Source organism: Saccopteryx bilineata, chromosome 2 (assembly GCF_036850765.1).
Source record: "Saccopteryx bilineata isolate mSacBil1 chromosome 2, mSacBil1_pri_phased_curated, whole genome shotgun sequence".
Lineage (NCBI taxonomy): Eukaryota > Metazoa > Chordata > Mammalia > Chiroptera > Emballonuridae > Saccopteryx > Saccopteryx bilineata.
The window spans coordinates 216,067,577-216,139,665 of NC_089491.1; the positions used below are offsets into that span (position 1 = coordinate 216,067,577).

At 39.7% G+C, this 72,089-nt stretch overlaps 1 protein-coding gene and 1 long non-coding RNA gene across 2 annotated transcripts; one reads left to right on the forward strand and one right to left on the reverse strand.

Moving 5' to 3' along the window:
* Positions 1-5,240: 5,240 nt before the first annotated feature.
* ADAMTS1 (ADAM metallopeptidase with thrombospondin type 1 motif 1) lies at positions 5,241-14,057 on the reverse strand. Its single transcript, XM_066259117.1, has 9 exons — positions 12,873-14,057; positions 10,797-11,143; positions 10,321-10,453; positions 9,764-9,931; positions 9,074-9,360; positions 8,669-8,855; positions 8,398-8,573; positions 7,306-7,481; positions 5,241-7,138 (listed from the first exon to the last, which is right to left on the reverse strand). Exons 1-9 carry the CDS (start codon positions 13,543-13,545, stop codon positions 6,439-6,441), a joined length of 2,847 nt encoding a protein of 948 aa, XP_066115214.1. The 5' UTR covers positions 13,546-14,057; the 3' UTR covers positions 5,241-6,438.
* A 7-nt stretch (positions 14,058-14,064) lies between these two features.
* LOC136325187 (uncharacterized) lies at positions 14,065-37,344 on the forward strand. Its single transcript, XR_010729217.1, has 4 exons — positions 14,065-14,334; positions 28,343-28,414; positions 33,785-33,975; positions 37,121-37,344. It is a non-coding gene; the product is annotated as an uncharacterized lncRNA (long non-coding RNA).
* The last annotated feature ends 34,745 nt before the right edge of the window (positions 37,345-72,089 follow it).

Genomic DNA, 72,089 nt, shown 5'->3' on the forward strand with positions numbered 1-72,089 from the left:
AAGCAAGGAAAAAGGACAGAAACTCTGCACACAACTAATCGAATCTATCTGGGGAAGAGCTTCAGATAGAAATCAGAGATCTTTGATCCGGACCCATTTATTTCATCTTTCAGCAGAATTCCCTCATTCCTAACTTCATGGTTGTCAAATGTGGCCTCTACCTGGTCCTGGCACTGTGTTCTTGCTTCACCAGCAGTCCTGCCTCCCTCAGCTTTGGGATTTGAGAATCCCTCCAACTGTCTTCACTCAGATTTTCTTTCACAAATATAACATGTGTAGCTATCTATCTATTTTATAGCTACCGACCGACCGACCTACCTACCTACCTACCTATATGTCATCCCTTGGTATATATTTTATGTAGCCATAAGAAGGTTTGTCTTTTTTTAATCCTTAAATTGAATTTTTGAATACATGAAAGCAAAACATGACATTCCTATTTTTATTCTCTGTACCTAATTTTTTCTTCTTTGTGTAAAATAAAATTCTAGAAATTTATAACATAAAACAGGAAATTATTTAAATCAAGCCACTGTAGGAAAAATATATTCACAGCTTATTACATTGGAGAACTTATTTAATTACTTCATATTTTAGTGTTGCAGCACTAAAATATATTTGTAAAAAGAAGTAAATTATTTGTAAATAACTCATGTTTTTCTCCTTTTCTATCCTTGTATTTCTCTTTCTTATAGTTATCACATGATTTTCCCTTGCACTCTGTACCTAGCTGTTTTAGAGAGTGTTTCTGTGTTTTTAAGTATGTGAATTTTAAATACATGTATTCTCAAAAAACAAGTAAAAGAGTAGAAAATGACACAAATGTATATCATATCTGTCATATTTAAATGGCTTCAAATGCTGGCATTGATTTGTAAATTATACAAAAGAAATATAACTTCTCTTTAATTTATTTTTAGTTTTTCTTCTTTACATTTTAAAATAGAAAAAATTAATTGTACAAAAGTATGGAAAAAAATATGGGTCTCTATCTATCTATCCATCACTTAGCCTAAACAACTGTCATCCTTTTGCTGATCTAAGAATCTAGAGATTTTTTTTTTTAGGAGTAGAAATATCTAGATCTAATAGTTTGACTGTTTTTGAGGGTTATTTATTTAATAAAAATAATATGTCACAAACACAGTTATAGAATCTGGGAAAATAATAGTGAACAAAACAGACCCAGAGAAAGAAGAACATGATTTTTGTGAGAAGTGGCAAGGAGGAACAGTGCAGAGTGCTTGAGGGTGTAATGTAGCCCGAGTGTTTAGGAAGGGTTTCCCTGGAAAAGGGATGTGTAGTGTGAGAGCTAAAGGATGATTAGTGGTGATTGGGTGGACATTTTGGTATTCTGGGGTGAAATAGCCTGTGAGGAAGGTCTGAAGCAAGTTTGGTTGTCTTTTGTGTTTATTGAACAAAGCCCATATTAAGAACTTTCAAGACTGACACCAAACAGAGACAAGTGGGGTATGTAGGCTTCTGAACTGCTGTGTTCCTCTGACTGGCCATGTGCATGAGTCAGTGTGTTTTATATTCCACTGCTGTTAGAAAGAGGCACAAAACATTTATTAGCTGGAAAAACTTCTTGATAAACCAAAGCATCTTCGATATTTTACTGTTTCCATTTCTGCCAATGTCATATGAGCTCATTCATGTCACAGAAGTCTGTGTATGGCCAAAGGAACTACACTTTATACTGGGGTAACTTTTGCCAGTTTTTAAAAAAAAATTATTTAGAAAATGAAATTTAACAGGGTAACATTTATCTATAAAAGTACATAGGTTTCAAGTAAACATTTCTATAGCATTTGAACTGTTGATTATGTTGTCTACTCATCACCCAAAGTCAAATCATTTTCCATCACCTTATATTTGTCCCTTTTACACCCTTCCCTTCACCCCTCCCTCAGTTCTTTCTCCCCTACATCCCTCTCCCTCTGGTAACTATTTCACTTTTCTCTATGTCCATGAGTCTCAGTTTTATATTCCACCTATGTGTGAAATTATACAGTTCTTAGCTTTTTCTGATTTCCTTATTTCACTCAGTAAAATGTTCTCAAGTTCCATCCATGTTGTCGTAGATGGCACTATGTCATCATTTCTTATGGCTGAGTAGTATTCCATAGTATATATGCACCACATCTTCTTTACCCAATCTTTTATTGAGAAACACTATGGGAGTTTCCATGTCTTGGCCACTGTGAACAATGCTGCAATGAATATGGCGGTGCCTATGTTTTTATGTACCAATGTTTTTGAGTTTTGGGGGTAGGTACATAGTAAAGGGATTGCTGGGTCATATGGTACTTCTATTCTTAATTTTTTTTATACAGGGACAGAGATAGAGTCAGAGAGAGGGCTAGATAGGGACAGACAGACAGGAATGGAGAGAGATGAAAAGCATCGGTTTTTCGTTTTGACACCTTAGTTGTTCATTGATTGCTTTCTCATTTGTGCCTTGAGCAGGGGGCTACAGCAGACCGAGTAACCCCTTGCTCAAGTCAGCAACCTTGGGTCCAAGCTGGTAAGCTTTGCTCAAGCCAAATGAGTCCACTCTCAAGCTGGAGACCTCGGGGTCTCGAACCTGGGTCCTTTGTATCCCAGTCCGACTCTCTATCCACTGTGCCACTGCCTGGTCAGACCCATTTTTAAGTTTTTGAGAAACCACCATACTTTCTTCAATAATAGTTGTACTAATTTGTATTCCCGACAGCAGTGAATAAGGGTTTCTTTTTTTTCACAGGCTCTCCAACACTTGTTATTCCCTGTCTTATTGATTATAGCCAATCTAACAGGTGTGAGGTGTTATCTCATTATAGTTTTTTTTTTGTATTTTTCTGAAGCTGGAAATGGGGAGGCAGTCAGACAGACTCCCGCATGCGCCTGACCGAGATCCACCCGGCACGCCCACCAGGGGGCGATGCTCTGCCCATCCAGGGTGTCGCTCTGTCGAGACCAGAGCCACTCTAACGCCTGGGGCAGAGGCCAAGGAGCCATCCCCAGCGCCTGGGCCATCTTTTGCTCCAATGGAGCCTCGGCTGTGGGAGGGGAAGAGAAAGACAGAGAGGAAGGAAAGGGGGAGGAGTGGAGAAGCAGATGGGCACCTCTCCTGTGTGCCTTGGCCGGGAATCGAACCCGGGACTTCTGCACACCAGGCTGACGCTCTACCACTGAGCCAACCAGCCAGGGCTCATTGTAGTTTTGATTTGCATTTCATGAACATCTAGTAAAAATGAGTATCATTTCATATATCTGTTGGCCATTTGTATGTCCTCTTGGTGAAGTGTCTGTTCAGGTCCTCTCCCCATTTTTTAATTGGATTGTTTGTTTATTGCTGAGCTTTGTGGGTTCTTTCTGATTGTCCTTTTTCTCAATAGATCTAGCACTCCCAACCTTTATATAAATAACTTTCTTCTTTCATTTACAAAACCAATGAGAATAGCAAATTGTATCTGTTGTATTGTTCTTAAGTCACATAAAGACCTGCAATGCCTTCTTCTAAAAGACCGATTAAACAAGGAGCAAAAACCGGGAACAATTTTTTAAATGTCTGCAGGAAAGCTCTGATTCACAAATTACGCTCGCGTGGTGGATACTGAAATGTTAGAGAAAATATGCAGTTAGTGCTTTGCAAGTTAGACATTTAAATTAATACTCAATATTATGTCAGCTCATCATTTATACCTGTATGTTCCATAAGTGAGCATATAATCTTTTCTTCTTTCAAGCAGGTTCCTGATCAAGCTCACAGAAAGAATATATTTTGAATTAAATACTCTTTGTTGTTCAAACTGAGTATTTTCAACTGTTCAGTTTATTGATAAGAGGAAAATCTCACCAGCAGAGGGCTGAAAAACATAATGTGGCAACTTGGAAAGCTGAGTGGCATTGAGAATACAGAGGAGTGGAACATCTTTGACTATTATTTCTCTTGCTTTCTATGTCAAATCAATGTAAAAAATGTTGTCAGTGAATTAGGCAAGATCTGAAAATGACTTCTCTATATTATGGGTTATCATTTTAGGTACATTTATCTCATTTTATCAAACGTTTGGTAATTGAGGGTTATTTATTTAATAAAAATAATATGTCAAAAACACAGTTCTAGGATCTGGGAAAATAATAGTGAACAAAACAGACCCAGAGGAAGAAGAACATGACAATAACCCTCCACATTGCTTACTGTGTACCATAGTAATGTAAGCAAATAAATGTAGTACATTATTGGTACAGACAGCACGATGAGCCACTGATTTACATGGCCACATCCAATGTTTAACTGGGTTCTAAGGGACCAGAACTAGCTCCCAGTGTAAAGATTTGACTTTTATTTTTTAGTCCAGTGGCCCAGTATTTAGTAAAAAAGTTAACCAAAGACAAACATGACTCTTCCCTCCTTAACCCACTGTCTGACCTACTTACCTGGCTTCTGAGAATCTTACATTCAATTGCTCGGGTGGAAAAACACTTTGAGTAATTCTGAGGGGCAAATTAGAAATGATTGCCTGAATTTGAAATTAGCATGTTATATAAAACTATTTGAGGAAACTATCTGGAGGGTTAAAAAAAAATGGATGAAAGTGTGAAGTTGTAAATGTCTGGTTAACCACGTAAAGCAAGTCTTCTAGTAAATCAACTATTTCCTGAGAGAAAGGTAGGTGCTTTAGGAGCAATGTGTGCTTTTAAAATCATTGATATACTACTTAGTATTTATAATACAGTGATTCACAAAAGGCTACCCAGAGTGGCACTGGTGTTCCAGGGTTTAGATATTCCTGAAGAGAAAGTGAAACATATGGTGGGCTTGGCTCACCATGCATATCTATTTGAAGTGTAAGGCATTGTTTTCTATTCAGTAAATACTTCCATATAATTTTTATGTGATATAGTTGAGAAAGACAAATTTCAAATATTTTGAGAATCCCACCTGTGGTATACATCAGAGGTCAGCAAACTACACCCAAAGAACAAATCTGGCCCACTATCTGTTTTTGTAAATAAAGTTTTATTAGAACACTACCATGCCCATTCATTTATGTATTGCTGATGGCTGTTTTCATGCTACAACAGCACATTTGAGTAGTTGTAACAGAGATGGTATGAGCCACAAAGCTGAACATATTTGTTATCTGTCTCTTTACAGAAAAAGTCTGTCAACCACTTGTAAATATTTTACATTAGTAACAAACCTATCTATCACCAAAGATACCATAACTCCTTTTCTTTGTAACAATCACATAATCCAGGATACATAAAATACATTTCTTTAGGATGAAATCTTATTGCCAAAGAATTTAAGAAAATATTTGTTCTTCAAATGCAGTATTTGTGTCTCAGATTTCCTTCCTAGAAATAAATTCCCACTTAAAAAAATATACACACATATTCAAAAAAGTGTTCTTTTATTATTTCTAGTAACATATATTGTATAAATACTCTATTTTTATATGCCCTTTTATAATCACGATATAACTTAAGAGTTTTATCATTAAAAAGAAATGTATAAAAATAAATATGTTATTATAGGCATTTATTACATACTACAGTCCTTCTTAGAAGGAACACACAGACCAATACTTATAAAGTACATACAATTCATAGTAACAGATTTTACTATATACATATGGAAAAAGTCATTCTCTTTCATAGTAGAAGAGCTGAACAGACATTCACCAGGATATGACTGTTGGACCAGCTGCTGGGGATGGACCTGCGACCCCTCAGTAGCCTCCCCACCACGAGACAAATGATCTCAGTGTCCCCAAACACTGGGGATCTGATTCTGCTCACCCTATTCTTGCTCTAGCATTACAGCATCTTCGTGTGATCTTGCTAACTTTTTTGAGACTCTCACATCAGCATTCCTAACACAGGCCCACACAAGGAAGAAAGGTAGGAGGTACAGAGCTCGGGCGCCTCCTCTAGTTGTTACCAGCACCCAGAACACCACTGCTGTTTTCCCCTTGGAGACTTAAGGCATTTTTACAAACACATGGAATGGTTTCTTTGTCCAAACAAATTCAAAAAGACACAGGAATGGCACAGAAAGGTAATGCTGGTGGGAGTCACTGGACACCACTAAATATATATTTTTCTCCATGGTGGCCACTCTTGAATTCTCAACCTTCGGTAGAGAAGGTGACATAAACATTCTCTGAAACCATCACAACCCTAAACCTTGCTGGTCAACGCTTTTTTTGTATTCCATTCTCCCTCCACTGTCAGTGAGGTTTTAAAGTGAGCCACACCTTAAACTAAGAATCTCATGTTTCTCCTGCTTTGTATTTCCCAACCCTCATGATACAAAGTATTGAATCAGTACCAGGGGACAGGGACTGTAACATCACCAGCAAGGTGTCCTGGATCCCTCCTGCCTTCTTGATTTCAGTGCCTCAGCCCTTCCTCACTTCATCCTTCCCTCCACACTAACCCTGCCTAACTGCATTCTGCCATCATGCAAAAGTCTATGAAATGTTTAGGTTTCTTCAAAGGGTCACAGCTCTCATGAGCCAGCACCCCCCCATCGTGGGACAGACACTGCAAGGTTCTCTTTTTGTAACCCTTCCCACAAGTCTTGGAGCACGGTGACCAATCCCCCAGCTGCCAGTGGGGACAGGGCAGGTCTGCACAAGGTCTGGTGCTGGCTGGCTTCACTTCCTTGGCACACTCGGAAGCAGGCTGCCCGTCGAGGTCTCGACACTCCACCAGTCTTCTCTGCCAACCCAGCCCACAGGACTTGGAACATTCGCCCCACTCTTCAATGACCCACTCTGAGAATGTAGGAATGGCATTGAAAGGTTCCTTCTTCTTCTTCACGAAATAGGTGTATTTGATTTTAGGCCTTAGGGCATTGCCCACCGTCAGGACCTGGATGGTCAGGGGCTCTTTGAGAGGGCTGAAGCTGCGAATTCTCTCCAGCGCCGCGGAGGAGCCACTGTACCTCAGGGCAGTACCCTTGTACGTAATGTCTTGCTCTAACGTGGACAAAGTGAAGTCACCGTTCAGGATGTACGTGCCGTCAGCAGCTTTAATGGCAAGAAAGCTTCCAGTATTTCTGGATCCTCTCTGATTCCGATGTTTCACTTCAATGTTGGTGGCTCCAGTTGGAATTGTGATAATATCATGATATCCAGGTCTGCAGGCAAGAGAAACAGAGGTAAAGATTAGATTGCTTATTCACTAGCTAATTATACAGCTTAATGGAAACCACGGGAATTACGTAAGGGTAAAATTTTTACCAAACCTATAAGAACTTATATCTAAATGACGCGCTCTTTGGGAGGATGGCATTTTAAAACTTACTTTGAACTAGCAACAGATCCCGAGACTTTCTTGCACGTAGATCCATTTCCTCCACAAATACCACATTTATCAAATTTCTTTTTGGAGTCTATAATGCGATCACAACCAGCTTTTACACACTGTCCTTGCACACAGACAGAGGTGGAATCTGGGCTACATGGAGTACCATCGACCACCTGAGGAAGGAAGAACACGAACCTGGTGTCACACAGTAACCAGGGAAGACATGAAGCTGTAACTATAAAAGTCTCCCTGTCAACGTTACACCTCTGGTTCCCTGACCATTGTGATAAGACAGTACTCTATATGTGTCATATACTAGCCTTCCCTGTCTTTTTTTACCCCACAATACATAGAGATATGCAAAAAAGTTACACATTTTTTGATTTGTTTATTGATCTCTTTCACTTCTCGCTAAGGTCAATGAAAGCAGAAGTCACTGTTAATTATTTTACTGCTGTATCCTCAGTGCCCAGAAAAATACCGGGCAATTGTAGGTGTTGAATAAATCACTTGCTAAATGCTCAATCTATAACTGGGGAATATTTTTACAGCCTATAGTGATAATGACATATTGGAAAACTCAACCAAATTCAATGCTAGTTTCTAACTCGACCAGGTTTATCCCCTCAGCCAAACAACGAAACAATGCTTCTTCTAGTTCAATATACGTTCTTACACACAAAAGGTATCAAAGCTCAGACTTCCATTTTAATAAGTCTGTTTACACATGCCACTGCTATTCACCCAGTAACAGGTACTTTGGACCATGCCTAAGCTTTTTTTCAAAAGCACTAAGTAGATGCCATGTTAATACATAATTTATCTAACCAGTAGTACAGGGCTCTGGTTTATAAAAGTAGTAACAAGCAAGTGCAAGAATCGTAAGTGCTGGATTCAGGCTTCATTCACAACTGAAAACAACACCAAACTTAAATCTGGAAGCTCCTGAGCTATCCAGAGGAAATGAATTCTAATTTTGCATTGAACGTGTTAATATACAAATTAAAAAAAGGCATATCGTAAGTTGCATGAAAGGTGACAAGCCAAGACCCTGGGTGTTAGACAAGAATTAAGTGACAAAGTTACTACCTTGGGCTGCAGGACAAAGAAGTAGCCAATGCCTTTGGCCTGGCAGATGAGCTTGCACCTGTCCTTTGGGGAGACTCCAGCATACTTGGGTATCCACTCCACTGCAGGCCCACTCCCGAAAGAAGCTTTGGAGAACTCGTTGTGTGCCTCACATTGTTCCTCTCTAAAGGTTTTTCCTGGAAGGAGAAGGATATGATGACATTATCTGCTTCCAGCCCTTAAGGGCCTCTTGGCAGGTACAGAGACATCTTTTCCACTCACTGCTCCTCACCGTTATTATCTGGACAGTCCTCGATGTTACAGGATCTGTATCGCACGCGCTTGCCTTCACAGTACTTCCCTCCATTCTTTGGGACTGGGTTGTCGCATTCCCTCATTGTATACTGAACACCTCCACCACAAGTTCTTGAGCAGTCTCCCCAGGGTCCCCATGGCCCCCAGCTTCCATGGACAGGACTCTAAATGAGAACACAAGTCATCACCATTAGATTTCTCTACAGAGACCTTAGGAAATAAAAGAGAATAATATGAGACAAAGAATCAATGATAAAAATAGTCTATCTGTGCCCTGTCCAAGAACAGAAATAAGGGTGTTTAATATAATGTCAGACATTTTGGGCATCACTGTGTTCAATTCTGAATTATAAAGGCACACATGCATGAGTAGAAAACTCACATCAAAGTGCTTCTTGTCGGTCTTGTTCACACACTTGCCATTGACACACCATTTCCCTTCTCCACAGCTGGTTCCATCTGCCCAAGGGAAGTGTTTGGTTTGGCACACCAGCAACCCGCCAGAGGTGCCCGTGCACCAGAGGGTTGTGCATGTGCTGGCAGCATCTGGGCAGTGTTTGGACTCCTCCCCAAACGTAAACTGGCACTGCCGGTTGGCATCATACAAAGTTCCAGGAAGATCAGAAGGGAGCTGTATGGGGCTCTGGGGCTTGTCCATCAAACATTCTCCTGCAAAGAAAAAGACCGACCAGTATTACATATCTAGTAAAAGAAAAATATTTATTGTAAGAGATAATTTGTAATAATGTGATTGGAAAGCTGTCACACTTTGGGGGAAGATGCCAGAGAGATTTAAATTAAGATATTCCCCATGGGTTATTTCTGCATTAACAATAACAGGAAATTATTGTTCTGCTCAATATTCAAATTAATGTATATCATGAGTGACTTGGCCAGAAGCACTATCTTTGGTTGGAATGAAGATCTAAAAACTGTACACTCTTGGCAGGGAAAGTAATTTGGAAGGAGGGAAAATATAAAGAAAAGAAAAGAAAAGGAAAGGAACTCGTTTAATTAGCACTCTCCATATGGAAGGCTGGCGTCCATCTAGAGAGCAGCTGGCGTGTCTCACCATGACCGTTATCCAGAAATGAGGTAATCATGCAGGCACTGCAGGCAGACCAGGGCTGGCTGCGGTCCAAGTTGGAAAGCATTGACGCCATCATGTGGGAATCCTGGTTGACACCATTCAGGCTGGCACACTGCTTGGCATCATCATGTGGCATGTTAAACACGTGGCCTTAAAGAAGCAAGCCGAAACCCACATTAACAGTAGGTCAATTTGTAGCATTTTATTTCCTAACGGGGATTTGTCTCAAAATGATACTTTTAAAGGAGAAAAAAAAATTTTTTTTGGAGACCATGTATTTTGGAAACAATGTCTACTTTTCACAGAGTATAAACAAACAGGTAAAAGTTCCAAACTTCCACAGCTCCAGCTATTTTATTTGTATTTTAATAAAGATGATCTTGTTTAGAGTAGTTGAAAAAATATTTTCTGCAATTTCAAAGAAGCCCTGGCACCTAAAAGAGCAACAGAACTTGGAGACACTCTCTCTCAAATTAATATATTGTTGAACTATCTGAATTCACAAATTGGGCTTAACTCTTACTCTAGGACAGAGTTACCTAATTCATGGGCTGTGGTGAAGGCAGCTTGTAAGCCATCATCTTCTATGACGGAACAGCTCCTGCTGGGATCACATATAGTTCCAACATCGGCCATCCCAAGAGTATCACAGGTCTGGGTCCCACACAGGTCCTATAAAGAGCAAAGGTAAGTATATCCTTATTACTAGGAACATAGTAGGCATTCTGGGATCCTTGTGGGCAGGCAGTTATCATCACATATGTTTTAGAGCATGTACATTCAGTATTGTTGAGTTATTCTTTTAGGAGTACTGTACTCTGTGTGACGCCAATCAAGATCTGTCCTAATGCTATTAAAACAGGACTGTGAACCTTGAGATATCAAAGAAGAAGATTGACCATACTAGCCAATTTAAAAAATGTAAGTGCCAAAACTGGTGAAATGCCTTACAGATATTTATTACAAATCAGACTCCCAAGAGGCTCCTATGTGATTGGTACTGTCTTTCTCTCACCTGTCTGGTGAAAAGAATTGCTGTGTCATAGTGCTCGGTATCTCGGTCACTGGGTGGGTTGTGCTGCTTCTGCCAGTTGCAGAAGTTACGGAGAGTGAGGGCAGCGTTGGAAGTCACTTCTGGCCCTTTCTGTTCCTCATAGATGACCAGGATCTTCACAACCACCAGGCTAACCGAATTCCGAATGCTGGGGTGTTTGTACAATCTGGCTGCCACTGAGAACAAGGTGAGAAGGTAATTCTTCAGGCCACTGCCGTGGAACTCTGCCATCGACTGGTCGGCCACAAGCATGGTTTCCACATAACGGGGGCTGGACACAAATCGCTTCTTTCTTATGCTTCCACTTCCTGTAAAGAAACAAGAAAGATAGTTTGCTCAGGAACAGGCTAGCCAAGAATAGTCACCTTCACGAAGTATATAAGGAAAGCCTAACCAGTCAAATCAAATAAAACAAAAATACACCCGGAACAACAATAACAAATATATTTGCATCTTCTTTCTCTCAAAATGTTATTTTAAAGTTTTCTCCTTTAAATAAAAGGGCCATGTGTTCCTCTGAGAGGTCAAGCTTTTAAAATGTTTTATTTTTTATTTACTTAGTAATTCTTTTGGTGAGCAGGACGTTTTCTGTCCTTTTTTGAAACCCTACCATTAAAACAGGCATTATATTGGGTGATGGGTATACAGCATAATCGACTGTCTAATGATGTGGATGGAGATGTTTGCTCTAAATCTACATACTCTGATTGACCAATGTCACCCTGCTAAATTTAACTGTCTAAGTAAATAAATAAATAAATTTAAAAAAAGAAAAAGAAAAAAGAACAGAGCATTATACACATCATCCTGCCCAGCTGTAGTAAAATTTGGAGCAAGGGCAGCAGGCAGAGAGGCCCTGAGTCACTCTTTCACAGGCCAGGACTCAAATCCTGAATGAGATCATCAGGCTCCACGTGGAAGGCTCAGGGCAGGGCTGGGGCCTCAGCCAAGGGGCTGGGCCTCAAGGAATCTCAGCCTGCACTGCTCCGAAATCTCATTCCAGGGCTCCCTGGAGTACACTACTGCTGCCAAATCCAGGCACAAAGACCACCCACTCTGCCGTGCAGCCTATTGCCCCACGCCACTGCCCCAGGGAAATAAACTCCCGCCTCGGACCACGTACCGCATTTGATCATTTAGAAAAAAGCCCTTGGACTTCTGAGGTTCGGCCCACAGGGAACTGGGCTGTAACTACGTAACTGTTTCGACAGAAAGTACAGGGGAAAGTGGAGAATTCTAAAACAAAGTACATGAACAAATTAAAGAGGAATAAAGACACTAAAGTGAGAGAATGAAAAGAACTGGACAGTAAGTATTGCACACACAGAGTCAGGGGAAGTCGTAGTGGGGTCAGTGGTGACTAACACAGAAAGCAGAGTTATGGCCGCGAGAGGGAGCGCAAACTGGAAGGCCGGGTGGGAGGCGCGGGGAGGCGGGGCAAGCTGGGCAAAGACCTCCCAAGCAGTTTCTGCTGAGGGGCCTCGCTGCCCCAACCCGGTCGGGGTCGGCCTCCTAAATGGAGAAGGGAACAGGGGCCAATTGACGAGAGATCGTAGCACAGCCGTGCAATCTCGCGGGCTGCACATTCCCAGGTCAGCATTGCTCATCTGCTCTCCATCCCCGCCCTCCTTTGCGCACAGGGTGCGCGCACAGGCAGCGGTTACAAAACTACAGCAAAGTTGCAACGTAACCAAAGAACACATGCATGATCGTAAAACAAAATTAAAAGAATGAAAGAAGTTGCACACGTTCACATATCGACTAAAGTGGAATGAGTTGGATTACCAACTTTCCCCTCCTAGTCCAAACGCTTCGCCTTGGTCAGCAGAAAATCGTTGATTTGTCTGTTCTTTTTTGATCATTCATTATTCAGGCGAACGTAATTAAGTGTTCTAGCAGGACTTAACGCCTCATCCTCCACACCAGGTCTCCCTCCTAACTGCAAACAGGAGTCTTACTCTTAAGTCGCATTGCACAGCGAAAGTGGAGAAAAGGAGATGAATAGAGAGAAAAGTGTAATTCTTCTGGGACTGATACCTGTTGGCTGCCCCACGCGCTGCGGCACTGGGTCCCTCCGCTGTCCCAGTGTCTGGGTGTCCTCGTTCTCTGGCCCCGCGCCCCTCGCGAACTGAGTCTGGTCGTCCATAACCCCGCACTTGGTGCCGTGTCCCCCCCGCCGCCTCCGCCGCAGGAGATGGAACTGGGGCCGCGCCGGCTGCTCCTCCCCGACCGCAGCTGGGGTGAGGCGCACCGTGGCGGCGGCAGGCGCGGGTTGGATGAAGTACTCAGTGTCCTGGAAATAGAAGGCTCCGCGCACGCCCTCGCAGAGGCTGAGTGCCGCGGCGGAGCCGGGGTCGCCGTTCACCGTGCCAGAATAAAAGCAGTGCGCCAGGTCGCCGACGGGGTCGGAATTCCAAGCGTCGGACTCTGGTCTGCGCCCCATGGTCTGGAGCGTGAAGCTGGGCGCCAGGAAGCCGCGGTCCCGTTGCAACTCCAGGCTCAGCTGCCCGCCGAAGGCGTCCAGGCGGAGGTATGTGTTTCTGTGTCCCGGGACGTTCTCCACCGCTGGCAGCACCAGCTCCTCGTCCTCCTCCGCGGGGCGCCCGTGCGAGCCCGGCATGACCAGCAGCGCTGCGGCCCCCGCAAGCAGCAATAGCGGGCATGCCCGTTGCGGGCTCCAAGACCGCCGCGCCAGCTCCGCCTTCCCCATGTCGCCGCCTGCGGTGTGCCTTCGGAACCACGCGGGGACAGCTAGCTGCACCCGAGCCCCTGGAGGCACGGCGCCCCACAGCGCACTGAGCGAGGAAGCTATTGTTTGGTTCGGGAGCGTAGAGCCTCGCTGACTTCGCTCTGGTTGGTTAAAGTTAACAGTTACTATTATTCTTTGAAAGTTCGTGTAGAGCCGGCCTCAGACAGGGCTCGTGAAGTCACTTGGGAGGAGGCGCTGCAGTTCTGCCTGCGAACGGGAAGTTTCTCTTCCTAGCGCGGAGTTAGAGGCACCGCGCAACAGGAGCTGGCCGGGTGGCTGCTGCGGGTACAAGAAGCGCCCGGAGGCTTCCAGGGCAAGGGACACCGGGCCGCGCTAAGATCGGTGCCTAGAGCCCCTCTTCGGCCTCCGCTTTGACCTGGGTGCTGCTCGCTTTACGCAGGGCTCTGTCCTCTCGGCCCTTCTGCGCAACCTGGCTTAGAAATTGCCCATAGCTTGGAGCGGCTTTCCAGCGAGTGCAAGAACAGGGCACACAGGACCGCGCTTTTATAGCTAGCCAGAATCTGTCTTCTAGCCCCCTCCCCCCTTTCTCCTCCCTCTTGGCCGCCTTTCCACCCTGAAGACACCGCCCCCTAAAGTCGGTGCTAGACCGCGCTCAGCGCCGCGGCCTCCGGGCGGGGGAGGGGAACCTCTGTGCTGGCTCGGCGCCACGGACTCGTCAGTTTGGGGGCGGAAGACGCACAAGGAGCGCTGTGACCAGTACTTTGTACCTCTGGGCCGCTTTGGGCAAAGGTACTCACACCCACCGCACCTTCCCCCTTGCCAGCTTTCCGGACTATCCTCCCTTCCCGCTACCCTTCTAGTGCAGGAGCGCAGTTCGCGTGTTAGGCTGCAGTTCCCAGAAGGGACGATCGGGGAGGAAAGCTTAAGTTTTATCTCCAGGATTTCCCTGTCCAGGAACTGGTCCTGCACCACCTCCTTCTCTCACCACCCCTGACTTCGGACCTCCTTACTCTCCAGCCTTCCCTAGAAAGATATCTCATCCCTTTTCTCCATCTCCCTAGCCTGCTACGGGCCGGCCTGCTGTCACGTGCTCTCTCTACGCTCCAACATTTCTCGGGGAAAGTTTGATTGGCCCAGCGCCTCCCCTAGAAAGCATGCTAGGAGAGATGGCCGGGAGACATTTCCCAGGCTCTGGACTTTAAAATGCGTGTGTATTGACCTTCACTCCTACCCCTTCCAACATCATCTCCCCCTTCCGCCACCTTTGAGTCTTCTCTGTGGGGATCCAGGTTCACACTTCCAGAATAGGCGATGGGGAAAGCGGTTCAGTTCCCTAGAGCCTAGATAGAGAATTAAGCTCTCTCTTCTGCATCCGAGAAGTGATCAGCTCCCGCCCAGCCCCCCTTGCCTTCTTCAACCCCATAGCGGCTGCAGGACGTGGGCCAGGCTGGCCGAAACGTCAGAGAACCCCGCTTTTCCACTCAGGGGCCAGAGGGATCGCTGGGGCTAGAAAGTGTGCAGTGGGGACATTAGCAAATCGGTTTCCTTCTCGGAACCCCCCCCCCCCCCCCCCCCGCCCATCAGGATTGGCCAAGGCTGCGTCCTTGTTATAAGAGCGAGAACATCTGAGCCTTTCCACCGTTAAGTCCCTAAGAGAAAGCTCAGCAGCTTTTCTATCGAAAAGGAGGGAGGGGCCCAGTGACACAGAGGAAGGAAATGTTTCATAATGCTTTCACAGACGGAAAACCACGGGGACAATGGTTAGAATGGCCGCCGTATCCCGGGGAAGACCCGAGTCCCTCGCACTCGCGCACGCCACTTCCTGGCCTTCGCGGGTCTCTGGTCCACCGCCCCCTTCCCCCATTTCCACAAAATTTCATCTCGGCCCTTTCCTCACGCCTACGCTGGTCTTTCCAACTTCGTTCTGTCCCAGCTAGAGGCGTCCCTGCAGTCCTCCAATACGCCCCTCTTCCAGTTTTTGCTTTCAGAATACTTTTCAACTTAGCCTTTTTCTCTGAGAGTTCTACATTGTCTACTTGAACAATAAAACCCAATTTCCGCCCCCCACCACCATCCCAATACACTGTTTAGAAAAGTTCAAATGAGAAAGAATGGCACAGAGAAGCAAAACAACAACAAACGCTTCACTCTAGAAAGCTTTTAACAACCACCACTCGTCCCTACACATTAAGGAATGCATGCTTTCTCAAATGTAATTTTCTTTTTCACTAAGGTGCTCATAAGTGCTTAATGATCAACCCAGAAATTACATATATTTTTTACAGCAGCTCACGGTATCTCAGTTACTTTTTCTTTTCTTGGTCTTCCTTTCTCACACCACCTGGCGTTGTGACACTTTCTGCCTACCTCCTTTACCCAGTCTCTTACAGCCCTCTCTCACCCCTTTCCAATGAACCTGATATTGACACACACCCATGAGCCGCCCCAGGATTTTCCCATGGTCTAGCGGCTGCCTAACTGTTCTTTGAAGGATGAGATTTTTACTCCTCTTTGCTGCACAAGAGTCATTTCCCGAAGTCCCCATTTGTCGGTTTTGTTTCCAGGGATTGTTTTACATTTCCCCCTTTGTTACAGAAGTTTTTAAATATTCTATTTTTTAAAAATGATTTCATTTCATTTGTTCTTTCTAGCTAGAAGAAAGGTTAGATACTCGGGAGAACTTTGAGGAAAAGTCACTACACGTACAAGAATTACAAAAGCAAGGTGGCGAAGTCATCAATAAATCTTCAAACCTCTTACTTAGAGGAGGGTTCTGCAAACAATATAAGGGGACGAGCAGTTGGGGCCTCAGAATGGATTTGAAATGGAGATTTTAGATACTTGAGATGACCCAGGGGCTAAGAGACTTAACAGAGGACTAAGATAAATGTGAGTCCCTTGAATTGTGGTACAGTGGGAAATTCAGAAGACCAGCAAAAAAATGTGTCATTTTCTAAAAACTCATGTAATATATTCCAAACTGTCACCTCCCCTACATAAACTTTAGCTTTTAAATATATTGTATATAAGTGCAAACTTGACTTTTATTCAATTCCTGCCCCTAATGCATTCTTATTGGAAATTTGTTTAACTCAGGCAGAGATTTCTAATCTTTAATGGCTTATTTTAAATCCATTATAGTTTTTGCATATTTATGTTGCATATCCAAATAGAGCTGAGGGAAGAAAAAAACAAACAAACAAACCCCAGAGAGCTAAAGGCAAAAGGATGGCCAGGAACATGACTTTTTTATTCACTGGGTTTCCATCCAGATTTCTGTTCTTTTGCATAATGACTCCAATCTGTTGTGCACCTGTAGTTCTGGGAAATGATTCTTTTCTAATCGCTTCAGCAGAAGCATGGATGTAAGAATTGCCAATTACTAAGCTTGAAAAGCTCCATCCATGCTCAAAGAACATTAAATATACTGTATATTTTTAAAGGCCAGTGCTCTTTGGGCATTTGTGATATTACGTAAATATATGCACATAACTTGTATATTTATTAACAGAATTGTGAATTGAAAAGATATTTTACTGTGAAAACAAGACCAACAGAAGTAGAGTGTGTACATGGCACTAGTAAAAAAAGACATGTAATATCGAGTCCTTCTTAGTAAGTCTCACACTGTCCCCCTTATAAAATGTTTGCTCTTTGATTTGAATGGGCATCCAAAAGATCCCATGTTGTCAAGAGCCCTACCACAATGCTGGCTTTCTTTGTGTAGAATACACATATGCTTATACAAACATGAATTTTGATGTGTTCTAGTTTATAGACCTTAACTAGTTTGATTATTTGTAGAGAAGAGCTAACCAAAGTTAAAATATGCATTTGACAATAATATTCTTAAAACGAACAGTTTGATCTTTTAAAAGTATTTTTGTTCTCTGTTAACAGAGAAATGAGAATGTTTTGAGTATTTTAAAGTATAAGAAACAAGAAAGTATTAATTTTATCTATATTTGTATATGTTTCACTTATATTTACAGACACAATACTCTATTCATATTTCTTAAGAAGTTTACACCAAATTAAGTATTCAAAAAGTAGCCATGAAATGAGGGAATCTGGTAATATTCATGAGCTATTAGCATTGTTTCAGAGAAAATACTATCTACAGAAATGATTAATATACATATTTGATAAACATGTAATGTTATTTATTCATATTCCTGTACCATAGGATTTACCAGTTAGAAATGAGAAAGCGGTTTAGTGCTCCTTTGGGGAACATATGGTCTAAAGTAAGATTGAACAAGTGGATATTTCATTTGGTCACAAATGAGAAAATAGATACAAAACATTCATTTTAAGCAGGTTATATACCCAGAAAAATAACAAATATTGAAAACAGAAAAATTAATGTAAATTGCATTTGGACTACAAATTGGTATGACCCAAAATCACACATTTGCAAGAAGGAAGAAAATTGTAACTGTGCAATCTACTTCCCTTGTTTGACGGTGGATTGTGCCTCAAAGAGGGCTTTCCTTAAATGTAGCCACATTGGGGGCTTCAAAATGATTCTAAATCATCATTTTTAATCCAATGCCTCTTTGGCACTTTAAATATCAAATTGTTTGGTAGGTTAAGCATGTTGTCAGTGTTGTTTCCATTGATTACACTTAATTTAAATTCTAAACAGGAACTTTCTGGCAATAACAATTCCACCTTAAGAGATTCACAGCCTTTGGTACCTTTTTTTCCCGTCCACCAGGTGGCGACGCTCTACAACAAATGGTGGTCTACAACGGTCCAAGTCAGGAATTGGCAAAGGTGGTTGTACCTTTTCAATCGTATTTACCAAAATTGTATTAAACTTCCTCTCACTTGATTGTGTCACAGAAAATATCTTTTAAATATCATAACTCTAAGTGTATTTACAGTCTTAAAATAAAATGCTGCTACTTTTCAATCATGTAGTTTTGCTGGCTTAAAGCAAAAAAATCAGTTAAAATTAAAAGAAGAAAAATAACTCTGATAAGATAATGTGTATCACTTTCATTAGTCTTATTTGAGAACTTTTTGCAATTCAAATAAAAAGATAGTAGACTTTGCAATCCACTAAATCAAATTAAAACCTCCTTTGTTAAACTGATCTTTAAGTGCCTACTGTTTGCTTAGTGCACATCAGTACTTGACTATCAGTGCTAAAGTTAACTCGGTTTTTTTGTTTAGAGATTTCCCATAGTAACAAACAAAAAAGAGGTGCAAAAAAAAAAAAAAAAAAAGAAAAGAAAAAAAAAGAAAATGTTCTACCACCAGGTGGTGACAAAAGATAAAATTTAAAATTACTCATAAGAGCAAGTAACTTATATAAATGTTAGGCTGCTCCCTAATACAAGTGAACTCTAAATGTCAAGTGAATTTAAAATAATCTTCTGGGGAAGTTTTATTTCTTAAAATGAGACAATATTAGCATTATCCCTAGCTCAATAAATTCTGGAATTAGAAGTGTGGAAGCAGATAATTTTAGTCAGCAGGGGGCGCATGATACTGCAGAATAAGACATTTTAAACAAGATTTTCTCCCCAGCACCCAGCTTGCAATTTATCAGTTCTGTAATTGAGATAGAAGTTGTCTCCCTCACCCTCAACATAACTGTTTGAACAGAGGCTGGAAGTCAGTTGTGTAGATACTTTGGAAGAGACTATTGACAATGATAAGGAGCAATATTTTATGATTTTTAGTTTTCTTCCTACAGGGATTTAGGACTGTGCATCTTATTTTTAACCAGTGACTGAATTAGGAAGTTTTGCTGTTCATTGGCAATCCACTAGGGCAATTAGAATGACTAGCTCAGAGTCACTGGCATTTGAGTCTCTTCAAAGTGGTGGGCTGTTCTTCCTAACAGCAACTTCAGGTATCTCAACGAGCAGTTTTTCTCTTTCCTAAGCTCTTCCACTTTCTCATATCTAACTAACATTTGACACCTCCTTTCATTCAGTTTCTCCTTTACAGTCCTATCTCACCCCATTCCATTTGTCCTTCAAATTTCATGTTGACAGACACACTCAGATGTGACCCCATTCATTTCCACATTCCCTAGCCTAACTCTGCTCATCTTTGGACTTCTTAAGAGATTTACTCTTCTCTGCTTCACACACGTTCTTTTCCAGACTTCTGAACAGCCTTACTTCTCAGTTTGGTTTCCAGACATTTTTCCCCTTTCTTCCTCTGTTATACCCATGGAAACTACTTGCTCAGCCTACTGGGGTCAGCAGTTAAAGATGCTGCTGGAAACACTGACCTAGGGAGCTTCCTGGTTCCAGCAGTGCCCAGGCCACCCCGAGTACCAAGGAGTGCGCTCTCGCACACCTGTAATCAGGTGATGGTAGGCTGCTTAACATATTCATGCATATTGGGAAGCTGAGACCTAGGCAGTCTAAGCAGTAGGCTATTGAGAGCATTAGAGTTGGAAATCCTTCAAAAGCAGCACCATGTCCAAGTGTGGGAAGCCCTTCTCCTGCACTGAGTGGACTGGAGCTGGGGGGCAAATCCATGTTGGAAATCTGCATTCTGACATGGCCACACCTTCCTCTGTGGGGTCTGGGTGGACGGTCCCTGAGCCTCAGCCTCATGTATGAAAAAGAGATAACAGCAATCCTTGCCTTGAAGAGTTGTTACAAGTATTAAGAGATATGACTGGCATAGAATTGTCATTGGCCAGATGGAACTTTGGGGGACTTTGAAAGTGGCGGCTGTAAAGCCAATAGCCATGGCTACCATCACAGCCGTCTGGCCCATGCAGGTTTGCATTTGATTTGGACAGACGGTAATGAAACAACGGAGCCAAGAACTGGTGGGCCATTAGCTTTAATCTTAGCTTGCACCCAATGGGCAAGAAATACACACAGTGAGAAAACTCTTTCCTTTCCATTCAGGGCTCCCAAAGCTACTGACTTATCTGAGTTTTCCTAGGATCAAAGGTTTGTACCTCACCTTATTCACCTCTGTTTCCCATCTCCTTCTCTCTGCACAAACTGTGCACAAACTGGCTTCTCCTTCAGCACTCCACCATCTTGGCTGCATCTCCTCTCCTCCACGTGGCCTTTCTCTGCTCTCCTCCAGCATGGGCTCCTCTGCCCCATTTTATAGTATAGAAATCAAAGCCTTTAATCCAGTATACAAACAAGGAAGTCTGATACAAAGTCACTTATCCGAGGCATAATGGGATTCCTCATGAGAGTGCACCACCCCCCACCATGCAACAGTCAAGGGTGTGGGGTAAACGCTTAGTTTTAAAACTAAGCCTTAGGCTATAAGGATCCTGCCTGCTTACAGCCTGTCCGACAAACCCAATGCAAACTATAAAGGAGCAAACATAAATATCATATTTGCAAATTTATTTGACCCACACTGGCAAAGAAATGTCAAAGGGATCAGGTAGAATGCAGGTGCTGAATTCTTATAAGGTTTTGTTTCATTGCTGTAAAGCCAGAAGCCACGGCCAGGGCCACCATCACAGCAGGCAGGCCCATGCAGGTTCGCATTGGATTCGGACAGTCGGCAAAGAAACAACGGAGCCACAAACTGGTGGGCCATAGTCTTTAATTCTAGCTTGCACCCGGGGGGCAAGTAAAAATACACACTGGGCTCCAAAACCCACTCACATTCAGTGCTCACAAAGCCACTGACTTATCCGAGTTTCCTAGAATCAAAGGTTTCTAGCTCACCAGCCTTATTCACCTCTGTTCCCCATCTCCTTCATTGTTGGGCAGATAAAATATATTATGCTCACTTTGTTAAAGATAACACGAGGAAGCCGTCACCCAGGTGATATTAATGTGTGTTGGGGTGGGCTAAAGGCAGGCGGAATCCTTGTAGCCTGGGGCTTGGTTCTGGGATTAAGCCTTTCCTACCCTTTTGGATGTGGGGTGGTGCAATCCAATCATGCCTCAGAAGGTGACTTTGGGTTGGAGACTTCCCTACTTTGTATATTGGATTAGAGGTTGTGAAGCTACAGTATAAAGTGGGGGTAAAACAGGATTTTGCACTCTTGGTTCCTGAGATTAGAAGAGAGAGCAGAGGAGAGCAGAGAAAGGCCACGTGGAGGAGGCCAGGAGAAGCAGCCAAGATGGCGGAGTGCTGAGTGAGATGCCAGTTTGTACAGAGTTTGTATCTGGGATAAGGAAGGAGATGGGGAACTGAGGAGAATAAGGCTGGTGAGCTAGAAACCTTTGATTCTAGGAAACTTGGATAAGTCAGTAGCTTTGTGAGCACTGAATGTGTTGGGCAGATAAAATGTATTATGCTCACTTTGTTAAAGAGGCCGTTGCCCAGGTGATATTAATGTGTGTTGAGAATTGTAGCCTGGGGCTTGGTTTTGGGATTAAACCTTTCCCACCCTTTTTGATGTGGGATGGTACAACCCAATCATGCCTCAGAGGTGACTTTGTATTAGAGACTACCCTATTTTGTATATTGGATTAAAGGTTGTGAAGCTACACTATAAAATGGGGGCGGAACGAGAGCTTGTGCTCTTGGTTCCTGAGATTAGAAGAGAGAGCAGAGGAGAGCAGAGGAGAGCAGAGAAAGGCCACGTGGAGGAGGCCAGGAGAAGCAGCCAAGATGGCGGAGTGCTGAGTGAGATGCCAGTTTGTGTAGAGTTTGTATCTGGGATAATGAAAGGAGATGGGGAACAGAGGTGAATAAGTCTGGTGAGCTAGAAACCTTTGATTCTAGGAAACTCGGATAAGTCAGTAGCTTTGTGAGCACTGAATGTGACTGGGTTTTGGAGCCCAGTGTGTATTTTTACTTGCCCGCCGGGTGCAAAGCTAGAATTAAAGACTATGGCCCACCAGTTTTTGGCTCTGCTGTTTCTTTGCCGACTGTCCGAATCCAATGCGAACCTGCAAGGGCTGGGCTGCTCTGATGGTGGCCCTGGCCGTAGCTCCTGGCTTTACAGAATGTGACTGGGTTTTGGAGCCCAGTGTATGTTTTTACTTGCCCGCCGGGTGCAAGCTAGGATTAAAGACTATGACCCACCAGTTTGTGGCTCCGTTGTTTCTTTATCGACTATCCGAATCCAATGCGAACCTGCATGGGCCAGGCTGCTCTGATAGTGGCCCTGGCCCTGCCTGCTGGCTTTACACCTTCCTTATCCCAGATACAAACTCTACACAAACTGGCATCTCACTCAGCACTCCGCCATCTTTGCTGCTTCTCCTGGCCTCCTCCACGTGGCCTTTCTCTGCTCTCCTCTCTAATGCTAATCTCAGGAACTGAGAGGGCAAGCTCCCGCTGCATCCCCATTTTATAGTGTAGATTCAAACCCTTAATCCAATATACAAAATAGGGAAGTCTCTAATACAAAGTCACTTCTCTGAGGCATGATTGGATTGTACCACCCCACATCAAAACGGGTGGGAAAGGCTTAATCCCAAAACCAAGCCCCAGGCTACAAACACATTAATATCACCTGGGCCACGGCCTCCATCTTTAACAAAGTGAGCATAATACATTTTATCTGCCCAACAATCCACCCCTATGCTCACTTTACTACCCACAATCTATACCACCGGCATCCCTGTGCAAGGAAATTAGAACATTACACAAATTACAACAGCAAAAATCATACAGTTTCAACAATTACGAAGGTACATTTCACCAGTCTCTCAGCATTTAGCGCAAAGCGCAAAATGTCCTCGGCCTACAGGAAAAGCTTCCCGGGGCAGGGGAGTGCTTCCAGCAAAGCCACCCCCCCACACCCATCAGGGTATTTCACATTGTCCAAAATCCGTAATCCGTAAATCCATCCAAAAAAGGAGCCAATGCCCACTCCGGTCGTAGTCCAGGAAACCAGTCCACGCACATGGGGCATCAGCCACCCCCCTCATTCCTGCCATCCTGGCAGGTCTTACACTGTCCCAAAGAGGGGCACGTGGCAATGGCAGTCAACACTACCATCTCTGCTCCGGAGAGCATGATAGCGTTCAACCAAGTGTCCCAAAATCGCAGACCTACCAGAGCTGTAGTAGGTGCTGCTTCCAGCTGGGCTTCCATCTTCTGGAGACTGCAGATTACAACTCCAGTCCGATTCTCCTCATCCTCCAAAGAGGAACTGAAAACACCAGCTCCCGCTGCTAGGCTCAAGCCCCGGGCTGCCACCGCCTTCTGCTCCGCAGACCTTGCAGCTCCGGTCCCGGCCTCAGCTTCAGCCTCAGCCTCAACCTCAGCCCTGGCCTCCTGCCGCTGCTGGCTCTCCACAACATCCAGGGCAAGCTGCAACTCACAAACCTCTGAATCCTCCTCCAGCGGCTGCTCCATTTCCAGGCGAATCTCACGAACCTGGTCAGCCTCCTCCTCCAGTGCTTCCTCCAGCTCCAGGGTCAGCATTGGTTTCTCCTGCGTTTGCTCCATCTCCTTGCACTGCTTGGTTTGCAGGTCCCAGGCAGCCTCTTCCACAGAGCTCTCAGTTTCCTCATGCATGGCTGTAAAAGTCAGCCAGCCTACAATCCCCAAAAGGACAGCCATGGGGAACCCTAACACTAGCCAGTCCTCTACTCCACCACTCAAAGGCTCCTTGCCGATCTGTATCAAATTCTGCCACAGACTACGCCAAATGTAAAGCCAGAAGGCAAGGCCAGGACCACTATCACAGCAGCCCGGCCCATGCAAGTTCGCATTGGATTCGGACAGTCGGTAAAGAAACAACAGAGCCAAAAACTGGTGGGCCGTAGCCTTTAATCCTAGCTTGCACCCGGCGGGCAAGTAAAAACATACACTGGGCTCCAAAACCCAGTCACACTCAGTGCTCACAAAGCCACTGACTTATCCGAGTTTCCTAGAATCAAAGGTTTCTAGCTCACCAGCCTTATTCACCTCTGTTCCTCATCTCCTTCCTTATCCCAGATACAAACTCTACACAAACTGGCATCTCACTCAGCACTCCGCCATCTTTGCTGCTTCTCCTGGCCTCCTCCACGTGGCCTTTCTCTGCTCTCCTCTCTAATGCTAATCTCAGGAACTAAGAGGGCAAGCTCCCACTGCGTCCCCATTTTATAGTGTAGATTCAAACCCTTAATTCAATATACAAAATAGGGAAGTCTCTAATACAAAGTCACTTCTCTGAGGCATGATTGGATTGTACCACCCCACATCAAAACGGGTGGGAAAGGCTTAATCCCAAAACCAAGCCCCAGGCTACAAACACATTAATATCACCTGGGCCACGGCCTCCATCTTTAACAAAGTGAGCATAATACATTTTATCTGCCCAACAATTGCCATAGAACATAGCACAGATGAGCATGTGACAAGCACTGGTTTGTTGTTTGTTTGTTTTTTTAATGAATAAAGCAGGTTGGTTTTTCCCATTTAAAAGATCATTTTAGTGGTTAAGTGGTACAAAAAAACAGAGAGATGTTGGTGTGTTAAGGCTATTTGTGGTGTGATAATGTAGAAAAATATAGGGAAGTCAAAAATCATGGGGGATATAGGATAAAAAGCAGAAAAAGAAGAACTGAGAACAATAGTTTCAAAAGTCCAGGGCCACAGACTGGAAAAAGGTATGCAAAACAAAGTTCCAAAGCTATCAACTAATGAAGTCTGATAGGAATTGCCTCAAGGTCAAAGTTGCTGGGTTTTATGTAGATTTTTGCCTTTTTACCATGTTGTGCATTATTTTTAGAATCCGATCAGTCTATAAATCAATTTACCCCAGGCAGACAGTCCTGAACCCTGTGATGGACACCTTCCTGTGATCTTGCATGCTCCTTTCATAGACCCCAGCTAGTGCTGCGCTAAATGCTTTTGGGCAGGTGTGACCTGATGACATTCATCTCAGCTGCACTCACCTGGGGCTCTTTGAAGCTTAGGAATAGCAGTTTTGCAGATGCCACTGGGAGACTCAGTAGAATTGATCAACAGCCCTGTGGCAGCCTTTGACCAGAATGGTAGCCAATGGGAAGTGGCTTCTGTCCCTTGAGGGGATAAGGTAGAAGCCCATTATAAATGCCTCTTTAGAGAGGATCCAGATAAATCAAGTTCCACTGTCCCTAACAATGAACAGCTTGATAATATACCTTTGACTCCCCCCTTTTCTGTCTTATTCTTGCCAGTCCCTTCTTTTTCCTAAACTCGCTTACCTGCTTCTTGCCCTTCCTCCCCCCACTCACGGCTGCTTCCACACCAGCCCTTTTCTCCAGTTCTGCTTTCTGGGCTCAACTGAGTCTAAAACAGTGAGTTTCAAGGGGTGCTTTAGCCGGAACTGCTGGTTGATTCAACAACCATAAGGCTAGCCCAAGGCAGGCAGTGGCATTATAATAACAAAGACTCTTGCAGTTGGATGAATTGGGGGTGTGGGACCAGGTGCAGGTGTACCTGGACACAGTGGCACTTAAACAGAATGAGAAAAAGAGCAATTAAAATGTGGACAGTTGAAGAGCTTTTGATAGTTGCTTCAGAGAAGAGGTTGCAAAACATGGCCTTTGGGCAGCCCACCTGTTCTTGTAAGTCAAGTTTACGGGAACAAAGCCACAATCATTTGTTGGCGTGTTGTTTATCACTGCTTATGTATGTGCTACAGGCAAGGTTGAGCAATGACAAAAGATACCACACAGTTTATGAATTCAAAATATGTGTTATCTGGCCCTTTATGAAAGTATTGACTCACACTGCAGAAGCCTTGGAAAAAATTTTTTAAAAAAGAGGTTATATGTATTTTTAACTCTTAATTTCAAGGTGTACCACTAAAGGTCACCTTTATTCCCTGTAGTCAGAGAACAGACTGTGTTAAAAATCTGAACATGCATAATCTTACAATTACCTTAGCCCACAGTCAGGGTCCTAATAGAAGTGTGTGACCCTGAGACATGAGATGTAGACATTGGGTGGACGACCTTGAGAATCTTGACCAACCCTCCCTGCCCCCAGTCTCATGGACCCTCTGGTGATCAGGGGCAGGTATCCTCCTTGCTAGAGCAGAGCAGCCTCCCGTTGCCAAGAGACTGTAAAGTTCTTAGCAGAGGCAAATGCTTCTCAGAAGGACACATGTCCTCCTCAACATCTGCCTATCCCCTTTATTGATAACCTGTTGGGCAGAATTCAAAATTTCATGGAGAAATTTTTTAGAGAAACACTGGCCATACAACTGATGGTTCCCAAATATTTTCTAAAATTTAAGAAGGAAGCAATATTAGCTAGGAGCATTGTATTAATTACAGTATTATTATCAAATAATATTTGCATAAGGTTTATAACAGTATAAAAATTTATGACAGTGTTGTGAAAATTTTTCTATAATTTACAAAAACTCCATTGTTAAAATACAGAACTGCATTATTTTTATGTGGAGGGTGTGACGTGGAGTGTGTTCAGTTAGCTAGCAGGAAATTCTGGGGATCTGGACGTGTTGGCCACATTAGAACAGTCTCAAATGCCCTAGGAGACATGCTGATGGTTGTCCGCTGAGCATTGTGATCAGTGGGAACAACAATCCCCCATGGAAAAATCCGTCGATGGAAGTTGACGTTTCCAGGCTAACAGAAATTATTCTAGGAGTCTTGATTTGCCCACTTGATCAAAGGAGATTAGGCTAGGACAGCGGTTCTTAACCTGTGGGTTGCAGCGACCCCGGTAGGGGTTGAACAACCAAAACACAGGGGTCGCTTAAAGCCATCGGAAAATATATATTTATTATACAATACATTTTTAAATAAAATATATATTTCCGATGGCTTTAGGCAACCCCTGTGTTTTGGTTGTTCGACCCCCGCCTGGGTCGCAACCCACAGGTTGAGAACAGTTGGGCTAGAGAATAGTGAGGGTACAAGTGTGAAGGGGGACACTCATACTCTATTCCCAATTCCCTGTACTCTGGGCAGTGGGGCACTGCTTTTTCCTGCCAGGCTGTGCCTTCCCTTTTATGCCAGGGGTAAATTAGGAACCTCTGTCCACTCAAGAGAACTAGATGGGAGAAGGGAGCCAATAGTGAATGACATGTGTGAATTCATATTTCTTTAGAGTTTTATCATGACAATAATAATACCTGATATTTATTTAGTACTTAATATATGCCATGCATACTTTGTGTATATCTAGTATATATCTAGTATACAATATATACATATCGTATGTAATATATACAGTATATAATATATGTACTAGTATATATAGTATATAAATACATATAGTATATAATATATAAGGTCTGCCGGAAAGTTCTGTCCGTTTTTGGAATAAAACAAAATACAAATTTTTCTTACCATCAATAAACTTATTAAATAATATAATTGCCATTATTATTAATGATTTCTTGCCAGTATGAGGGCAATTTGTATATCCCATTTTTGAAAAATGTTTTATCTTTTGATGCGAAAAATTGATCCAGTGCTTGTTTGATATCTTCTTCATTTTTGAATTTTTTGTCCTTCAAAAAATTTTGTAAGGACAAAATCAAGTGATAGTCGGAGGGTGCTAAGTCCAAAGAATATGGTGGATGTGACAGACATGCTTCTGTAGCATTTCTTCCTTGTTGAAATTCATAAAAATTACAGTGGCATAAATTAACTTTATCAGTAGCCATGGGTACACTATCACTTCACACATAAGACTAACACAAATCAACTTTGTTTTAGTTAATTTGCTACATCAGTATGTATACATTAAGTGATAAAAATAGAGAGGCACACATGCGCCAAATAAACGTGCTTACGTGTCGAAATTTGTGATAGAAATGGACAGAACTTTCCGGTAGACCTTATATATAGTATATATATACTAGTATATATAATATATATGTGATAATTTTCCCTGAAGTGTAGATTTATTGCTGTTAACATCTGTTTCACAGATAAGGTAATTGATGCAAAGAGAAGTTAAGAAATTTGGCCAAGCGCACGCAGCTGATAATTCATGGAGTCAGGTAATCTTTTCTTTTAACATTTAATGTAATTAAAGTACAATATGTATACACTTATATTTAAAACATTTTAAGGGTGGTAAGAGTACAGAAAAAAAACAGGACTAGGTTAGGAGTCAGGGTAACTCATTTCACAGGTGCACCTACCTACTTTATGGTCCGAGCCACAAACCCTCTGTGAGTTAGTTTCTCAGTCTGTGAAATGAGTATGTTAGACAGCTAAGCTTGAATATTCTATAACTTTATAGAATGAATTTTCAATAACTGTTAATGTAATTTAGCATTCTGACTATTCATGTACAAATTGCTGTATCTTTGTTTTAATTGTATAGCTCTGTTGTATGATTTATTTTTTATATGCTGCATTCTGATGAGATAATTATTCCTCTATAAAACTTTGTTTTAATTAGAACATTGTTTATATTTAAATATCAGACATATTATTTTCTGTTTCTTGGAACCCCACTGTGGCTAATGGTATTCTTGTCGCCAGTGCCAGGAAACAATGACGTAAAATATCAGGCGGGTCCTTATGTAATTCTGCCCATTGCACAGCAGGAAAATATGATGGTGAAAGGAGGGTTAGTTTTCAAAGGGGTTCGGTACCACATTTTGTAGATACTATTACTTAAAAGGTCATATATGTATATATGCGTATTCTATAAATATACAAGTGTATATATCAGAATGAAGAAATTGATTCCAAATTTCTACACTGTATCACTGAGGAAAGAAACATAAAATGACAACATCAATGTTATGACTTTTTAACTTTTTAAAAAAATTTTTATTTTTCAATTAAAGTTGACATTGAATGCTATTTTATACTAGTTTCAAGTATACAGCATAGTGGTTGAACAATTATATAATTTACATAGTGTTCCCCTGATAATTCAAGTACCCACCTGGCACCATACATAGTTATTACAATATTATTGACTTTAACTGTTATTTAAGTAAATAATTGGACTCTGAGTAGATAAATATAATATTTTCTCAAAGACATCAACATCACCCTCCTCATCTCTAACATTTATTGAGTACTTACTATGTGCAGACACTGACCTATGATATATTTCACATATATTACAGAGCTTTGCCAAAAAGCCATTCCTAAATTTATAAGACAAAGTTTCAACTAAGAAGGATAACTACATGGTGAACTTAAGAATAAATAAACTCTTCTATCTGGAAGAATGTGACATTTGCTCAAAGCTGCTGAGCAGCTGGCATTCTCCCAAACTCAAGGCAACTGCACAAGCTATATATACCTCTCATTTAGAAATTAGAGCTCAAAGGAAAGGAAGCAGGTGAATCACAAAGGCACATGGCAGCAGATCCGCAGATACACACACGTTACACACAGGAAGTTCTGCTGGGAGCCCCTGTGCCCCAACTGAAGGGGGAGAGCACATATGACATAGCGAGGAGAAATGCGGTAAGGGGAGAGATGGCTTGAGGAAGGCAGTTTTTCCTGTTCTTATAAAATCAGGAATTAAAACAATAGGAAATTAGTGATATTGCATGGAATAATCCAAAAGCAAAACAATATTTTTTAAGAGAAAAGAGTTTTTAACAAATTAGCCTTCTCAGCCAGAAGTAACTTCTGAGTTGCTGGTTGTTAGGTCGCCAAATTAGAGATGTACAAGAGCTGATGTGTTTTATAAGAAATTTATTTATACATCTGCGAACAGATGGGCTGAGTCCAAAATGGCATCAGACATGAAAGGAAGAGAAGCCTTATGCTACATAGGATGGAGTTCGGTGGTATTTCCCACCACAGGGCGAAGACTTGTTACCTGTAGCAGTTAAACAATGAAGGAGGTGGTAATTAACGATTAAGGAACAGAATGTTGAAAGAAGTGATGGGGAGATGACTAACTGGTAGCACGTCAGAGGGTCCTGGAGGTGAGATATCGGTCAGGATTGCTGGGATGGAGAGTTGTGGGAACTGCCCGGGCGCAGGGTCACCTAATGTTCAGCTTGGCTAATTGAGGCTTTGGTAAGAGATCCTGGACCGGAACCTAATACAGGGTTTTCAAGATGCAGCTTTTGACATTAAATTGAGACTGGTAGCCCCTAGTCCCTATCTTAAGCCCAGGTTCCATGATGAAAAGCAATTCTTACCTGAGATTTAAGAGTAGATTTAATTATTTTAGAGAGAATGGTAAAGTCATATTGTGAAAAACAAATAGACAAAAAAAAAGTAAAGAAAGGAAGAGAAAGGTTTCTTTTCATCAGCCATCTGTCAAATCACAGATATCTATGTTCACTTAGTTTGCACAAAGAAAATGAGTGAACAATGAAAAAAACTCCCCTTAAGGTGATTGCCAATTCCCCCTGAGATTTCTGCTATATTTTCTTTCTCTCTTAACATTTTATATTTGACTGTATGTTAGTTAAAACAAATACAAGAATCGTGCTATTTTGCAGGAATATTATTTATTGTAGGTGGCTTTTGAAAGCTTCAAGTTGTTTGCTGTATGCATAAAATCCATGTTAAAAAATGGGAGAACCTTTGTCACTAAATAAAATGATTTTTAAAACAGTTGTATCAAGTTTTTTTTCCTCCAGGGTGTTACTGTCAGTCTTCTCCCTCCCTCCTTTTTGTCCTTCCTTTCTTCCTTTGTTCCTTCTGTTTTTTGCTTTTTTCCTTTTTGTGACAGAGAGAGAGGAACAGATAGGGACAAACGGACAGGAAGGGAGAGAGATGAGATACATCAATTCTTTGTTGCAGCACCTTAGTTGTTCATTGATTGCTTTCTCATATGTGCCTTGACTGGGGGGCTACAGCAGATCGCGTGACCCCTTGCTCAAGGCAGTGACCTTGGGCTCAAGCTGGTGAGCTTTGCTCAAACCAGATGAGCCCTCACTCAAGCTGGCGACCTTGGGGCCCTCCTCGGGCCCTCCTCGTCTGAACCTGGGCCCTCCTCGTCTCAGTCTGACGCTCTGTCCACTGCACCACCGCCTGGTCAGGCCCTTCTGGTTTTTTTTTTTTTTTAATGTTTAATTAGTACTTATTTTATGTCAGGTGCCATATGGGATACTAATAAAATCTACCTTAAACACCTCAATTTTACCATCTTGTAGGAGAGTGTTTAAATAATTGATCTTGAGTTCCTTATACAAATATGTTCAACTAGCTGCGTTTGAGTGTCCTTAGAGGTACACGGTGATATGGAGCAGGTGAAAGGGGTGGGATAAAGATGGAGCCATTACCCTAGTCTCAGGGCACAAGGTGGGGAGCAGAAGTGAAGGTTTCACAAAGAGGAGGTTTTATCTCATTTTCTTCTTTTCAGTATTTTGAAACTTCATAGATATACCTTGTAAGCGAATAGTATTGCTATTTCGGTTCTTTTTCTAAAAAAATGAGAATATGGAAAGATTCTTTTCTTATGGAAAAAAGAGAATAAATAACTAGTATTGCCTGACCAGGCAGTTGCACAGTGGATAGAGCGTTGGACTGGGATGCAGAGGACCCAGATTCAAGACCCACGAGCTCATCTGGTTTGAGCAAAAGCCCCCCAGCTTGAACCCAAGGTCGCTGGCTCCAGCAAGGGATTGCTCAGTCTGCTGAAGGCCCACGGTCAAGGCACATATGAGAAAGCAATCAATGAACAACTAAGGTGTTGCAACACGCAATGAAAAACTAATGATTGATGCTTCTCATCTCTCTCTGTTACTGTCTGTCTGTCCCTATCTATCCCTCTCTCTGACTCACTCTGTCTCTGTAAAAAAAAATAAATAAAAATAAAAAAATAAATAAATAACTAGTATTATTTTAGAGGAAGGCAGGGAGAGAGAGAGAGACCGAAAAGAACATCGAACTGTTCCTGTGTGTGTCCTGACCAGGGATTGAACAGGAAACCTCTGTTCTTCGGGAAGATGCTGCAACCAACCCAGCTGTCCTGCCAGGGTTGTATGAGATTTATTAACCAACCATCTGTCTGTCATGAGTTTTTCTTTTTTAATGCAATGTTCCATGCCCAGCTAATCCATTAGTTTATATCTTGTCTTAAAAAATTGGGAAATATATTAAAGGAATAAGAGCTATCTTTATTCCAAACACAGAAATGATTTATTATATAAATATCTAATAGTATAACTGAACATACAACAAACAAAAAGAAAAACCATAAAATATCTTCATGTGTGTTAAAAATTAATTTGAAAATAATTGACCATCCATTCTTCAATGTAAGTAAAATTAAATCCTTTACTCTCTAGAAACAAAATAAAACTCTTAATATGAGAGTAAATATGTAGATTCACAGTCTGTATCAAATTCATTTAAAGAATTCTAGAGTTATTTCCATAAAATAAAGACTAACAAAGAGACTTATTATTAGCATTATCATTCAACCTTTTGGAAATTTTAGCAAATGCCTTAAGAAAAAAATTAGAAAGAAGACTGTGTGAGACAGGAGGAGAAAGTCTATATTTTATTTATCTGTTGTAGAAAAGACATATAAACTTAAAACACAAGTAATCCCAATGTTTAACATTTTCCAAAGGCATAACAGAAGGAAAGGCACTAAAATTAATACTGCATGTTCACAAATTTTTCATAAAAAAAATTTATTTAGACTAGTTTTACTTGGATTATGACCAAGGTCATGAACAATTGTATTTTAACCCAGGAAACTAAGAGCAGTGCTTTATTATGAGTTATTAACATGATGTATTATTAATAGACCTCAAGGATAAACCTACCTTCCAACTCCTTAAATGCAGAGAAAACATTTGATAAAATATAATATCCATTAATGATAAAGGCTCTTAATTGGAGAGTTAAGATGGATATTTTAAAAATATTATGTAACAGTCCTACCTATTGGTAGGTTATTAAAATGAAGAAACAATAGATGTAGCAATCAAAGAATTTCACTACTTGCAATATTATTTAACATTTTTCTGGAGGTACTAACAAATGATATTAGGCCCGAGCAGTGTCACAAGAAAAATTGAGAATATAAAGTAACATTTCACATACAATAATTTGCTATTTACTTAAGAAAATTAAGTAAAAACTAATGACAATATAAGATAATTCAGGATGGTTATAATATTTGCTATAAAAAACTAATAATTTAAGATAAAATATAGAAAATATATATTTGAGTTTTTAAAAAAATAAAATGTTAAATTTTGAGAGATACAAAATGATTTGATCAAATATGTCATATCTTATCATTTGTCCCTGAAAAACTCAGCATCATAAAATACTATTACTCATAACTTGTTCCTTGATTATATCACAATAGAAATATTAGTAGAATTCTTTTTCAAAGAGAACATAGAAGTTTTTTTTAAAATTCATACAGAAACAAAATAGGTAAAAGTAATTCAAAAGTGTGTTTGGCTTTTCCTTAGGAGTTTGGCTTTTGTGTGGAATGTGTAAACCTGCAAGAAAATCACTCTCAAGAAAACCTGTACAATGAACCTGTCTGTGAGCCCAAACACCAAGGGCCTCCACACTCACAAGCTAGGAGCCCTTCGCCTTGGTGACTCACGGTGCGGAATCTTCGGCATCTCTCATGGGAAGCCACAGGAAAACGAGTACAGTGAGTACAGTCTACTCATTTTGGGGGTGGAATTAAATGAAATCTATCTTGCTTGAAAAGGGAAGAGAACAAAACATCCCACCCCTTGTCACAGGCAAAAAGAGATTGACACTGAGGATAAAGTGTAGGAAAATACTGTAGTGAAGGTGCAGGAAATTGCCTGGAACCCAGTGTCCCGCACTTATACATAGATGTCAACTACTAGTAGATGCAAAGTAAGGAACTCTGTCGCAGCCACAGCCCACACAGGTCCAACACAGAGATCCTCCATGGAAGGGAAGGGTAAGAAGCCTAGAAAGCTCAATCTTCTAGATCCAGGCTAATAATATTGCTTAAGACAAAGACTGAACCAGGGCAATGGGAATACCCAACAGAATACTGTGGTGAATTACAGGAAACAGCAGAATACTTCTGGGGAGAAATGAGAGCACGGAGAAGGACACCGTTCTGTGGGATAAGTTGAGACTGCTGAAATTCAAAGATAGAGCAGGAACCTGAGAACAACTCTGTGGTACCCAGGTCCCACAGGGAGCGCAAGACAGCCATCTGTGCGCATTGAAGGCAACAAAAACTAATCCAGTTTGACTACCAACTAGCTTGCCTCAATACTCTGTGTCATGAGCTAGACAAAAGAAGAGATCTGCTCATTTCTAGAAATGAATTCTAGTTACCCTCAGTTTCCACTTTTCCATATTCAATGGCCATTGTTTAATGAAAAATTTCAATATATCCCAATAGCAAGGGAAAAAACATCCCCAAGAAGTAAAATCATCAGCAGAACCAGATCCAGACATGACACAGTTATTTAAGCTATCTTGGACTTTAAAATAATTATGAATAAACATGGATAGTGCATGAAAATATAGATAATATTAATAGAGAGATAAAAAATTTTAAAAAGACTGAGAATCTAGAAATAAAAACACTTAGATATAAAGCATCTATTTATATCTAATGGGCTTATCAATAGACTGGATATAGCTGAGGAAAAAGTCAATATACTTGAAGATAGACCAATAGAAATTATTCAACTTAAATATGAGGAAAATATTTGAAAATAACAAACAAACAAAAAATAACAAATACCACCTCAGAACATCCAAAATCTGTGAGACAATATATAAATTTTTAATACACATATCATTGGACTCACAGTCAGAGAAAGAAAGAGAATGAAAAAGAAGACCAATATAAGGAACTAATGGTCAAAAATTTCTCAAAATTAATGAAAGACAATGAATCACAGGTTTAAGACAGTCATAAAACTGAGTGATAAATTACAATAATATGAAGAATAAATACCTAGACACATAAACTACCAACAAACAAAAACAAAGATAAAGGGAAACATCTTGCAGGCAGACTGAAAAACATATTGACAGGAATGAAGATAAAAATTATAGCAGAATTCTTATCAGAATCTATGCAAGCCAGTACACAACAGAACCACGCCCTTAGAAAAAGAAAATATTCCTAGGTGATAAAAGTTAAACAGCTAGATCAGAATTTTCATGTTATGCATAAAATATATCTTTATTCTTAAATATTTTATTTATTTTAGAGAGAGAGAGTGAAAGGGAGGAGGAGCCAGAAGCATCAACTCATAGTCGCTTCTAGTATGTGCCCTAACCAGGCAAGCCCACAAGCTCAAGGTTTTGAACCAGTGACCTCAGCGTTCCAGGTGGATGCTGTATTCACTGCATCAGCACAGGTCAAGCTGAAGTGCATCTTACAGATCCACAATAGATAAATAATATTGGTTGTCTCTGCAGAGGAGAATTAAGTATTTGGGGGAATTTGTGAGGGATGTGTTTCTACTCTGCAGCCTTTTGCTCCCATTTATTTATTTATTTATTTAAAAATTTTTTTTTTTACTTTATTTATTCATTTTTAGAGAGGAGAGAGAGACAGAGAGGGAGAGAGAGACAGAGAGAGAGAAGGGGGGAGGAGCTGGAAGCATCAACTCCCATATGTGCCTTGACCAGGCAAGCCCAGGGTTTCGAACCGGCGATCTCAGCATTTCCAGGTCAATGCTTTATCCACTGCGCCACCACAGGCCAGGCCCATTTATTTATTTTTTAACTGTATGGATAAAAACTTTGACACCTGGAAGAAGTTGAATGATGTTTCTTTGATAAGGTAACAAAATAATGTTGAAGTTCTCATATATGAATTAGTAGATAACAACAGACAAGTAGTCTTTGACAAAGCATGTCATCAAATTACTAATGTTATTACTATACAAATTACTATAAGTAATTTTTGAAGAGGTGAACATGCCACAAAACAGAAGTCTGTGAACAGCTTATGATTATTTGGATATAGTGAAGTAAAAATAATTACTATTATGTTTAAATATATAAAATGACTGAATTTCTAAGAAATATATTAGTTCTCTAATTCTTCCTGTATATCAAACAAGTCCTTGTTAAATTTTAACAACTAAAGTTAAAAACTGAAATATTAAAGGGAAAATTGGTCAAAATTGAGACAATATGTGACATGAGACAAAGATTTTCTTGACTAAACTCAAGCTCCTCTGAACTCTCATTAGTGTTTGATATTTGGGTTTATGTGTTCATAATACTCTGCGATGTTCAGGTTTTTTGTTTGTTTGTTTTTTTTTACAGAGACAGAGAGAGGGATAGACAGGGACAGACGGACAGGAGCAGAGAGATGAGAAGCATCAATCATTAGTTTTTCATTGCGCGTTGAGACACCTTTAGTTGTTCATTGATTGCTTTCTCATATGTGCCTTGACCGCGTGCCTTCAGCAGGCTGAGTAACCCCTTGCTCGAGCCAGCAAGCTTGGGTCCAAGCTGATGAGCTTTGCTCAAAACAGATAAGGCTGCGCTCAAGCTTGATACCTCAGGGTCTCGAACCTGGGTCCTCCGCCTCCCAGTCCGACGCTCTATGCACTGTGCCACTGCCTGGTCAGGCCAATGTTCAGTTTTGTCAAGAATCCTGCTGAGTCACTTTAGCCAGAATTCCTCACCTTTAGTCTGATCACTTCCAATATCTGATCAAATTCCTCATCTTCCATCGCTTCCCAAGGTGGTGTTTGCTCACCCGACCTACTTTCAACAGGAATCTTGTTTCATGAGTTTAGCCAGAATCTGATCCTTTCCTTAATATTTCTTCATAGAGGTCTTAGGAAGATGGCATCGGAGTAGGCGGACGCATAGACGCCCAGCTCTCAACACCAAATTGGAATACAAATCAATTTAGGAAAAATCAGCATGAAAAACCAACACTGAACTGCAAGAACAGCTCTCAAAAACCAAGGAGCAAAGAGGAAGCCACAATAAACCTGGTAAGGAGTGCCTGAATCTCCTCTGCTTACAGGAACGGCGGGGGGTGGGTGGGGGGGGTGAGGCTGAGAGCCCAGAGAAGATTTCACAGAGGAAAAAGAGCAGAAACTACTGCTCACAGCCACTTACCTGGCGACCAGGGAGCGAGGTGGATTGAAAAGACCAGCTTATCTCCCAAGTGGAAAGGACAAGGAGAGGGACAGACTGTGAGGGGCTAAGGTATGCAAGAAACGAAATAAAAAAGCTGAATCATTCGTGCTGGAGGCGGCCATAGCTGGGGGAGGGACTGAACCTTTCACAAAACAGAGCTGAAGTGCTTCCGGATCAGAGATCTCCGGATATCTATCCAGCTCCAATCAGCAGAACAAGACACAGCTGAAAACAAGAAGTGGGGAGGAGGGGCAGTAACTCAGGTCTCCATGGAGATCTGAGATACACCTCCACCTACTGAAGCTGAGAAAAAAACCCTGCCCCCAGTGAGATTAGTTGGTGGAAGAGACCTTCAGCGTATCAGGTTACACCCACAGCATTCCTGGTTACAGTTTCAAGGAAGCCCCCTGCTGAGATCAGTTAACAAGACTATCACCTGTTAAGAAAACAAACAAATCAAGACTTCAAAGCTGCCCAAATCCGAAAGTGTATTACAAATAATAGCTGATACCAATCCAAGAAGACCTAGAAATAACACAACTGAAAACAGGAGGCAGAAAACACCAAGCCTAGACTCAAGCAACTCTACAAAAAAAACACCATTGTGAGAAGACAAAGGAGTGCAACCCAAATGAAACCACAAGAGACACCCTTGAGAGATGAGCTGAGTGATATGGAAATAATCAAACTTCCAGATGAGGAGTTCAAAATAATGATTGTAAGGATGCTTAGGGATCTTAGAACAACAATGGAGGGGCAGTTTGAAAACCTAAATAAAGAAATAGCAAGTATAAAAAAGGATATTGAAATATTAAAAAAGAATCAGTCAGAGATGACAAATACAATATCAGAAATGAAGACCACAATGGAAGGAATTAAAAACAGGATGGATACAGCAGAGGATCGAATCAGAGAGTTGGAGGACAAATGGAATGAAGGCATGAAAGCAGAGAAGAAAAGAGAAAAGAGACTCAAAAAGTCAGAGGAAACACTTAGAGAGCTCTGTGACAACATGAAGAGAAATAACATCCGCATCATAGGGGATCCTGAAGAAGAAGAAAAAGAACAAGGGATAGAGACTTTGTTCAATCATATCATAACTGAAAACTTCCCTAAATTAATGCAAGAGAAACTCTTACAAGTCCAAGAAGCACAGAGAACTCCATTACAGAGAATCCCAAAGAAACCTACACCAAGACACATCATAATTAAAATACCAAAGCTAAGCGATAAAGAGAAAATATTAAAAGCTGCAAGAGAAAAAAAAGTTATCACCTACAAAGGAGCCCCCATAAGGATGACATCCGACTTCTCAACAGAAACACTTGAGGCCAGAAGGGAATGGCAAGAAATATTCAAAGTAATGCAGAACAAGAACCTACAACCAAGACTACTTTATCCAGCAAGGCTATCGTTTAAAATTGAAGGAGAAATAAAAAGCTTCCCAGACAAAAAACAACTCAAGGAATTCATTACAACCAAACCAACGCTGCAAGAAATGTTAAGAGGCCTGTTGTAAACAGATCAAAGTTGAAAAAGAATATAGCAAAAAAAGGAATACACCTTTAAAGAAGAAAATGGCAATAAACAACTACATATCAATAATAACCTTAAATGTAAATGGATTAAATGATCCAATCAAAAGACATAGGGTAGCTGTGTGGATAAGAAAACAGGACCCATACATATGCTATCTACAAGAGACACACCTTAGAACAAAAGACACACATAGATTGAAGGTAAAGGGATGAAAAAAACATTTCATGCAAACGGAAATGAAAAAAAAGCTGGGGTAGCAATACTTATATCAGACAAATTGGACTTTAAAACAAAGGATATAGTAAAAGATAAAGAAGGCCACTACATAATGATAAAGGGAGTAATCCAACAGGAAGATATAACTATTATAAATATCTATGCACCTAATATAGGAGCACCCAAATATATAAAACAGACTTTGATGGATTTAAAGGGCGAGATCAACAGTAATACTATAATAGTAGGGGATTTCAATACCCCACTAACATCACTAGATAGATCCTCAAGAAAGAAAATTAACAAAGAAACAGCAGACTTATTGGAAACACTAGATCAACTCGATTTAATAGATATCTTCAGATCCTTTCACCCTAAAGTAGCAGAATATAAATTTTTTTCAAGCACTCATGGTACATTCTCTAGGATAGACCACATGTTAGGGCACAAAAGTGCTCTCAACAAATTTAAGAAGACTGAAATCATATCAAGCACCTTCTCCGATCACAACAGCATGAAACTAGAAATGAATTACAGCAGAAAAGCTCAAAAATTCTCAAACACATGGAAACTAAATAGCAGGGTGCTAAATAATGAATGGATTAAGAATGAGATCAAAGAAGAAATTAAAAAATTCCTAGAAACGAATGACAATGAGCATACAACAACTCAAAATTTATGGGACACAGCGAAAGCAGTGCTGAGAGGGAAGTTCATAGCACTACAGGCACACTTTCAGAAGCTAGAAAAAGCTCAAATAAACAACTTAACCCTGCATCTAAAAGAATTAGAAAAAGAACAGCAAGTAAAGCCCAAATGTAGTAGAAGGAAGGAAATAATAAAGATCAGAGCAAAAATAAATGACATAGAGGCTAAAGAAACAATACAGAGGATCAATGAAACTAAGAGCTGGTTCTTTGAAAAGGTAAACAAGATTGATGAACCTTTAAGTAGACTCACCAAGAAAAAGAGAGAGAGGACTCAAATAAATAAAATTAGAAATGAGAGAGGAGAAATAACAACTGACACAACAGAAATACAAAATATTATAAGAAAATACTATGAAGAACTGTATGCCAAAAAACTAGACAACCTAAATGAAATGGACAAATTCCTTGAAACATACAATCTTTTAAAAATCAATCTGGAAGAATCAGAAAACCTAAACAGACCGATTACACCAAATGAGATAGAAACAGTTATCAAAAAACTCCCAACAAAGAAAAGTCTGGGGCCCGATGGCTTCACAACGGAATTCTACCAAATATTCAAAGAAGAACTAACTCCTATCCTTCTCAAACTATTTCAAAAAATTCAAGAGGAAGGAAGACTTCCAAGCTCCTTTTATGAGGCGAGCATAATTCTGATTCCAAAACCAGGCAAAGACAACACAAAGAAAGAAAATTATAGGCCAATATCTCTGATGAATATAGATGCTAAAATCCTCAACAAAATATTAGCAAACCAGATCCAACAATATACGGAAAAAATCATACACCATGATCAAGTGGGATTTATTCTGGGGAGGCAAGGCTGGTACAATATCTGTAAATCAATCAATGTGATTCATCACATAAACAAAAAGAAGGAGAAAAACCATATGATAATTTCAATAGATGCAGAAAAAGCATTTGAATAAATCCAGCACCCATTTATGATCAAAACTCTCAGCAAAGTGGGAATACAGGGAACATACCTCAACATGATAAAAGCCATCTATGAGAAACCCACAGCCAACATCATACTCAATGGGCAAAAATTAAAAGCAATACCCTTAAGATCAGGAACAAGGCAGGGGTGCCCCCTTTCACCACTCTTATTTAACATAGTCCTGGAAGTCCTAGCCACAGCAATCAGACAAGAAGAAGAAATAAAAGGCATTCAAGTTGGAAAAGAAGAAGTAAAACTATCATTATTTGCAGATGATATGATATTGTATATAGAAAACCCTAAAGTCTCAGTCAAAAAACTACTGGACCTGATAAATAAATTCAGCAAAGTGGCAGGATATAAAATCAATACTCAGAAATCAGAAGCATTTTTATACACCAACAATGAACAGTCAGAAAGAGAAATTAAGGAAACAATCCCCTTCACAATTACAACCAAAAAAATAAAGTACCTAGGAGTAAACTTAACCAAGGAGACTAAAGACTTGTACTCGGAAAATTACAAAGCATTGGTAAAAGAAATCAAGGAAGATACAAACAAGTGGAAGAATATACCGTGCTCATGGTTAGGAAGAATAAACATCATTAAAATGTCTATATTACCCAAAGCAATCTATAAATTCAATGCAATACCAATTAAAATACCAATGACATACTTCAAAGATATAGAACACATATTCCAAAAATTTATATGGAACCAAAAGAGGACACGAATAGCCTCAGCAATCTTAAAAAAGAAGAATAAAGTGGGAAGTATCACACTTCCTGATATCAAGTTATACTACAAGGCTGTTGTACTCAAAACAGCCTGGTACTGGCATAAGAATAGGCATATAGATCAATGGAACAGAACAGAGAACCCAGAAATAAACCCACAGTTCTATGGACAACTGATATTTGACAAAGGAGGTAAGGAAATACAATGGAGTAAAGACAGCCTCTTTAAGAAATGGTGTTGGGAAAATTGGACAGCTACCTGTAAAAAAATGAAACTAGATCACCAGCTTACACCACTCACAAAAATAAACTCAAAATGGATAAAAGACTTAAATGTAGGCCATGATACCATAAGCATCTTAGAAGAAAACATAGGCAGTAAGCTCTCCGACATCTCTCAGAGCAATATATTTGCTGATTTATCTCCACGGGGAAGTGAAATAAAAGACAAGATAAACAAATGGGACTATATCAAACTAAAAAGCTTTTGCACAGCTAAAGACAACAAGAACAGAATAAAAAGACAAACTACACAATGGGAGAATATATTTGACAATACGTCTGATAAAGGGTTAATAACCAAAATTTATAAAGAACTTGTAAAACTCAACACCAGGAAGACAAACAACCCAATCCAAAAATGGGCTAAAGAGATGAATAGACACTTCTCCAAAGAGGACATACAGATAGCCAATAGGCATATGAAAAAATGCTCAACATCACTAATCACTAGAGAAATGCAAATTAAAACCACAATGAGATATCACCTCACACCAGTCAGAATGGCGCTTATCAACAAATCAACACAGAATAAGTGCTGGCGAGGATGTGGAGAAAAGGGAACCCTCCTGCACTGCTGGTGGGAATGCAGACTGGTGCAGCCACTGTGGAAAACAGTATGGAGATTCCTCAAAAATCTGAAAATCGAACTGCCTTTTGACCCAGCTATCCCACTTTTAGGAATATACCCCAAGGACACCATAGAACGGCTCGAAAAGGAGAAATGCACCCACATGTTTGTGGCAGCATTGTTCACAATAGCGAAGATCTGGAAACAGCCCAAGTGTCCGTCAGAGGACGAGTGGATTAAAAAGCTTTGGTACATATATACTATGGAATACTACTCAGCCATAAGAAATGATGACATCGGATCATTTACAATAACATGGATGGACCTTGACAACATTATACGGAGTGAAATAAGTAAATCAGAAAAAAAAAAAAAAAACTAAGATGAATCCATACATAGAAGGGACATAAAAATGAGACTCAGAGACATGAACAAGAATGTGATGGCAACAGGGGCGGGAGGTTGGGGGAGGGCGGATGGGGTGAAGAAGGAGAGAGGGGTTAGGGGAGGGGAGAGGCACAAAGAAAACCAGATAGAAGATGACAGAAGACAATTTAACTTTGGGGGAGGGGTATACAGCACAATCAAATGTCAAAATAATCTAGAGATATTTTCTCTCAACATATATACCCTGATTTATCAATGTCATTGCATTAAATTTAATAAAAAAAAAATATTTCTTCATAGACATGTTCTATTGATTTACACCCCATCCCAATACTTGGCTGTAAATTCCCACTTTTTTGCTTTTTCCCCCTGTAAAACCCCATGATAATGATCAATACACCTATTTCTGTGGTCCCTTTGAATTTTAGTCTGCCTTACTATAAGGCCAGGGGCTGCCATCATGGCCATTCAGATGCAGGTTCTCATTGAATTCAGGCAGATGGTAAAGGGTAAAGAAATGGCGAAGTTGGAGGATGGTGGGCCATTCCGTTTATTGGTGTCTCACCAAGACAGGCAAGCCACAAGAGAAGCCAAGGGGAAAGCAGAAAACTTGCTTTTCCAATGGAGGGCAAGGGATCAGGGTGGCCCTGCAATAGTGATAGCAGGAACTGAGAGAGCCCGAGCCCCGGTCTGTCCCCATTTTATAGTATAGAAATCAAAACCTTTAATCCAATATACAAATAAGGAAGTCTCTGATACAAAGTCACTTATCTGAGGCATAAATAGGATTCCTCATAACACTGTACCACCCCCTATCATGCAACAGTCAAGGGTGTGGGGAAAAGCATAGTTTTAAAACTAAGCCTTAGGCTATAATGACTTTGCCAGTTTACAGCCTGTCTCCCACACCCAAAACAAGCAGACATGTATGTCATATTTAAAAACTTATTTGACCAACATAATATTTTATTGGTTTAAATAGTATTTTTTTTCCTTTTACACATGTATGGCAAAAGCTTCATGTTTTAAGAATACAAAGCTCACTTACAATTATTAAAATTAGGCATTGCAATGAAAAAATTTAAATATAAGCAGACAATTCACCAAAAAAGGAACATAGTTGACCTTTAAACAAATATAAAAAAAACCCTCTTTATTAATAACAAAATAAATTAAAATTAAATCTCAAGTTACAGTCCCATGTTGAAAAGAGTTTGGGAAAATTGACTCTCTCTTATTCTTTTGAGTAGCGAAAAATGAGTATAACTTTTTGGGGCCAACTTGGAAATACGCCACAATATTTTTATACTTTTCTTTTAACAATATAATGTAAGGAGATACTTAAGGATATGCTTAAGCATTCATGTACAATTAAGCATTCTGTGATTTTTTATTTTATTAATAGAGAAAAATAAAAAATTTCCAACATAAGGAATTTTAAATAAATTAGAATAAAGGTATATGATTTAATGCTATTTAACATAAAAATGTTACAAAAGAAAAACTTAAAGGTGCTAAAATATTTTATGATATTTTCAATGAAATATTATAGTTATATAAAATATTGTATATTTCATAAAACTAAATATGCATAAAAGAAGATATATATCATATATGTTTATATGTGCACACAGTAAAACAAATTATTTTTTGGTGATAAAATAATGTTTTCATTAAAATAATGTTTTATATCAATACCTAGAAAAACCATTCGAAAAATGCTATGTCAAAAATAAGAAAATACCATAAAAATGAAGAAAAAAATATATGCATGTTCCACATATTTCATCCTCTACAAATTTCAAAAATAATATTTTCGTTTTACAAATTTGTTTTGCTCCTGTGCTGCTTCAACCAAAGCTTCCTAGTTGTCTAAAAGATAAATTTAAACTCCTTCCCAGGGCCCATGATATGTGCACTGTTCAATGACAAAGAGCCTTTTGTCATTTAAATCCTCGTACTAAATTATTTGTTGTTTCCTGCACTCATAATACTGCTTTATATTTCTGTGCCTTTACCTATTGTATTGTCCCTTCCTGAATCCCAGAACAGCCTTGACATTTTTGTGTACCTGAAAAAACTTATTTTCAACACACTCCTATGACAACTCCCTGGTAAAAAAAATACTCAGTGATGTCGGTGCCTTCCCCCCACACAAAGAGGTAGGCCAAGTGTAAGGCCAGAAGCCACGGCCACCAACACAGCAGCCCGGCCCATGCAGGTCGCATTGGATTCGGACAGTCGGTAAAGAAACAACGGAGCCACAAACTGGTGGGCCATCATTTTTAATTCTAGCTTGCACCCGGTGGGCAAGTAAAAAATACACACTGGGCTCCAAAACCCACTCACATTCAGTGCTCATAAAGCTACTGACTTATCCGAGTTTCCTAGAATGAAAGGTTTCTAGCTCACCAGACTTATTCACCTCTGTTCCCCAACTCCTTCCTTCTCCCCACACAAACTCTGTATAAACTGGCTTCTCACTCAACACTCCGCCATCTTGGCTGCTTCTCCTGGCCTCCTCCATGAGGCCTTCCTCTGCTCTCCTCTCTGCTCTCTCCTCTAATGTTAATCTCAGGAGCCAAGAGAGCAAGCTCCTGTTCTGCTCCTATTTTATAGTGTAGAAATCCAAACCTTTAATCCAATATAAAAATAGGGAAGTCTCTAATACAAAGTCACTTCTCTGAGGCATGATTGGATTGTACCACCCCACAGCAAAAAGAGTGGGAAAGGCTTAATCCCAAAACCAAGCCCCAGGCTACAAGGATTCTGCCTGCCTACAGAGACACACATTAATATCACCTGGGCAACGGCCTCCACGTGGGCAGCGCCACTTTAACAAAGTGAACATAATACATTTTATCTGCCCAACAATCCACCCCTATGCTCACTTTACTACCCACAATCTATACCACTGGCATCCCTGTGCAAGGAAATTAGAACATTACACAAATTACAACAGCAAAAATCATACAGTTTCAACAATTACAAAGGTACACTTCACCAGTCTCTGAGCACTTTGCCTAAAGCGCAAAATATCCTCGGCCTTCTTCCTAGCCACGGGAAAAGCTTCCTGGGGCAAGGGACTGCTTCCAGCAAAGCCGCCCCCCACCCCCATCAGGGTATTTCACATTGTCCAAAATCCGTAATCCGTAAGTCCATCCAACAAAGGAGTCAGTGCCCACTCCGGTTGTAGTCCAGGAAATCAGTCCACGCACATGGGGCATCAGCCACCCCCCTCATTCCTGCCATCTGGGCAGGTCTTACACTGTCCCAAAGAGGGCCACATGGCAATGGCAGTCAGCATTTCCATCTCTGCTCCGGAGAGCATGACAGCGTTCAACCAAGTGTCCCAAAATCGCAGACCTACCAGAGCCGTAGTAGGTTGTTGGGCAGATAAAATGTATTATGCTCACTTTGTTAAAAATGGCGCTGCCCACATGAGGCCGTTGCCCAGGTGATATTAATGTGTGTCTCTGTGGGCAGGTAGAATCCTTGTAGCCTGGTGCTTGGTTTTGGGATTAAGCCTTTCCCACCCGTTTTGATGTGGGGCGGTACAATCCAATCATGCCTCAGAGAAGTGTCTTTGTATTAGAGACTTCCCTATTTTGTATATTGGATTCAAGTTTTGGAATCTACACTATAAAATGGGGGCAGAATGAGAGCTTGCTCTCTTGGTTCCTGGGATGATTAGCATGAGAGAGCAGAGGGAGCAGAGCAGAGAGCAGCGGAAAGAGGCCATGTGGCCAGGAGAAGCAGCCAAGATGGTGGAGTGCTGAGTGAGAAGCCATTTTGTGTAGAGAGAAGGAAGGAGATGGGGAACTGAGGAGAATAAGGCTGGTGAGCTAGAAACCTTTGATTCTAGGAAACTCTGATAAGTCAGTGGCTTTGTGAGCACTGAATGTGAGTGGGTTTTGGAGCCCAGTGTGTATTTTTACTTGCCCGCCGGGTGCAAGCTAGAATTAAAGAAAATGGCCTATCAGTTTTTGGCTCCATTGTTTCTTTACCAACTGTCCGAATCCAATGCGAACCTGCATGGGCTGGGCTGCTGTGATGGTGGCCCTGTCTACTGGCTTTACATTTGGCGTAGTCGGCAGGATTCGATACAGTTCGGTATGGAGCATCCACCACCTTTGAGCGGTGGAGTAGAGGACTGGCTGCTGTTATGGTTCTCCATGGCTGTCATTTTGGGGACCGTAGGCTGGCTGACTTTTACAGCCATGGGTGAGGAAGCTGAGAGCTCTGTGGAAGAGGCTGCCCGGGACCTGCAAACCGAGCAGTGGAAGGAGCTGGAGCAAACGCGGGAGAAACAGATGCTGACCCTGGAGCTGGAGGAGGAGCCCGACCAGGTTTGCGAGATTCGCCTGGAAATGGAGCAGCTACTGGAGGAGGATTCATAGGTTCGTGAGTTGCAGATTGCCCTGGATGTTGTAGAGAGCCAACAACGGCGGGAGGCCGGGGTTGAGGCTGAGGCTGAGCCTGGGTCCGGACCTGCAAGGTCTGCAGAGCAGAAGGCTGCGGCAGCCCGGGGCTCGAGACTGGCAACGGGAGCTGGTGTTTTCAGTTCCTCTTTGGAAGATGAGGAGAATCGAGCTGGAGTTGCAAACCACAGTCTCCATAAGATGGGAGCCCAGCTGGAAGGAGCACCTACTATAGCCCTGGTAGGTCTGCGACTTTGGGGACATGGGATGGACGCTATCATGCTCTCCAGAGCCAAGATGGAAATGCTGACTGCCATTGCCACGTGCTCCTTTTTGGGACAGTGTAAGACCTGCCAGGATGGCAGGAATGAGGGGGGTGGCTGACGCCCCATGTGCGTGGACTTATTTCCTGGACTACGACCGGAGTGGGCACTGGCTCATTTGTTGGATGGATTTACGGATTACGGATTTTGGACAATGTGAAATACCCTGATGGGGGTGGGGAGTGGCTTTGCTGGAAGCACTCCCCTGCCCCAGGAAGCTTTTCCCATGGCTAGAAACAAGGCCGAGGACATTTTGCGCTTTGGGCTAAGTGCTGAGAGACTGGTGAAATATACCTTTGTAATTGTTGAAACTGTATGATTTTTGCTGTTGTAATTTGTGTAATGTTCTAATTTCCTTGCACAGGTATGCCAGTGATGTAAATTGTGGGTAGTAATGTGAGCATAGGGGTGGATTGTTGGGCAGATAAAATGTATTATGCTCACTTTGTTAAAAATGGCGCTGCCCACGTGAGGCCGTTGCCCAGGTGATATTAATGTGTGTCTCTGTGGGCAGGTAGAATCCTTGTAGCCTGATGCTTGGTTTTGGGATTAAGCCTTTCCCACCCGTTTTGATGTGGGGCGGTACAATCCAATCATGCCTCAGAGAAGTGTCTTTGTATTAGAGACTTCCCTATTTTGTATATTGGATTCAAGTTTTGGAATCTACACTATAAAATGGGGGCAGAATGAGAGCTTGCTCTCTTGGTTCCTGGGATGATTAGCATGAGAGAGCAGAGGGAGCAGAGCAGAGAGCAGCGGAAAGAGGCCATGTGGCCAGGAGAAGCAGCCAAGATGGCAGAGTGCTGAGTGAGAAGCCAGTTCGTGTAGAGAGAAGGAAGGAGATGGGGAACTGAGGAGAATAAGGCTGGTGAGCTAGAAACCTTTGATTCTAGGAAACTCTGATAAGTCAGTGGCTTTGTGAGCACTGAATGTGAGTGGGTTTTGGAGCCCAGTGTGTATTTTTACTTGCCCGCCGGGTGCAAGCTAGAATTAAAGAAAATGGCCTATCAGTTTTTGGCTCCATTGTTTCTTTACCAACTGTCCAAATCCAATGCGAACCTGCATAGGCCAGAAGGTTGCTGTGATAGTGGCCCTGGCCGTGGCTTCTGGCTTTACATAAGTGCTCCTTCCACCTGCGCTCTTACCTCCTGGAGACTGCGGATTACAACTCCAGCCCAATTCTCCTCATCCTTCAAAGAGGAACTGAAAACACCAACTCCTGCTGCCAGGCTCACACCCCGGGCTGCCGCCGCCTTCTGCTCCGCAGACCTTGCAGCTCTGGGCCCAGCCTCAGCTTTAGCCTCAGCCTCAGCCCCGGCCTCCTGCTGCTGCTGGCTCTCCACAACATCCAGGGCAATCTGCAACTGACGAATCTGTGAATCCTCCTCCAGTAGCTGCTCCATTTTCAGGCAAATCTCGCAAGCTTGGTCGGCCTCCTCCTCCAGTGCTTCCTCCAGCTCCAGGGTCAGCATCGGTTTCTTCTGCATTTGCTCCAGCTCCTTCCACTGCTCGGTTTGCAGGTCCCGGGCAGCCTCTTCCACAGAGCTCTTGGTTTCCTCACGCATGGCTGTAAAAGTCATCCAGCCTACAATCCCCAAAAGGACAGCCATGGGGAACCCTAACACTAGCCAGTCCTCTACTCCACCACTCAAAGGCTCCTTTCCAATCTGTATCAAATCCTGCCGACTACGCCAAATGTAAGGCCAGAAGCCATGGCCACCAACACAGCAGCCCGGCCCATGCAGGTTCACATTGGATTCGGACAGTCGGTAAAGAAACAACGGAGCCACAAACTGGTGGGCCATCATTTTTAATTCTAGCTTGCACCCGGCAGGGAAGTAAAAAATACACACTGGGCTCCAAAACCCACTCATTCAGTGCTCACAATGCTACTGACTTATCCAAGTTTCCTAGAATGAAAGGTTTCTAGCTCACCAGACTTATTCACCTCTGTTCCCCAACTCCTTCCTTCTCCCCACACAAACTCTGTATAAACTGGCTTCTCACTCAACACTCCACCATCTTGGCTGCTTCTCCTGGCCTCCTCCACATAGCCTTCCTCTGCTCTCCTCTCTGCTCTCTCCTCTAATGTTAATCTCAGGAGCCAAGAGAGCAAGCTCCTGTTCTGCTCCTATTTTATAGTGTAGAAATCTAAACCTTTAATCCAATATACAAAATAGGGAAGTCTCTAATACAAAGTCACTTCTCTGAGGCATGATTGGATTGTACCACCCCACAGCAAAAAGGGTGGGAAAGGCTTAATCCCAAAACCAAGCACCAGGCTACAAGGATTCTTTCTGCCTGCCTACAGAGACACACATTAATATCACCTGGGCAACGGCCTCCACGTGGGCAGCACCACTTTAACAAAGTGAGCATAATACATTTTATCTGCCCAACACGAAGGTAATGTGTCTTTCTTCTATTTTTGTTGTTGTGGCCACAGTTTTTCTTTTTATTACCTTTTATATCTATCATCTTGGGCAATTGTTTGGAGGATAAACTCTAAGGTAGGGGCTGTTTCATCTTTACTCATGATTTTAAAAAAAATGTTAGATTCTCAATCAATGAATATTTATTTCAAATCAATTACAATGAAAAATATTTAAGACATATAGAAATGATGCCTGTACATTATGGGATTCAAAAAAGAGTATAATTCCTTAAATACATTTTTTTATGATGAAGGAATTATTTAGAGACATGTTTTTAATGATTTCCTTTATGCTTCATAATTTACAACAATATTTAATTTTTATAAACACGAACTCTTTAATTCACAACTGTTTGACAACAGCATTTCAGTTCATGATATAGGCTTGACAAATGAGTATTACTGTATTTCTGTTTCAGGCTGTACTAAGGACTAGATAACTTAAGGCCCTCCTGTTGAAAAACAACTGAAAAAAAAAACCCAGAGAAAATCTTCATCTGGGAACAGATAAGAAAGTAAGAAATTCTTCTTGGAGGTCAGCAAGTCAATAGAGGAAACAAAACTCAAAAGTCAGTTCCCCTTGAGGGAATTTCCTGTATAGATAAAGTTTGTTTTCAGAGGTTTTTAGGAACCAGGGGACACATATAATACTCAGGTTTGTGCAAGATGGGATGCTCACAGGGAATTGTCTCACCACACCCCGCATATTCACCTCTTAAGAGGACAAGAAAACTAGTCTGTGTTGGACTTCAACACAATATGGAGGGGAATGAAAAACTCTTTTTTAGATGCTGTAACCACAAGCCATGTGATTTCAGTTTTACTGACTGATTTCATACTTCCTGGGTGGTCCTAATACTCAATATACAACTACTCAGTGTAAAGTAGTCCATGGCTAGTAGTACCCTGAGGACCTGTCAGGACTTTACAAAAACCTTCTGTCATAAAAGCACCAGAACTTAGGGCTCAATAATATCTTTAATAATATGAGCTTACAGTAAAAAAACAACAACAAAAAAACAAGACACAAAGCAAGCCATGTTATGTGAGAGCCAGCAGGAAAAAACAAACCCAGAATCAAACCTGAAAAAATGATAAAATAATGGTTTGAAAATAAATTTCCAAAGTGAGAGTCTAGGGAAAAAAAGCCCAGCAGAAAAATCTGAGTAAAATGGGTTTATTAGTAAATTAGACAAAGATGAAGAGCGAATTTGTGAACTAGAGAGAGATAATGGAGAAATGTCTAAGAATGTAACAAAGTTCACAGAGTGGAAATTCAAGAAGAGGGGTTAAGAAAAAAATGGAAAAGTAAACTGGCAAATGAGCAATTCCAATCTTTCACCCAGTGATCACTGGCATCAGTTCAGCACCAATAGGAAGACCCAGTTTGGGGTGTGGTGAAGAAGGAAGATCTTTTCAGTACAGACAACTTCACTGTGAAAATAGTACAGCTATAACTGCTCTACTCTTTCTTCTCCTTTCTGCTCTGGTCTACTGGACATCCTTGGTGTTTCATGTAGGGAAATGCAGTCTCCACACTTTGTTGGAAAGGGAAGATGAGCTCCTTGGTGAGGACTTCAAATCTTCACAGTTTCCTCTGAAAAGTCTTGCCCTGATTGGTCAGAATGGAGCCTGATCAGCTGGTAAAGAAAATAATGGGGATATAGCCTCAGTTGTACTGGTAAAGTACTATTCTAGGAATGACTTTATAAGGACTGGCTCAGATGGCAGGGACACAGTACAGGCTGGCAGCTTAGTGCAGGCTTTTCCCTGAAGTGTTGTTTGTGTGAATGACCCCCTTTAGAAAAGGTGAGGCTCTGCTTTTATTTCTTTATATTTATTTATTTTTAATTTATTGAGTTTATTGAAGTCCAAGTTTCAAGTGTACAGCTCAATAAAATATCTGCACTCTGCACCAGTAATACCTGATATCAATCAAATTACAAAGCTATTGTAATTAAAATGGCATGGTACAGCCATAAGTACAAACATAGATCAGTGGAACAAAACAAGAGAACCCAGAAGTAAACCCACACCTTTACGGTGAATTAATACAAAAATTAGGAGATATTTTATCACTTCACATTTGTTTTGAAATATCCCCTAATTACTGTGAGCAGTATATTTGACAAAGAAAGCAAGAGCATGCAATGGAGTAAAGACAGTTTCTTCAATAAATGGTATTGGGAAAATTGGACAGGTACATATATAAAGATAACACTATACCACCAACTTGCACAATACACAAGAATACACTCAAAATGATAAAAGATTTAAATGCAAGCTCTGCTTTAAAATTTTTGCACAGTTAGTCACATGGAGTCCTAGGTAGATATCTTCTTTCTTAGGCTCCTCAGCCCTAAACATGACAGTAAAACTTCAGATGACCAAAGATACATGAAAGATTTAAAACTCCAGCCAGCAGTACAGAGAGTTAAATTTAGAGAATAATAATTATTATGAGGGATGATTTTTTTAACAGCAACAACAAAGCTTGAAGAAAGTGGGATGATGTATTCAATGCACAGAAACAGAATAACTGTGAGGGCAAAATTATATACTAAAAAAATGACAAGAATGAGAGCAAAAGAATGACTTTTTAAGATAAAGAAAACCTGAGTTTTTCTACAAAAGACTCTCACTCAGAAAAATCTGTAATATGCACTTCAGAAGGAAGGGCATTGCAAATGGAAGGTTTTTTCCTAGCTAGTCAATAACTTCAGTGATAATGTAACTCCACACTATATAAAAAGAAAGAGCATTCTAGTGCATTATATGAGAAATTTGTAAGTTTGATATCAAAAGCCCCCAGAAAGAGTAAATGAGGAAGAAGATTTCAGGTCATCTTACTCATAACATTGATACAAAAATGTTTAGGCAAATATTAATAAACTTATCTAAGCAATGTATAAAAAAGAAATAAATACCATTTGGCCAGGTGGCTTAACTTAGAAATGCAACACAGGCTTAATAAAAGAAAACCTATTAAAGACAATCAATGGAGAAAATTTGACAGTTGTATCAAAGAAATAGAATAGTTCAGCATCTATTCATTGTAAATAAATTTTTAGGAAACTAAGTATAGAAGAAGGTACATTTTGAACTGATTGGAGTTATTATGGTAAGTGAAATAAACCAGGCAGAGAAAGAAAAATATTATACGATCTCACTTATATGTGGAATCTAATGAGCAAAGTAAACTGAGAAACGGAAGAGAGGCAGAGGCAGGGTCATAGGGAGCAGAGGGACAGCTGTCAGATGGAAGGGGGAAAAGGGGATGGGATCTGAGAAGGTGAAGGGATTAGTGAAATTATATATGTATAACACATAGATACAGATAACAGGACAGCAAATCCCAGAAGGAAGGGGGGAGGGAGTTTGGAGGAAGAAGACAAAAAGGGTGTAATGGGACACGTGGTTAGGGGTAAGAGTGTTATACTGAGTGGGACACTTGAATCCATGTTAACACAATAAATTAAAATTAATAAAAATAAAAGAAAAATTCTGCAGCAAAAAGTGTACTCAATAGAGAAATATTGGAAACAGTCATAGTTGAACTAATCAAAGGAATAAATCTCAAAGAGACATGTACGTCTTTTATGGATATAAACTTTAGTAAAAGACATTACAGTAGATCTGAATAAATGCAGAGATATGTGTATTCATGAATTGAAAGACATAGTTAAAGAAAGCAATTAATACTTAAACCAATCTGTAAATGAAATGCAACTAAAAGAAACACTTTAGTAGCTTATTAGTGGTGTTAAAAACTGATCCCAAAATTTATATGGGAGAAGAGAAGGCACAAGTCATTCCTGTTTAAAAACCTTAATCTGGTAACAAAAATTAATATGGGAAATTCTGATAGGACACTGAAGTTAGAAGCTTACCATTGCTTCATCACACCAATTACAAAACTAAATAAAACTAAAAGTAATAAGTTGTTTGAAACACATTAGAGAAATATGGATGGGGAGTTCTAAATATAAAAGCTATATTCCAGAGAAGGAAAAATAATTCTTAGGTAAACAAGGATTGGTGGTGATTTTCCCGAGAGCTTTGCAATGATACTCCAGTAACAATAGGCACACTTGGAGCCCAGTTCTTGATTTCTAAACACCACTCTACAATAAAACGAACCAGGCTTCTTTTTTTAAATTACTTTTACTTTTATTTTATAATAGGTGAAATAAAAAAACATATCACAAGAGACACTATATTACTTATATTGAATTATACATGTTACTAAGTTTACCAATAAGTCACAAAGATGAAGAGAATCGAATGACTTATGAGTGTAATTACCTTAGGCAAAATGACAATTATATTGAGATTCATCTTACATGGTGACAAATTTAAATAGTAAAGAGATTTGGACTTTGACAATTCTGGTTTTTAAGTTGTTGTTACACACTTTATTAAGTAAGCAAGAGATTTTTGAAAGTTCATTTGACTTCTCTATCTTCTGGTCTTCAGTTGTTTTTTTGTTGTTGTTGTTTTAAAATTAATTTTAATGGGGTGACATTGATAAATCAGGGTACATATGTTCAGAGAAAACACCTCTAGGTTATTTTGACATTTGATTATGCTGCATTCCCATCACCCAAAGTCCAATTGTCTTCCGTCACCTTCTAACTGGTTTTCTTTGTGCCCCTCCCCTCCCCCAGAACCAGGGCTTCTTGGTGAAGTGTTGTATTGGGCAGGGAAAATATGATATACTTAGAATATCTTGTAGTACCAGAGTATTGTGGAATATAGTATATGCAGTATCATTCTATTTTATATGAAGTTTAGAAATATCTAGATGTGGACATATTATTAAAAGATGCCAGCATATGTGGTGATAATCTAAAGAAAAAATAAACATGCAGTTCTGCAAAATATTTTTCTTTATTTGCTAAAAACAAAAGCACAATTGAACCTCTGACAGCTAAATAGCTTCCACAATCAGGAAGATTTCCTATTTTTTTTCACATACATCTTTCCATCGTACAATGAATTCCATCTGTTTGCATTTAGTATATCTAGCAATTGCATCTTCTGGATAGTAGCCAAGTTTAGAATTGAAGATTGAATTTAGCTTTCCTTCTCTACAGTAAATAATTCTGTCTTAAAGATCATGTTCTCTAATTATTTAACCATATTTGCTTTGTTTCTCTGGTCTCCTTGGAGTTTTTCTTATCTTTTGGCTTGGAAACCTTGTTTAGTACAATGCTGTGGAGTTTACTATCCTTGAGTATACTGAGTTGAAGACCCCTTAATTCCTGTATGCTATATGCTTTATGGTATCAGCAGAATCATATATATTGACTCTAAATTCAATTTCCAAAAATTCCTTAATAAGGTAAGTCTCTATTCTGCAATTCTTCAGATATATATATATCCAAGGCTTGTGTGATTGAAGTTTTTCTCTGCACTTTTATAGATATTTTATATACTGTCTTTATTTAAGTAGACTTTTTTTGTAGCTCAGAAAATTTGTAGTCATGGCAACATGTTTTTCTATAAACTGTGCAGACAATACTATAATAAATCTATGGAATATAAATCCACTTTTACAGAGCATGTATGAAATTATTATTACAGTATTTCCATACAACTTTATGCTTATATAATAAACTAAGTATATGTTGACAAACACTGAGAACCAAATGAAAATAATATCTATACTAGAGGTCTCAAAGTTACTAAAGTCAGAGATATTTTTAATTTTTTATACATTTTATAATACCTCCTGAAAAATAAGTGTATTAGATTTTTCCTAAAACTTTCTCTGAATGATCTTTGGCTCTGGTTATGCCTGAATGTAAGCCTTCTTGCCTAGAACCACACTCAGCATGGTTGATGCATTTACTTCCCTTACTTGTCTTGCATTTGCTGTCATACTTTCTTGCTTTACCTTTCCTCTGGCAGTGATTATCAATAGCTTCAGTGAAGACTGAAAATTATATCATAGATTTGTGAAATAGGCTCTATGTCAACTAAGTTAATATATTCTTTTTAGGTTTCTGCTTTTTAATGATCTGGTTAGGTATAGGAATAAGACTTTGGAAATCAAGATAAATGGGTGGGCAATATGCCAAACAGACTCTTTAATGAATGACTTTTATGAGTTGATGCAGGTGCTGGGCCACAGTCAGTGTTTTCCATTTCTAACTTAAAGCAGATCTTTCCAACTCAAATCTAGAACTGTAATTTTTGACAAACCAGATGTGAATGGGCAAGTCTTATCAGTTTGTCATGAAATTTTGACAGCAGATTTCTCATCTCACCTGGAATTCAAACCATTGTATCAAGCTATAAGTATCAGAGGACATTTGTTAGAGCCAGTACTTTCTTCGAAGTGCATAAATAAATATAGCTCATGGACTTAACATTGAGACCTAGGTTTGATTTTTTACTCCATACTCACTAATGTTGAGGCATCAAAAAAGCCTCTGGCCTCTGGCTAGACCAGTGACACAGCTCCTCCAAGCGGCCACAGTTGAACACTGAATTTTAAGTTTCCTAACAGGGAAGAAAGAGTAGTCATAATTTAGATCAAAGTTTATGTAAATGTGAGTTCTAGGGTTTGTGTTGGGGTTGTAAGGACATAACAGATAGGATAGACAGGGAATCAATCTCATGATTCAAAAAACTCTAATAAGCAAACTTTAAAACTCCTACTTTATTATAGAACGTAAGTGAACACAGTTCTTATTTAATAAGCTGTACAGTTACTATAAAAACTAAAGGCCTACATGGAATATACTAGAGTTCAATTAACACATATGTCTACCACATGTGTGTGTCCATGCCCACACACACATTAACTTGCAGGGTATTTTTGTTTTTGTTTGTTTAATTCTTTAATTTCTTTAGTGAGAGGAGAGGAGGCAGAGACAGACTCCTGCATGTGCCCCAACCGGGATCCACCTAGCAAGTCTGCCAGGGGACGATGCTCTGCCCATCTGAGGCTCTTGCTCCGTTGTAACTGGAGCCATTTTTTAGCACCTTATGCAGAAGCCAGGGAGTCATCCTCAGCACCTGAGGCCAACTCGCTCTAATCGAGCCATAGATGCAGAAGAGGAGGATAAAAGAGAGAAAGAAGTGAGAGGGGGAGGGGTGGAGAAGCAGATGGTTGTTTCTCCTGTGTGCCTTGACCGGGAATCTGTGCCTTCTACACACCAGGCTGACGCTCTACCACTGAGCCAACTGGCCAGGGCTAACTTTCGGTTTTTAAATTTTGATGTTATGTAATAACAAGACCACCCAAAAGGTGGCACTAAAAAATAGTCATTAGTAAATGAATTAAATGAAGCAAGAGAGAGAGAGAGAGATGGTACACAAACTTTAATCTTTTTTATGTTTAAATGCATAAGTTGTCGTCTTGACAGCTTGTAAATATTAAGCAGTAGAGATGGAAAAATTACTTCTATTTCAGTCCAACCTAACACATTTGAATCGATTTGTATTGCAGCCATGTATGTTTCTATAATATACTTTAGCTTTTAAGACTACTGGCCCTTTTTATGTCATCAACAGACATTAGCATTTGTAGGCTAATTTGCTTTTCTTTTGAGTCAAGCTTGTACCATAAATTGAATGAATTTGTACCCTTATTCTTGAATGAATAAATTATCTTATCTGAATCCAAATTTATACATTATTGCATGTCTATGGGCTATATATAGACAATGCTAGTAGAAAATATTACTAATATTTACTTTTTGCTTTATATTGGCTTCTGTGTAAATATGAAGTCATTGTACAAGTAGATTAAGATTATGTATGTTAACACATTTATTTCAAATTGGTAATAAAATTTTCTATGAAAAAATTAGTGGTAGCTGCACATTCTAATAACTGACCAGAAATATATTAGCATCACTAAAGACCAAAGTAGTAGCTGTAGTACAATAAGGGTAGAAAAACCCTACTTATTATTGTCAGCCTATGGAGAACAACAACAACAAAAAAACCCTTATTACAGTTAAAATACAAATCAGAGAACATATTTTGCATCTGGGAATAAGAGCAAGGGGCTGAATCCTAGACTTAGAACGCCTTACTCACCTTGTCACCAGAGTGCTAGTCTGGACAGGCTCACGCAACAAACACAGACCCACAAACAAGTACAGCTGTTTCTTAAGAGAAAAAGATAAGGAGGATGCTGACTTCCCTGGCCCAGGCCTTCCTTCCAAACTCCTTCATTAGATAAGTTGTGTGGGAAAGAGTGAGAAGGTGAGGCATCAAGCTGATAGTGGTACAATGGAATATTCTTCACATAGAAAGAAAGTCCAGGATTAAGATGTGTATTCTAACCATCCACGGTGGCTTTCTAATGAGGAGGTTCTCGCCGCCTCTGAAAAAGCCCGTGTATTTCCTGAAAATAGAGTGCTGAAGTACAGGGAAAGTTTATCTTAGGCAATACCTATTGTCATAGAATTCTTTCTGATTATGCAGAACACACAGACCCTTGAAGCAGTAAAACAGCAAAAAAGGCAGTTCGACTGCCTTTTGACCCAGCTATCCCACTTTTAGGAATATACCCCAAGGACACCATAGAACGGCTCGAAAAGGAGAAATGCACCCGCATGTTTGTGGCAGCATTGTTCACAATAGCGAAGATCTGGAAACAGCCCAAGTGTCCGTCAGAGGACGAGTGGATTAAAAAGCTTTGGTACATATATACTATGGAATACTACTCAGCCATAAGAAATGATGACATCGGATCATTTACAATAACATGGATGGACCTTGACAACATTATACGGAGTGAAATAAGTAAATCAGAAAAAAAACTAAGATGAATCCATACATAGAAGGGACATAAAAATGAGACTCAGAGACATGAATAAGAATGTGATGGCAACAGGGGCGGGAGGTTGGGGGAGGGGGGATGGGGTGAAGAAGGAGAGAGGGGTTAGGGGAGGGGAGGGGCACAAAGAAAACCAGATAGAAGGTGAACAGAAGACAATTTAACTTTGGGGGAGGGGTATACAGCACAATCAAATGTCAAAATAATCTAGAGATATTTTCTCTCAACATATGTACCCTGATTTATCAATGTCACTGCATTAAATTTAATAAAAAAAAAAGGACAACTGCTAACCCATATCTTTCAATGTTTTTTCTGCATCACATCAAATATCTTTATTTTCATTGGTCAGTTTAGCTCAGCATCAATAAATGGCAGTCTTTCACCCATGCTGAGTAGAGAGCTCTGCATATGTCTGGAACCGTGGCCTTAACAGTCTAAGATCATGCTCTGTCCATGCTGCTCTTCATCTGGTCCCAGACAGCAGGAGACAGAAATAAATCTGTTGAAACAGTCAGTCGGAGCAACTTTTTTCCTAGAGGTAGTAATGTTCCAACATGAAACGTTGCAGTGCTTGAGTTGCAACTTTCTCTTTTTACACAGCTAAGCTGAAGTGAACAGACAAGTTTATTGTGATAGAAACAGGACAGCTCACTAAGTATTCTGTTGTTTCTCTACATTTAGGCCAACTTCTAGTTAGGGGAGATCATGAGCTGAAATAAATGATGTCACTTCTGATCAGAGGAAATGAAAATCCCATGCACAGTTTTCTATCTTCTTTCTTTCTCAACCATGGACACTGAGGCCAATACAGTACCAAAGAATAAAACCTCTGTTTGCTGGAAGACTGGCATCATTGTTCAGCAGAGCTACCTGGTGACCCACATGAGACCTACAGTATGAATGTGAAATAAACTTTTGTTAAGTCACTGAAATTAGGGATTTTTTTGTCAGTACAGCTTAACTAGCTTATCCTGACTAATACAAATATCCAGAGAATTTGTATATAAAAGAATCCAAGTTAGTTTGCATGTTTTACCTGAAGAACTATTATATTACCAAAGAGGATTTCATGGTGGAATTGTGTAGATATTCACAGATGTGAGATTCAGCGTTTTTTAGAAGGCAGATAAAATTTGGGATAAGTTGAGAAAGCTATGAAGGCATTTTAAACAAGATTCTGAGCAATGGTGTGGGAAGGGAAATGTTTATTGTATAGTAAGACTGGCTTGGATAGGATAGGATGTTTAAGTTATAGAATTTTACAAGATGAATTTTTATAGGTGTGATGAATCTAGAGTGAGAAAACTCAGATAATCTATATAATGTTATTGAGGCAGATGGACATGGAAGTGGAAAGATGGAAGAAGTAGGCAATAGGTCCAAAAGGTGATGTAGGCCATGAGCTCACACCATGTAGATAGTGATATCCTATTTAGGTAGCTAGTATCAGAAGAATTTGGAATGTAGTGGATAGTTTATAACTGATTTTTTGGAGCATTGAATGAGGAGAGAGATAAAAAGAAAGAGAAAGATACAGGTACTACATGCAAAGAATTAAAAAAAGGAACAGAATGACATGATATTGGAAGATCAGTCTATCTACAGAAATAGATGATGATAAGAGGAACTGATATTAGATTGAAAATGATTGATTTACTCTTACAGACATTGTGTTTGAGCTAAGGGCAAGCTAAGTGGATAATTGTTTATAAAAAACTAAAACTTAATCAGATGTGAATTATGGATTTGGGATTAACACTAAGTGGTCATTAATATTTTAAGATTGTAATTATAGCAAGAGAATCATTTTGCTGAGGGACAGTGTATATAGAGAGATGGACAAAAGGCTGACAACTGAGATCTGTTAATCGCAGAAGAAACAAATTCTTAGGGACAGCATCACATGTGTTTTATGACCAGCATAGCACACTCTTTACCATATGCATGTTGGCTCTTTTTATTACAAATGCCAATGAAACCGTGTAAATTTTTATTCCAGTTGACTCCACCCTAGGAGATTGGGCTTCCATAATAGCCCAATCATCCTCTGGTTTCTTGTGCAGCTTTCCATTGTCTTTGTCTGAATTCATTTACTCAGAAAATATTGTCCAAAACTGTTGCAAATTCCTTCTTTGGCTGTAACAAAATGGCTTAATTTGTCCAGTTTTTCTATAAAACCAATTCCTTTGGGCCGGCTGCTACTTCAAATGCGCTTGATGCATAAATATGTGAAATGTTGTCCCATACAATCTAGAGTTTCATGGACATCTATAGTTTTGCCAATGTTTCTGTGAGACTGCATAGATTGAGTCAATAGAACAGGTGTCCAGAACCTATGGCTCGTGAGCCAGATGTGGCTCTTTTGATGGCTGCATCTGGCTCGCAGACACATCTTTAATAAAAAAAATAATAACGTTAAAAATATAAAACATTCTCATGTATTACAATCCATTCATTTCTTACAGCTCACGTTCATGGTTTCGGGTGGCTGGAGCCAATCACAGCTGTCCTCCAGAACAACACCAAATTTTTATCAGATAATGTGTAATGTACATGGGTCGTTGTATGGCTCTCACAGAATTACATTTTAAAATATGTGGTGTTCATGGCTCTCTCAGCCAAAAAGGTTCTCGACCCCTGCAATAGAAACTACATAAATCTAGAAAGTTTACTTGTCTGTTGTACTAAATTTGTTAAATTTAAGGTTAGCACCTCTAAAGGGTGTTGAGGCCATAATGTCTAGGTCTTAAGATGTTTCCCATGTTTACAAATAAAAGGCTTAAAATGTATTCTATCCAAGTCCTCTGTGTAATCACTTCAGTAGAAAAGATACTGTATGCATTATTTATGAGACTATTTTAAATGTACTGATTCAACTCAATAAACATTTATTGGCTGTTTTTATGTTCTAGGTGCTCTCCAAAGCATGAGGAATAAAAGAAGAATTAGATAGACTTTCCAAACTCAAAGAATACAGTCTGACTTCTGAAAAGCAGGCACACATGGGAACATAAAGTCATAATACAGAGTGGTGTGTGCATTGCAGTAGAGATGTTGTGTGTAGGAAGTGTGCACAGACTGTGCTGTTTGAAGATGGGACTGCTCTCTGGGGCCTAGAGGCTAGAAAAGTAGAATTCTGTCAGGTAACATGATCAGGGGGCAAGAAGGTCATTCAAGGCAAAAGAGCAGCTGGTGCCTGGGCAGCAGATGAGATAACAGTGCTGGAAGGACCTGTAAGTAGTTCAATATGCTGGTGGCGTAGAGTGGTGAGAGATGGAGCTCGAGAGACAAATAGGAGCCAAAGCGTCCCAGACCTTGCCTTTTTATTTGTTTAGTTACAACTCACTTTGTTCCAGAAGAGTTTTCAAGTGTCTTGAAGGGCTGTAAATACCATCCTAAGACATTTGAAGCCCTTCTATGATGTTGGCAAGCCTCGCGGGGAGAGCAACATAATCTGAGTTGTTCTTTAGGAAGAAAATTCTGTCTTCTTAGAAGACAATGGATCTTAACCCTTTGAATAGTGAGTTGTTTTCATGCTTGCTGACCCCTCTGGAGTGAGTTTTTGTTTTTGTTTTTTTTAAATGAAATTAGTTCTAGTTATAGTTTTATTAACTTAAAATCATGTTTGTTTGATAATCAATTTATGGAAACCAGAAGAACATACATTTGCCTTTTTTTAATGTTGTCTTACACATTTTTAAAATAAATCAATCATACTGTGGATGGTCAGGAAGCACGAGAACGTGCAGGAACATTTATGCTATTCAAAGGGTTAAGGAGCAAAGGCAAAGTCAAAGGGCCCAGTTACTAAGTTGCGATAGTTCATTGATTGATAAATACATCAGGAGGAACTGAATTAAAGGGGGGGCTTTGGTAATGAGAATTAGTAAGAGGTCTAAAAGAAGCACAACCAACATGGTTTGCTAATAAGTATTTTCTCAGTGAATGAATTGTGACTAATTAGATGTGTGGAGTAAGGAAGAACAAGAAGTCAAGGATGAATTACAGGTTTGGACTTGGGAAACTAGGTGGGTGACAAGAAAAGTCATTGAATGGTGAATGCATTCCTTCTTAGTTCATTGTATGCCTGGGAACAGTAATTGTTACTGGCAGATTAATCTTAACTCTATAGTAAACCCTCTGAGAGTAAGTTGGTGTCTTTCTTACTTCTTATACTATTTTCCAAGCTCTAAGAACAGTACTAATCACACAAAACATGGTTTGTTATCTTCATTGAATTGTAGTCGATTGTAAACAACTCAGTGAATCCAGCATACAGTCATCTAAGGATAACTGACATGTTTTAACTGAACATCAATTGCAATTTTTTGATGGCATGCAACAGAACCTGACACTGAGTAACATGAACCAAAAAGAATCGTGGCATGTTAATAAAAGTTCTAAGGCATGCCATAAAGTCTGGAGAAACAGGCTTGGAAATAGGCAGGAAGACAAGCAGATTCAGAGAATAGGCAAGAACCACAGGAAGTGTCCTGAAGCACGAAGCAGTTAGTCAGGAAGCCACTGCAGAAATGGTAAACCACAACAGCTATCAGTTCTTTTCCTGTGTTCAAGATTCAGATTCCATGGAGCTCTAAATTATTGTTCATCTTGAGTAACATCTCCACTGTCTAGCTAGTGCAGGGTTGAGCCCCTAATTAGAGTCCCACACGTAGGGAAGGGGGGTAATTCCTCAAACATTTGGAAATTGTGGTGTTCTTTAGGAGAAAAAAAAGGATGCTAGTTAGCCTAGTATTACAAATGTCCAAGCTGATTATTACTTCTATTGTTGACTTTTTAGAAAAAAAATGGCTTAGAAACAAAAAATGAAGCTCTATGAAGTGTGACCATAAGAAATTAACTTTCTGGACAAAAGGAACTTGGTCATCACTTTGGCTACTCTCTGACAAAAAAAAATTAATCTATTATGTAGCATCTAGAAACTGAAATAGGCATTTAAAAAAGTAGAACACAAGTGCTAAACTAATGAGACATAATAAGAAATTCTAGGCTTGGAAGGAAGTATTATTTAGACTTTACAGGAGAAAGTTGAATACTCTGGGGGTGAGGTGGGAGAAGAAAACATGTGAGAAAAAGGAGGAACACACACAGAAGAAAAATCCAGCCTTATTTGGATAAACTTTAGAACAACATTTAAACCAAATCTCTAACTCTTGAATGTCCGGAGGGAACACCCGTCACTAATTACAGGACTGAGATATGTAAGAAGCCACTTCAGGGCTATGGGGCCCGAATCAGTCATCCCAATGGTGGTTTTTAAGATGTGGCTGTGGTTGTTTGTTTGGTGGTAGGGAGAGTTTAAATTTATTTCCACCGGTCTTAGTGGATGTTGATACTCCTTCCATCTCTAATCTCACTCCAGAGCTAGGGAGATACTTGCGCCAACCATGGTTTCGTTTGGTGTGCAGACAGTCCAGCTGCTACAGAGTCAAATCACCATAAAGGATGTTTATGTAAATGTGGGAAACAAGATTGGAGTCCTGTTTGAAGTTTTGTCCTTCGGAAAGAGAAGTAAGAACTTCAAATGTAAGCCTTAGACGTAGATATTCATAAAGTCCGAGTGTCTTTCAGAAGGTCTCACATTGTCATTATCTTTTAGTTCTAACATTATACTGTCCAATATAGTAGCTGTTAGTCAGAGGTGACCATTGAGCACCTGAAATGTAGCTCATGAGACAGAGGAACAGAGTTTTAAATTTAATTTAATGTTAATTCCTTTAAATTAAAAAGAACTGACTCTCAAAAATATCTCAATATTTTTATATTGATCACATGTTAAAATGGCTATTTTTGGGATATTTTGGGATAAAGCATATTGTTAATAATAATTTCACTTGTTGCTTTATACATTTTTGTGAATATGACTACCAAAATATTTAATACTACATATATGGCTTGCATTGTATTTCAGTTGGAGAACCAGTCCTGCATTGTCCTTGTTAATGGTTCAAAGATGGTTAAATTACTTGGATGCATAATCTCTACTCATTTTTTTTTAGTAAAATGATGGTTATATATCTGTTTTCATTAATTGATTTAATAGTTGGTTTAAACAGAAGTGACTCTTATTCTTCCGTGTAATTTCCCAGTTCCTCAGTGTCTTTTTTTAGAACAAATTTGCTATTATCAAAGAGTCAAAGTCACCTAATGTTTCACAGTGTCTTTCTTTCTTGCCCCACCCCTTTAATTATACAGGTTAACCCACGCCAATAGCCATGAACAGGACATTAAAATGTATTATTTTGCTTATATTTTTGATTTAATAGTGCTTCCTGGATCTCTTCATTCTGTCTGCTTCAGTTCAGCAAGTACACTGGCTCCTCCAGATTTCTGAACTAGACCTTAAACCACTGTTCTCTCTCCTTGTCCCAAAGCCTTTGTTAATACCGATCTATGTTCCTATGGCTTTCCTCAGAATGTTCCTTGCTATGTAATGTCTTCTCAATTCCACACCCTCATTCTTGGGACTCAGAACAATACCAGGGTGGGAGCAAAAGCACTGTAGCCATTTGACTGCATTCCAGGTACTGAGTATAACACCGTATGGGATGACTTGGTTTCTGACTCCATGGGACCCACAGTCTAGTGCAGGGGTCCCCACACTTTTTACACAGGAGGCCAGTTCACTATCCCTCAGACTGTTGGAGGGCCACCACATACAGTGCTCCTCTCACTGATCACCAATTAAAGAGGTGCCCCTTCCGGAAGTGCAGCGGGGGGGGCAGTTAATTGGCCTCAGGGGGCCACATGCGGCCAATGGGCCGTAGTTTGGGGACGCCTGGTAGTGGGACAGGCACAGCATAGTCAAGTTTGGTTTTTGTTTTTGTTTTATTTTGTTTTTGCTAGGCTGCTAAAACTTGCCTTGCCTGTAAGCACAGAGAGGAGGTATGCTTGAGAATTGAGTTCTTCCTGGAAACAGCTCTTAACCAATGCCTGATGCATGGGGAATGGAAATATTAAAGTAAGGCAGCTTACGGGTAAGACCCCCCCTGGAATACAGAGTGCCTCTGAATTACTGAGCACAAGTTATACTCTGTGGGGCTTTGTTGCTACCATACTCCTGTTTGACCTCCTTCCTTTACTGGTCCCATCTCCTCACTCTTTATGTCCTGGAAATAACTTCAAATATATTACTTTCTCAAAATTCTTATATCAGTGTTAGCTTCAGGGGATCCAACTCTTTGTCAGTCATTTTAGGTACTAGAATTGGTTCTATGAGGCTGGATCTCATGGGTGACATTCTGGAGTAGGATCACTCAATGGCCAGATGGCAGCAGAGATTCTGTTGCTTGTAGTAAGGAAATGGCGACAACCACTGGTCTCTGGTAGTATTACAATTGTTGATACTTCCACCTATTGCAAATTGAGATGGATACAAATGAAAGGGGATTTTACTGTAGTATACAACATCTAAAAATTGAGTAGTTATGGTAATTATAATAAAGTTGGAATTTTTATTTGCTGCTGATTGATGTACTGTAGAAAAAAAATACTATACTTTAGTTAGCCAGTTCCCACTTAATAAGGGAGGAGGGGATGACCATTTTATAGACACTTAGTTTGTACCCAAGGGAGATTTTAAGGGTGGGGTGGGGTTGTTTGTCTGCAGATGGGATCAAAGCTAAGATATACACATCTTCAAATCACCACTACACACATAGTATTTGACATAATTTTTATTAATTGGAGTTTTTAATAGCAAATAATAAAAATTAGCAGGGATTATTTCAAGAAGAAAAGTATATTGGATGGATGTTAGGTCCATAAAGGCTGAGGAAGAGACTCAGAAAATTGTCATGAACAGGAGCTGGAGACAGGCAGAGCTGTGTAGACAATGCTAATGTCACAGTTCTCATCCAGAAAGGACATCTGCTATTGCCACCACTACACAACTTGGTGGCTCGGCTTCTACAACCTCCAGTCTGATTCTTGGTACTCTGGGAAATGAGTGTGGCTGCAATCAGTGTTAGAATGGGTTTCCCATCATCTTTGTTTCTATATCTTAGAGATTCCAATTTTAGTATATGAGCTGCTGAAGTGAGCACTCAAGAATTCCAAAATTGAAAATTAGTGAGTTTTTCTGATTGGACAATCTCAGACTGTGTGGCCGTGGGTCATATACAAGCTGCCCGTATAGTATGTACCTTCTGAAACTTAGGAAAATGTTTTTGACAGTCAACCACGCTTTGTGCATGATGCCAATTCATTCCTTTCTACTGTTGAGTAGTATCCCATTTTATATGTATACAAAAATTTGTTTATATCCTAAAACATCCTTGCCTTCCTCAAGTTCTCAAAGGCGTTTTTCTATGTTTTCTTTTGGAAGTTTTATCACTTCTGCATATGTATTTAGGTTTATGACCCATTTTGATAACCTTTTTGTATTGTATGAGAATTAAGTATTGAAGTTTATTTTTTCAACTTAAATACACAATTATTCTCCCGCTATTTATTGAAAAAATTCCTTCATTGTATTCTCTTAGCACATTTATTAAAAATCAGATGAACATTATGTGTGAATCTATTACTAAAATTGTCCCTTTATTCCACTGAGCACCATGTTTATCTATTTTAAAAATACTACACTATTTTGATTATTGCAGCTTTATGGTAAGTATTCTCTCATTTAGTATAATTTCTCCAACTTTATTTTTCAAAAAATTTAGTTATTCTGACTATTTGAAATTGCAACATAACTTTTAAATTTGTTAATTTTTATCAAATAATTATTTGAAAAATATCTTGTTAAATTTTTATTGAAATTATCAATATATCAAATGGGGAGAATTGACATTTTAATATTGTCTTTTAACTCGTGAACATGATATATCTCTATTTTTTTATTTTCTCTCCATATTTTATAATTTTCACTATACAAGTCTTGTATTTTTGTATTTATATTCATACCTAAACATTTTATTTTTATATTATTAAAAATAGTATTCAAAAACTGAATTATTTCATTGTTTGTTTGTTTTTGCTGTGTATAGAATTAAAATTGATTTTTAGTATTGATTTTTCAGTATTGTTCTTTAATATTATATCCTGTGACTGTACATCATTGTAAATTTATCAGGATGTTCTAGATACATTTTTTTTTGTAGATTACTTGTCCTTCTTAATGTTGTCTTCAAGTAAAAACAGTTTTTTTTTATTCTGTATGAATTAGCGTTGAATATAGTCAAATGCTTTCCTCCCTTTTTTTCACTCCTGTTATTATAATTGGTTATTCTGATTACTGTTGGACTGTTAATCAAATGTGCATTCCTGTGATAAACCCCAATTGGTCAGACTGTGTTAACCTTTTTTAGCATAGATTTTTGTGTTCATGTTTATGAAGAACATTGGTAGTTTTCTTATAATATCTCTATGTTTTGGCATCTTAGCTAAACTGGTCTTATAAAATGAGTTGGGAATTGTTCCCTTCTCCTTTAATTTCTGAGTTTATGTAAAATTATTTTTTCTCCCTTCCATGTTTAATAGATTTCACCAGTGAAGGCATTTGAGCTAAGGATGTTTTCTCCTGGATGCCTTTCTTCCCCCTAGTGGTTTTCAACAACATGATTAAGATATGCCTTCTGTGGTTTTCTCTGTCTTTATCTTGTTTGCCAGTTTTTCAGATCTGTGGATTTATAAAGGTTACTAGCCAAAAAGTACAAAGTTTTAGTTATGCAAGATGAATAACTCTTTGAGATCTACTGTAGGGCATAGAACATACAGTTATTATAATATATGCTGAAAAAAATTGCTCAGAGATTAAGTCTTATATTAAGTGTTTCATTACTCAATAATCATAACAAATGAAGGTGGGAGAAAATTTTGAAGGTGATAGATATGTTTACAGTATAGACTTTGGTAATGGTTTCATGGATGGTTTCCAAACTCATCAGATTGCAATACATTAAATATGTACTGCTTTTTATTGGTCAGTCATGCCTCTGTAAAGTGGTTTTCAAACATAATTTGGAGAAATGTTGACCATCCTTTTTTTTATTTTTATTTGCCTTTTCTTTCTCTTTTCAGACAGTCCATTTCTTCCACAGGTAATGGAGGTTCTGTTTATATATTTTTCAGCTTTTTCTTCTCAGTATTTTAGTTCTCATTTCCTTTGTTGTGTCTTCAAGTTCATTAATCTTTTATTGTCCAGTTTCTAATCTGCTTTTAAGTATGTCCAGTTGATTTCCCCTCTCAGTTATTATGTTTTTCAACTCTAGTAATTACATTTGTTTTCTTAAATCATTCATTTCTCTTATTATTTTAATCTTGTTTTTATTTAAATCTTTGAGAATATTTATAATACTATTAAATTATTTGTCTGCTAATTTATTATCTCTGTTATTTCTCAGTTTATTTTTGTTAAATATTTTCCTAATTATGAGGTAGCTACACTTTCTTGCTTCTTTCTAAATACAGTAATTTTTATGTAATTAGAAATATTATGAATGTTATGATGATAAGTGTATGGATTTTGTTGCCTTTTCTCAGAGTCCTGAAATATATTTTGACAAGAAATTCAATTCCTTGTAAATTATTTTGAATTTACCTTTCAGAATTTTTAAGGTGGCATAAAGTAGTCTATAAAGTAGTTCTGGGATCTCTATTGAATTTCTGAGGATTTTCATTCACCCTTTCTCCAATTTGGATGTCTATACAAAAATAGTCGCTCACCCTTGTGTAGTTTTGAATGTATTCAGCTTATATATCCCCGAAAGCTTTTTATTTTTACTCAGGCTTCTTGCATTTTACTCTATGCATTACTTATTTTATCCTACACATACATTGCTTAGCAGTCAACTAGGGTCTTAAGGGACCTCATGCAAATGTGTGGAGCTATTTCTTTTGAAATTTCCTCATTGTCAGTACTCTGCCTTGTGGATTCAGCTGCCTTATGTTTCCCAAACCCCATCCCTGTCCCCTACCCTAGTGGGACTGCCACGCGTTGTCACTTTTCTCATTTACAATGGGAAGGTAAGCTCAGTTTCTTTGACTGTGTCACCGGAAGAAGTGAAAGTTTTTTGTTAACTTTTTAATATCTGTTTTGAAATTTAATGTGTCAAGATAATAGTTCATGATATAAAAATATACTTTCAAAATTCACTTATTTCATATATGCTGTCATAAGTAGAATTAGTAATAGAAGCTTTTATTTTGAGAATTTTTACATATATGTGACTGTTGGAATAATAATATTACTTCAATTTTGATAATGGCATTGAAGATTAAAATTTTTAGCACACAAATTCCTAAGAGCATCCTTAAGCAACCAAATGTATTTTGAATTTTTGTTGTTTTTCATTTATAGTTTTCAAAGTATAATTCATATTCTTTAGATTGAACTAGAACTGCTGGAAATTTTTCATTTCTTTACCTCACTTTATATACTGGAATCATATTCTCAAATAGAATTCCAAAACAAAAAGACAAGAGAAAATTATAATATCAGCATAATGGGGACAACTAAACATCAGTGTCCCTTGGCAGATAATAGATAAAGGTGAGTTTCATGTTTCTTTTTGGACACTTTAAATAGAATCTGTGCCCATTCAGTACTTCAATGAGCCCCCTTCCATTCACAGAAATGTATAATCAATGCTTCTGACTCTGGTTAGAGTCTCACTTGGGTCCCTTTATCAATGCTCGCTCCTTGTGTCCCTTCTGCTCTTGCCCTAAGTCATACTGGCACATCACAAAGACAGCACAGGGCTTTATGGGTAGGACCATTCCAGATTTCCTAGTGAGGACAAGTCCTGTGTATTTGCTGATTCTCTGAATCTCAAAGAGGTGTTAGTGTTGGTCAGTGTTTGTGGTGGGAGGGGAAGCAATGAGAGAGACTGGGCATGATACCTCGCTTGCCATGGATGAGGAGACTGAACTATGAAGTGTTGTGTGGACATGAATGTGGACTTAGTCTTTTTGAATCAATAGAGGAAAGGCTTCTGTTAATAAGACTGGCAGATAATTCGACTTCTAGTTATGAATTATTGTTTTCTACCACAAAAATGCAACAAGACAGGTGACTATGTGATTTCTAATTAGTTTTGGTGTTGTCATCATCATCATCACTAGTTTGGTCATCTCTCTGTGTATGTGTTTTCTTTCCTAGGTAAATAAACTAACTAACTGTTCTAGTGTGCCAACTCTTCCAACAAGCTTGGGCCATATCTCTAATTTGGCTCCACATAGACCAAACACTGCCTCCAACCGAATATTAGGTTCCGTTTGACTTCTCTTTTCTTAGGTTTACAATACTCATGAGTGTTTCATGAATGATTTCAATATTTTTTTTTATCAAATTAAGTAAGCACTGAGTCAGCACTCAATCTCACTATCTTGGGTCAGTGTTACTGGTCTAAAGAGGTCTATTTGCCTATGCTCATCAAAACCCAAGCAAATGCAAACAGGAGATTGTAGCCAAAAATGTTAAGGTTTATTTTTTAAAAAGTGACACCATGCCCAGAGTCACTGGTGAGCTTCGGCTTAAAGATCTGAGTTCTCAATGGCTTCTAGAGGGTGGGTTATGTCAGTGACTAAGGGAGTTAGTGTCATGGTTAGGGTCCTGGTCTCTACTGATTAGTAAGCAGTAGGGTAAGGGGTAGTTGATTGTTGCATCTGGTCCTGACATCAGCCATGGTTTCACTCTTTCTGGTTTTGCAAAGATGTGGTTGGTGAAGTTCTGCTTTTTTGTGTCTGGAGCTTACACAACGAAAACCTAGATGTTATCTCTAGTTTGACTGAAACTCTGTCTCTGTGGTCAGTAGACCTAAGGCTTTGTTCCTAAGATTATTTGATGTCAAGCAGAACCTCACTCTCCCAACAGTTTAACAATTAAGAAGGTGTATGTATAAGACAGAAGGTGGTGGGTGAGTCAGGGTGCTGGATGAGGCCAGTGAGAATCAAAAGGAAAGAAAGAAGGCCTTATTAAAGCAATGAAGTTTCTGCACAGTTACAGCAGTAAGATAAAATGCTGCCACATTTGAAAGCATTTACAACAACTACACAGTACTATTTTATGTATAGACAGTGGTTTTTGATTGCCGGTTCATGGACTGGTGCTGATCCACCAGAAATTTCATGCCAGTCCGCAGAAGGGTTAACTGCCTACTCTGTTGTGTGAATATTATAGAGTCTATAATCATTGAGTATATAAGAGAAATACAGAGAAATTAAATTAACAAATCAAAGACATAGTATGGGATAAGAAAGTCAAAGAGTTAATATACTTGAGGCCTCTTAACTTTTCAAAAGTGAGGAAGCCTAGATCCCATTCCAGTT

What these genes read in the sequence shown, in the direction of transcription:
- ADAMTS1 (XM_066259117.1), bottom strand. Translation starts at nt 13,545, where the DNA reads ATGGGGAAGGCGGAGCTGGCGCGGCGGTCTTGGAGCCCGCAACGGGCA. An exon ending in CAATTCTTTTCACCAGACAG is followed by an intron (nt 10,454 to 10,796) that starts GTGAGAGAAAGA and finishes TGCTCTTTATAG; the next exon opens with GACCTGTGTGGGACCCAGAC. An exon ending in GGACTGTCCAGATAATAACG is followed by an intron (nt 8,574 to 8,668) that starts GTGAGGAGCAGT and finishes TTCTCCTTCCAG; the next exon opens with GAAAAACCTTTAGAGAGGAA.